Raw genomic sequence first — 71852 nt, forward strand, 5'->3', positions numbered from 1 at the left:
ACGACTGGAAGTGTCGATGGTTTTCGAAGTTTCCGATGCCGTTTTCAGCTACTCCAGCCACGGAATCCGACAAGTAGGGTCACTTTAGTCACTTTTTGTTTGGGAAATAGTTTGGGGAATGTTACATCGTTGCGTTGGGCTCGTCGAAACGAGTTCGTAGACATGCGGCACACCCAATTCCGAGTTTGTTTGTGTGTGTGTGTGTGTGTGTGTGTGTGTGTGTGTGTGTGTGGATTCGTTTTCGGGTTGAGATTTGAGAACTTGTGCTTCATGAGTACTCTCCACAGTTATGAACGTTTGATTTATAGTTTGGAAAGTGAGAACTGATATGGGTTTTGAACTCTTTTACATTGAAAAGCACGATCGGTATTATTTTGTGTCATAATGTAACTGGTTGAATTTATCTTTGATTTGAAGTCGTGAATAACAAAAGCTATTAATTATACAAACAAGTGGATATGGCACTTGTAGCTCCATCTGGAAAGTGTTGTTCGGCAACATACCCCTTGGACAGGGTATGGTTGCGAGAAAGGAACTTATAAAGTGTTCAGTGTGTGCCTTGTCGATTTTGAAATTGTAAATGAATCTAAATTTAATCGTTGGTATTACTTTAAATAACCATATATTATCTGAATCATGATTGTTGATATAAGAATTACATGTGGCTTGATCCCTTACTAATGGGTACGTAGGTAGCCTGGGGTTTAACCTAGGTGTAGCCACAAAATAAATTGTTTAAGTTGTGCTTGTATTGTTTTAAGTGTAGAAAATGTTTGGTTATGAGGCCAGAGGCCTGTTTGTTGGTTATGTGTAACGTACTTTGTGCATGCTGAAGTTTGTTGATTTTAAACTATGTTTTTAACAGGTTGAAAAATTTGGTAAAGTCTGTTTTTCAGGAGAGACTCTGCCGAAATTTGGGTAGAAGTCTCGAACCGCTTTTCCTTTGTTTTAAGGGGAGAGGATATTTGCAATTAGTAAGTGGGCCGGCATCGGTTGCATGTCGGAAAAACCACAGGATCCGTCACGGATTCCAAGGAATTCTGAGCGGGTCCTGTCAACTTGGTATCAAAGCATTAGGTTCAAATTCCTGTGGACTCCACACCTTGTGTGCATCATTAGGTTTCGGCAGTGTGGTATGTTCCGGTGTGGAATGTTGCCTCTTCGACGCGAAGGATATCACAAATTGTATTAAAGACGTTTCGTAAGTTTTTAACCCTAGAGAACGTAGTGAACTTTATGTTCAGGGTTGCAAAAGTCAACTGTGAGTTGTGGAAAACCCAATTGAGAAGTGATGGTGTTTTGGGTGAAGTGTGACTTTATTAGTGTGGGCTCTAATGCTGCGATGGACAAGAGTGGAGATTATAAGTTCTCTAACAGAAAAATTCACGAAACAAGATGCATTTTTATGCACGCACATACTGTGTCTAGTGTGTCCAACTACATGGCTAGGTTTTCACTCATTTTATCAAAGATAGAGAGCTTAGTAGTAGATTGGTCACTGGGAAAGGTTGAGGATGTCGCTGACCAACATGGAAAGTTTGACCATTCAGTTGACCATGAGTCATCCGAAACCGTCTCATCCTTCAGGAAGTGCTAGAATGACCCTATAAACCTTCTTAAGGGTTGGGCACACTTGAGACCCGGGAACTAGAGTTTTGAGTTAAAGTTTGTTGTTGGGTACGTTAATTAATTAAGTCAGTTTATTCACTCAGTATGAACTCGCTCACAGTTGAGCTAGCTTTGGACTTGTTGTGAGTGGACTTTGTTTTCAAATGAATATTATTTTGATATTGGCTAGTATATGCATAACTGTGCTTTGGTCGGGTTTAAAATTTGATTTGATTGGAAATTGATTTATTTGGGGTTAATGATATTATGGGATTTCCAGGGATTATTATTTATTTATTATTACTATTAAAGTATATGGATTTAGATTTCGAACTATGTTGATGTTGGATTTGGGATTTTGGTTATGGTTATGAAATTGGATATATTTTGGGATATGGGATTTATGTGGTTACACACCATTTGTTGTACCTTCCCCTGGCTCGTTATGGAAAAGATGATGGAATTATGGAAAAGAATTAAAGTTGGTCTTTGGGACCCATCATGACGCACATATACTTTTAGGAGGTGTGTTGGGATGTTAGTCTACACGTATGACTGGATTCAGCAGCACGTGCGATGCAGGTCCCGGCCTATGTGCTGGGGAGCAATAGTCCCCCGATTGGACCGCTCATCCCCAGCCACATGTATGATGCAGGATCCCGACATATGGTTGAGAACAAGCAATCCCCAAGTTGGATTGTTTCCCCTGGTACATATCTTGTTGTGGTGAATATGTGTACGTGTCTATATGTATATCTATATATGTATATGTATACGGGTATATGTGGATTTATTTCCAGGTTGAGGTTTCTTGGGCATGTGCATTGAGAGTACTCTGCACAGGTATGAACATTTGAAATGAATTTTGGAATTGAGATGAGATATTTGGAAATTACTTGGCTTATTATATTTTTACAAGGGTATAGTTACGGGAAAAAGGATTTTGGGTTTTGATGATTATATTTCGTATTAATGGGTTTACTTTGTTGGTGTTGAATTTACGGTTATACAATAAGGATTAAATTAACAAGTTTACATTCTTTTCTAAAATGGAGGGGTTATTTATGTTGAATATAAACGGTGTTTAACGTTTGTTTTCGTCCACTCACATTTTTTGTTTTGCGCCCCCCAGGTTCTAGATAACCAAGGTCGATACCACCACGTCGAGGCATCATCGATATCCGCTCTGTAGGAGTGTGCTATTATCACTCGGTACATTTTATTTTTCCCCGGGTTGTAAATTTAATCTTTAGTTGCTCTGCTTGCTCGTTTGAGTTTGGGTAGAGGGCAAGAAGCCCATTTGAATAGAATTAACTATTGGTGTGCCTTTACTTTGTGCATACTGGAAGTTGGGTTTATTCTAGCACTTGTTTGCATGTAGTATAATTGGGAAATGTTCCCATTACAAGGGAGACTGCCGAAATTTCAATAGAAGTCGTATTGTATACAATTTAAATTGGGGCTAAAGGGTTGTAGGAGCTTTTTCGTTCCAGCAGCTACTACGGGCCTGGGCTGCTGTAAAGAGCCAAACGTGTGGAATTGCCCCTTGTGTCTAAGTTCAAGAATCAGACCTCAAGAATGCTTCGAAAGGGTAGCTGAGCCTTAGGAAGCACTTTGGTTACCTTCACCGACAAAACTAACAGTCGCTTACAGATAAATACTTAGCTTGGCATGAGAGGCTTGTGGCATGGCAGCAAAGCAGTCATGAGTTTAGCATTAAAGAGAAAGAGAGAAGGGAGAATGGGTGTGCTAAGTAACTTTTCGGCAGCCTGACGAAAGCTATGTCAGACTCTGGAATAACTTGTCAAAAGAGAAAATGGGAGGAGATGGAGGAATAGGGCACGAAATTGTAGAGCTTCAAGGATGAGAGATAATGCTTGCTCTCCAGATGTGGGTTGGTTCTGGTGGGTAGGAGATGGCCCTTTTTATAGCCGTTGGAAGCTCCTCCTTTCCAAGAAACCCTAATGGGTTCTCTCCAATTTTTCCAAGTCTTCCCTTTCATTTCTCTTCTCTCCTTTCAATTCACCCCATTTTATGAAATCTCCCTCTGTCCAAACACACAAAGACAAGATTTTTGGGAGCTCTAAGGCCTTCCCGTAGCTGCTTCAATGTTGAACTCTTATTTTTGGCTACCACCTCACCTTATTTCCTTCCCTCTTCCGTGGCAATAGTTGGTGGGAGGAAGAAATAGATAGCAGTGTTGGTCTGGAGGATGCCTTTTCTGCTAGCAACCTGCGCGCGCCAATATCCTCTAGTTTTTTGAATGTTCTATCTTGAGGTTTATTTTTGCCCATGTGCTGGAGCCTCCCAGCAGCTTACATATATAGACATTTTGGCTTTTATCGTGGTCCTTGTTTCCAGCTAAGTGCTGGAGATTGCAGATATTTTCCTTGGTTGCTTGGGCCTCTCTAAGGTGATGGGTTAGCCCATTAAGGGGATGGGCTAATATCCTAAAGTGATGGGCTATTGTTATGGGCTATTTTAGTAAGGTGATGGGCTAATTTTTTCTAGAGTATTGGGCTTCCTTTTCTCTCTCTTTTATACTTACCCACATATTTGGGCTCAAGAAATGGGCTTGAGTTTTGGGACTCCCAAGCGGCCCAAAACTTCCATTTCTTGGCCCATCAATGGGCCTCATGAAAACTCGTTACCATCCATACCACAACCCACTCAGCAAGCCCCGGGCATTTGCGTGCCTTGGGCCCACTTAAGCTTGTAGCGTGGCTGGGTGTAAAATAATGATTTTCTCGCCTGGCATGGCATGTTGATTGGCGTGCTCAAATTTTATCGCCTTTGGAAAGGGATATGCTGCTCATTGAGATGATTAGCATGGACTCGTAGGGCTAGCGCATTTTATAGGCTCATCTCAATTCTTAACATGACAGATTATTTATTTGGCATGGCACGTGGATCGTGGCTCTTGTAAGCGTGCTTGACGAATTTCGTGTGTTCCGAACTAGGTCTCTTTTTAATAAGGTGTCGCACTAGGCCGGGAATTTATTTGGGCCCAACTATGGATTTTTTGGGCCTCAACAAGGGTTTTTTGGTAAAGCGGGTCTGTCATGGGTTAGATGTCGAACGGGAAGCAGGATTCGTCATGGATTTTCGAACGGGTCTGTCATTGATCAAGTGATTGTGAATTTGGGTGAGGAATATCTCCCAAGTAAGTTCTTTTTTTGCCTCAGACGAGTGAGGACTTTATAATTTCCCACAGTAAAACTAGTAAGTCTAACCAAAATAAGTGTTGAAAATAGAACAAACTAGCTCAAAGAGAGCTGTCTATTACACAATCAAACAAAAGAGAACTACCAAGTCTGGAAGGATATCAGAACATTGGACTTCGATTTCTGCTTGGATTGTTGTTTGTAACTTAGCCTGGACTGGGTATATCTATGCTGAAATTACATGTCAACACCTTCAACTAATGGGGATCAGCTAGAAATCGATACCGATGTTGAGATTGGCAGAGCTATAATCAGATTTAGCAATGGAAAGGCTTGTCAAGTGGGCAGAACTGAGATCTCTCCGGTCTAGACTGGATTGGAAGCGACTGGATTAGCAATTGCTGACATGGAATCTGACAAGACCCGACCCAAATTCCACTTTGGAATATGAGCCAAACCTTGTGCGTGCACGACACCTGGAAGGTGTTGGGCACCTTTGACCAAAATGCCCTTCCTAGTATCCGAACTTCTTTTTCTACAAGTTTGACTTCTGCCGAAATTTCGGCAGAGTCTCCTCTATAATTTGCTCATTTCCCAAAATTTTTACCTATCAGATAAGCATATATAAATATATATCCCAACTGTCAACATGCATTAAATTTTCATTCAGACAAACCAACTACAATTAAACGGCCTCAGGCCTCTAGTAAACAAATAAAACGTTCTTCCAACATGAACGGATTCAAAGATACCACACGAATACATTCATAGATTTCAAAATAACTTAACTGAACAACTTTTCAATCACTTGGTCTCGTGGCTGCACCTGGTAACTCTAGGTTGCCTACGTACCCTTAACAAGGGATCAAGCCACACGTAGTTCTTTCAGTGTGATAGCAAAACAATTCTAGTTCCCATGTTAGTGATATGCTCACCATTACTCACAAGCTCTAAAGTATATGTTTTTCAACTTTCTCAATTCTCAGAATAGTTCATACACGGAGCATAAACAAGCCACTCATTGAACTTCCTCTAATTCATAAATCAATTATGTTTTGCTTGCTTTAATTAATATATATATATATATATATATATATATATATATATATATATATAATAATAATAAAACAAAGATGAAAATGAAAATGAAAATGAAAATAAAAATAAAAATAAAAATAAAAGTAAAAGAAATCATAAATAAAAAAAATAAAGCAATCAACCGCTGAAGATGCTTATATCCTTTCCTTTGGATCTCACATAAAACTCAATTATAATATATATATATATATATATATATATATATATATATATATATATATGTATGTATGTATATGTATATAAAGATATATAATTAACTTATTATAGACAAATAGCAAAACGTGAAAATTTATTAAAATAACATTGACCACGTGCAATCTTAATGTCAATAACAACAACTTAACTGAAACATATATTTTCCTCCTTTACTTATAAAATAACTCATTGCTTAGGAGATTGATTGTGAATTGTTTAAAATCCTTAAAACTTAGAAAACTCTCCACCTGGACGTACCCCAATCCATATTCCGTCAATTGTCAATTCCAAGTATTCTGTCTGTTACATCCTCGCAAGCCTCGGGAACGCCAAGTCAATCCGAGCCGCAATCCTCGCAGGCCTCGGAAACACAAAGTTAACCCGAGCCGCAATCCTCGCTAGCCTCAGAAACACAAAGTTAACTTGAGCCGCAAACCTCGCACCACACGATTCAGGAGTCCGCAAAACTCGTGGGCATTATCAGAAATAACAAAATTGTTTCAAGGCAACTGGGGGGGTACTCCTGAGGTGGGTTTGAAAACCATATTTTGGAACTTATCTTGATATTCCTCTTGTTTCACAAGCCTTACTTAAATTCTCTTCCCGACTTTCCAAAAACCAGTTCTCAATTATCTTGAAATTTACACTACTCACTGCTGAACACTAGTGTCCACAATTCACCATTTAAACTACTAAATATATGTATTAATATAGACATACGCTTACATATTTAATTAGTTATTAGTCACGTCGAATTTCAATTAACAAACCATTCTGATACTATGATAATAACCTTAATAACAATAAATAATCAGGTGGATAAATAAATAAATAACCACTACCCAATCCATATACTACACTTATAATCATAACAATATCATTTAATGAAAAGTAATAACCTTTAAAGGAAATTCCATACCTTCAATTATCAACATGATATCCAAGAATTTCCACAAAATACTATAAACGAATTTTCCTAATCTCAACATAAACTGAATAACTCTACTACCGGTCAAGGCTCAATTACAAGATTGTCCTGATTCGAGAGTTCGTATAGGTTCCACATACTTTACTAACCATGTCCCGCAAGTTTGGTCCAAATTGAACTATCAGATCGCTCACGATCGAACGGTTATCGGTTACTCAAACTTTAAATCATTGAATCAGAACATCCGGGGCTCCGATTCACGATCTGCGACATCCTACATGATCCTAGGAGTGCCTAGATTAACATATATTAAATTTAAGATGATTCAATAGTTCGAATGTATCGAACCTGGATAACGCACAATAGGCGAGATCCGTTCGATAGTCAAATGACATCCGAATTGGAATCCGAGCACACCTACGCGCTCGTGAAAACACATGGATAATTTTAGGACAGAATGTGACCCCACCACATTACCCACGCGCCGGCAGCGCGTGGGTGGCTTGATCAATTGCTGGCGGCAGGAAAACTTTAAAATCAAGGGCCAAGCTTCCTACCACAACTTCAAAATCAAGGGCCAAGCCTCCTACCTAGGCTAAAAATTGTTCCAATTCTACCCAACCATCAGCTAGAGCTCGAAGAGTATGTGAAAATCCATACCTCATTCGTCGGGATTGGTGGCCGAAGGAGGGAGAACGAGCTTTGGGAAATTCTCACGAAAATCGGCTGATTTTCTTAATTTTCCGGCCAGATTCGACGATCTCAGCGGTGGCGATGGGGTGGAACAGCACGGGGGAGGCTAGACGAGAGAGAGAGAGAGAGAGAGAGAGAGAGAGAGAGAGAGAGAGAGAGAATTTGGTTTTTAAAAACCAGATTTGCAAAATTACGATTTTGCCCCTACTTGAATTTTGATCGTATCTCTCTCGTTATAACTCGGATTTGAGCCCACTAAGTGTCTACGGACTCATCTCGATGTGCTCTACACAACATCACAATCGGAATTTCCAAATTCCTTCCCGAACTTAAAATGATGTTTTTGCCCCTTTTTAATATTAAAATAATAATTTAATTTTCAAAACCCTTAATTAATTCAAATCATTTTATTTTATTGTTTATTTCAATTTATTCTCTCATTTAAGTTTATTTCCTCTTATTTTAATTATTTTATTAATCTTTCGGACCAGGATGTTACAGTTTCACCAAAATGTTCCCCGAACAAAAAAGTCAATTCTAAAATCATTTAAATATTCCCGGGGTAAAATTGTTTTTTTCTTGAATAATTTAATATTTAACTACTAATTTAGGACCGGGTTGTTACAGAATCGCACTTCAGTACCTGTTCTGTTATGGCTAGGGGTCACCTGAGGGTTATTATGAGGTTTTCATATTATGAAAAACCTGAACTCCACTTGGTTCACCCGCTCTGAACCAAATTTGCTACGAGAAAGATATTTTTTTTCCTTTGTGAATTGCTTCTTTGAGCTGAATTGAAGTCAGAAAATCTGAGTTCTGCCTGTTTTGTTGGAAGCTAGATGGCTTTTACAAACCGGATAGCTTGATTGCTTCTGAGTTTGGAGACTTTTGGGATCGTCTAATCTTGCTTGATTTTTGTCAATATGAGTGAGAGTTTTTATCTTGATTGGATTTTTTGCTTTCTTTGATCCAATTCACATCCTCCTATATTTATAGGAAATCTACATGAGTGATGATTCTTTAGTATCTAGAGGATATTTGCTAAGAGGTTTTCGCTCCAGCAAACAAGGGAGTAGTAGTCATTCTGACAAGAAAGCCCACGTCAAAAGTTAGTTTTTATGATGATCAGTTTTGACCTTTTGACAACCTACCCTCTTATTTCTTGTTCGTCTCTTGTAAACCAAGTTTGCACTGATGAGACCCTCACGAGTATGGGAAGGAAACTTGGCCTGCTTTTCTAGCATTTAATGGTTATGGGGACCTCTACAATAGATTTCTTATTTAGTAAGGGAACCTCTATGACAGATTTCTTTATCCATTTCATTCAAAATTTAGTTATGTTTTTCTTTGTAATGAGTAGCCAGAACTCTAGCTAATGCTAAAGGGAATGTCCTTTGAGCAAGTTTGTGAATTGTTCTTTAATCCAATATACGATATGAGTTGCTAAATTCTTTTATTTTTGGTTGTTCAATATTTTCATATCCTTTTATTTTGATTGATGTTAAGTGCTACTATCTTTTCATGAGTTCAATTATACTTTTCTCATTGTTAAGAACTGACTTAGCATGCTTTTAAATTAAAAGATTAGATATTAAGCAACTCCATTTTCTGAACAATCATTAATAAAAGATAACATTGAAAAATTAAATTGGTTTTAATTTCTTTATCTTCCGATTAAAGTTTCTCAATGATAATTTTAATCGAGTTTAATTTGAATTAAAGAGCCTGAAATGGCCTGGGCCTTCAAAATGTCCTGGGCTGACTTCCAATTTTGGCAAAATAGAGCCCAAACCTGTGCCGTCAAATTAGCCCAATAGTCAAATGGGCTGGTGCGCAGAAATTAGGCTCAAATAGTATGTAATTCATTATTTACATTACAGTGAGAATAGCCTTGAGTCTCAAGTGTCTCTTGCCTATCTTTAACTACAAAGATAAACAACACACATATACTATTCTCCTCTGTTTCTCTCTCTCCAGCAGTCATCAATGTCATTAGGTTGGTCTCTCTTTCACTCTATCTCATACATGTTCATTCATAGTCATATATTGGCAGCAGACCACATCAAATAGCTATTAACAGAGTTTTTAACATCTCTAACATGAAATCACCAAATGAATATATATTAAACAAAAGTAGTATAAAAACAAAAAAAACAAAAAAAAAATATTAACAACAATAGATCATTACACAATTTAGATTAACCCTTGATGAATTGATTGCTTTTGTTGGGACGAAAGAAAATGTTTCTAAAACAGAGAATAAAACAGTTTGCTCAACAAGAGAAAATGAACTCTTATATGCCAACAACCATTGTTCTTAAAGACTTATCTTCTAAACCAATCATTGACTCGTTCTAGGAACCAATTTGAGTAAGGAATTAAAGGATTCAACAGTTCGCTTAGCAACCCATCACTGGCGGATCTACAGAGGCGCAAGGAGGTGCACCTGCACCTCCCCTCGCTGGAAAATCACTTTGAGAAGCTGGAAATGCCCCTCTGCTACTGCCCACCAGCTGTTCGATTATTTGCTCCAAAGAAGCTCCAGGCAACATCTCCTTTGCGCAGGCTGCAGCGCGCAGGGCTGTTTGGGTTTTTTTTTTTTTTTTTTTAAGTGATATGTCCAAAACGCATAGTTTTGGTCCAAGTGAAACCAAAAAATAATAATAAAATAAAAAGAAAGGGCCACCACTACCCATGCCGGCCAACTCCCCAACCACATTCCTTTTTTCTCAATCCTCCTTTGCCTCCATCATCCATTAGCTTTTCTCTTTGTGCTTTTTTCATTATCATTGACTATCTCTCACTCTCTCAAATTGGTACAAGTAAATTCCATTACATTCATTCAGCAACGAAACCCTGAAAGGATCTCTCTCCTTCTCTGTTTTGATTCATTTGGTGGAAACCCATTTGTTTTAGAGGCAAAAGAAGGATTGTGAAGTGGGCATAAGCCATGACTCCAAAACTAGAAGAGATACGCCATCCACCAATGGACCAACCCTCCACAATTTGTTTGGAAAATTAATTTCTCTCGCAAATTTCAAAGTTATTTCTCTTTATGCTTTAATTAATTAGGATGGATTGTTGGGTTTTGGTTAATTGATTGAGTTTTTGTTTTGGTTATTTTGTATAGATTTTTTTGAATTTATTTATTTGTATAGATTTTTTTACTCCTCCAACACCTTAACCACTATATCACTTATGTTTTTATGATAATATGCTAAAATATTTATATTTATATTGTTTTGTTTTGAATTCTTTTTGCAAGAATCAAATTTTCACATGAGAATGAATCTTTAATCCATTTAATGTTATTGATTATTTTATTATTCATTATAAGTACTTACATTACTAAATTTCCCTTCAAATTGTTGCTTAATTACTTAAATCTCTATAATTATTTTCTTTATCTACTATTTAATTCTTCCTTGGATAAATTTATTTATGTTCTTAGTTAATTTTCAATCTTCACTATTATTTTTTAAGCATGGTAAAGTGCCTAATTTTCATGAAAAATCAAGTTGGTTTACATCTTTTATTTTTAATTTTTGATAAATAATAAATATAAGAACGTGTACCATGTCCAGTGAATAATGTGAAATAAAGTTACTCATGTATCTTACCATGTAAAATATTGTACTAAAAAATGATAAATAAATTACTAGGGGGTGTTTAATTCTCTTTCATTAATTACTCCAGATTTTCTAAGTCACAGAGTTTGTCAGCTCGCAATATAATCAACTTAAACCACTCAAACCCACTATGCAATGCATTTCCTTCCAATTTTTTGTGTCAAAATAATAGATGATTGACTAAATAAACTTCTTCTAAAGTTTCATTAAAAATTTCCATGTATTTATCACAATTTCCGTGGTTTTTATTCAATTTTTATCGATATCAATATTTTCCCGATATTTTCGTGTTTTTGAACCACCGATATTTCGAAAACTATTGATATTTAAGACCTTGGTTTTTACAAGTTTGGAGTCTTTTGAACCATGTTGTGGTGTAATTTCCTTTTAAACAGTCATTTTTACCATCATAATTATATTTTCCTTTATGATTTTGATAGACAATGCATCCAAAACTTTCTTGGTATCCAGCTACAGAAAAAAGGATTTCTCCTTCTGTGGCGTTGATGGTTTAGTCAATTGTTTTGTAAAAAAGAAAAAGAAAAAGAGTTTTGTCCATACCAACAATTCATCATTAAGGACTAAAGAAGAACAATATATATGGCTAAACGATCAACACAAATTGTCAATCAATGTCGTTAGCTAAAACAAAACCGAAAACAATTAATTTCTTCCAATTGATTTCAGTCAAGAAACTCACTTCTTGCTTAACAAAAACGAAAACAACAACCAAACAGCTCTATCTAAAATAGAAAAATCCCACCTACAAAACATCAAAAGAAGACATGGTCAAGAAAGAAGAGGAGAAAAAGGAAGAAAAAACTAAAAAGTTGAAGAAGAAAACCCAACAAATACGAGCAATCTAAGTTGAGGTAGCTAACAAAGATGGAAGATCTCTCAGACCAATGCTCTATGAATGACAAAGAATCTCTCAACCAACAAACAAATCAATGAGATGAAGACCAAAAGAAGGGCGAGATTCGCAATGCGCCACCTCGAATGGGAAATGACGGCCCCAAACGAATCCCTAAAATCCAAGCAACGCATCACATCGCTGCCTCCCAACCAACTCAACCAAGCTGGTTCGAAATGAACGGCGTCTCTGTAAAAACTAAACAGTCGCAGGGGAGGGGCAAAAAGGGAACATAAGAAAAGGTTTAGTGGAGGGTAGTTGGGATATTTTACTGTGCTATTGGAAAAAAAAGAGGTTGAGTAACAGTAAAACGGGGGGCATTTGCGTCACTCCACTTTGCTTAGGAACAGTGTCTAGTTTGATTTAGGGATGGCAACGGGTCGGGTAGGGGCCGGGTATGACAATACCATCCCCGCCCCCTTCCCCGGACCCATCCCGGTTTAATAGGTTTTGGGGAATTCCCGTTCCTGTCCCTGTTGAGGGACTATCCCCCATACCGGCCCCGAATCCTCGATTTTTTGTGCATAACAAATATTTATCATACATTTTAACATTAAGTTTCATATTAAATTATCATTCAACACATCCAAATTAACTATAAAGTTCAAGTCAACTATTCAAAATAATATCAATATGGAATTCTAGAGAAGATTATGAAGAATTAGGAGAGGGAGGTTAACTTAAGGTTAAACATAAATATTATAATTATATATTTATTTATTTAAATATAAACATATATATTTTCAGATTGGGTTCGGGAATGTGTACGCCAATACCATCCCCTCCCCATACCCATCAGGAATTTTTCAAGTTCAGGGATCCCCGTACCCGATACCCGTTTAGACCTGAAATCTCCCCCGCTAGAGCTTTTAGTATGTATAAATTTCTCTCAGACTCAATAGTTGTAGTGGTATACTTGTAAAATAGGGATGGCAAAAACCACAAACTAGAAGCCGGCGCCAATTTCAATCCCAAGATAAGGTTTTCTCTCTTCCCTCTAATCTTCTCTCACGCAATTTTGTGGCTCTCAAACTCTGTCTTTGCGCACATTGACCGAAAGAAGAGAAAGAAAACCGTCTCTTTGCACACCCTTTTTTGTACAAGAGAGAGAGAGAGAGAGAGAGAGGGTGGGGGAGATAGAGGGAGAGAAAGAAAGCCATTTTGATAAACCCTAAACAATGACCACTCTGCAAGGTTCGCTTCTTCTTAACCTTTCACTCTCTCCTACTCCTTCTTCTAAATTGAAACGCTTCCAGTTCTCCCGCTGCGCCTCTTTTACTTACACCCCGGTATCTCTGCCTAATAACTATCTCTCTGCACCACAAAGTTCTAGAAATTTCGGATTTGGCCCTCGGACTTCATTGGTTTCTTGCACATTGCACCCTGACAATGCGAATGTGAATTTAAATCAAGAATCGGATTTGGTGGATTCCCATTTAAGTTCTGAGGTCAAGGATTCGAGTTTGAAGGAATTTAGTGGTGAGAATAGCTCGGTTTCAAATGTGGGGAAGCCGGAAACTGATGAATTTGGAGGTGAAAAATTGGAATTTGAGGTGAAGAGTAAGTTTGGCAAAGTGGGTTTGGAGAAGGGGGATGGAAAGAGTGAGAAAGAGGTGGAAGCTGAGGGAAAGAGTGGGAATTTGGTGGGGCAGAAGAGTGGGACTGGAATACCATTGGTGGTGTTCTTGATGGGGTTGTGGGCAACTGCAAAAGGAAGATTTGAGAAGGTATTGGCCTCCAATTGGTTCAGTTGGTGGCCATTTTGGCGGCAGGAAAAACGGTTGGAGCTTTTGATTGCAGAGGCCGATGCCAATCCCAAGGACCCCGTGAAACAGAGTGCTCTGCTGGCTGAGCTCAACAAACACAGGTTAGGCTATAGGGTATTTGTGCTATAATTTCTATTATCACTGAGAAAATAATTTTTTTCTTCCCTAAAGTATAAAATGTTATGTTGCTGTTGTTATATAGTGTGATAACCAGTTAAAGTGAAACCATATCACTGTATTAGTCTCAGTAAATGGTGGAAAAACCTGTTTCTTTGGGGAAGTTTTAACTGTGTTACCAATCTGATTAAACTAGGGCAGGTAGTTGTTACTCAGTGTTGTTTCTGCAAGGATGCAGAGGAGTCGACTAGTCGTATTTTCTTGCATTGCCCTGTCTCCCAAGAGCTGTGGGGTTATCTCTTTTTCTTTGCCTTGGTCTTTCTTGGGTTGTGCCATCTTCTGTATTGAGTGGTTGTTATGCCCGTGGAGATGAGGTTTTGTGAAGAGGAATAATAGGGCTGTTGGGACTTGGAAGATTATCCCCTTGTGCTGTTTGCGCTCCCTTTGTTCGGAACCAAATAGGCGTACTTTTGGAGTGGAAGTTTCTCCAGTTTTTTGAATTTGTTCTTTCTTTAATCATGTTCTAGTTGGTTGATAAGAAAATTGGGAAAGGGAAAGAGAATCAATATTTTAACTAAGTACTAAAGAAGCTTCAATTTTATTTATTTTTACTTCCAATATTTCTGGAGATTAAATAATGCTGGACAGCACTGGATGGGTGTTCAAGTATGGTTATGGTGGGTTTTAGGCTGATGGAAATTTGAATTAAAATTTTTAGAGAGGAAGTAAGGTTTAGGGTTGCTGTATTTCAGAGAAGACAGAGATATGGAGAAGAACTTAGAAAGAAGAGAGAGAAGGTAGAAGAGGTACAAAGGCACCAAGCCTTCAGCAAACACTGAAATTTTCATCCAATCTAATCTGATTTGCTGAAGGCCCCAAGCTTCAACGAACACTTCACTTTATTCTAAAAAGGCTTTATTTTCAGATTTGGGGCAATGTACTTAGTCTTGGGCTGCCAAAGAGGATATTTTTTGTCTAACCAAGCTGTAGCTGCTGCATCATTAAATTAAATAAAACTTTTTTCATAGTTGAGTGTGTAGGATAAATTTGCAATTTTTAACAATCCAAATATACTTTTATGTTAATCACTTTAGTTACATTTTTCCTAATTTTACATGTACATCATGTTTGACCCGATCAAAATAGGATTTGGTGTTTTTACGTTTGAAGCGATGTATGCTGTAGTCATGTATGCTATGTAATTTTTCATATTCCTTGGAAGACTGATAGAAAAGCAATTGGTTTGATCTATTTCTTTACCTATGTCGTCAACCTTTTGGGTCTCTACTCCCCCTGCCCTGCACTGTTCATAGTTAACTAAGCTTTGATATTTTCTTTCAGTCCTGAGTCTGTCATCAAGCGCTTTGAACAAAGGGATCACAGTGTGGACAGTAAAGGAGTTGCAGAGTATCTTCGAGCTCTTGTGGTCACTGATACTATTGCTGAGTATCTTCCAGACGAGGAATCTGGAAAGCCTTCTAGTCTTCCTTCGTTGGTAATCATGTGACCCTGCATTGTATAATTTGTTTGCTCCCCCACCCAAAAGAAAAATTAAACTCTCCTGTACAGTTTTTTATCCACTATAAGATCATCATCATCATCTTGTTTGTGGAACTTCTAGGCTCTTACCTACTAGTCCTGGAGTGTGATTGATATTTGATTTTTATCCCAAACACAAACTAAGTGTTTCTTCCTTTTGTGTTTAAATGGAGGTTCTAAGGGTTCAAGTTATATCAATGAACTACCAATATGCCACAGATGGAAAAAGGAAAAGAGGCACTAAGAATATGAAATTCTTTTGGATGGAATCAATTAATCTCCTTTGTTGTACAATGTAAAATTGATACAGTTATCCTAATGGTTGTGCATTTGTAGAAGAGTAGGCTAGAAAAAGATAGGAAAATTGGGATTCCAGACTATACAATCTCATTACATAAATGTAGAAGTAGGTTCTTATTTTAATGTCCAGAGCTCCTTATGGAAACTTGCTTTTCAGTTACCTACAGGTCCCATGTACTCAGGTTCTATCTGAGAGGAGTGTGTGTCGCCAAAGACAAAGGGACTCGGTCATTGTATAATTTAAATATATGGATAGATATGTGCAGTAACTTGTCGATGCATTTTAGTTGGAATGTTACCAAGATAAGATTATGAAAAGTCTATAATGGGTCCATGTCACTTCCTCCACCATTGATGCAAGCATAATATGACTGGAAAATCTACTCTTCTTTGATTATCTTCATTCTTGCGCTGCTTGACCACTCTAAAACATCAGATGTGTACTTTACAAGAAAGGTGTATTCAGTTTAAGCCCAGTAAGCTGGAAAGATTTCATTTATATTCCAGAAGACTACTAGTAATTTCCATGTCAATAAACACCATTAGTGTCTCAACCTTCCATATCCATCATTTCTTTTTCTTTCTACCTTAGGTTGATACATTGGTTGAAATGGCCTCTCCTTAACTCTCAAAGCATGTGTTGCATGTTTGCTTTGAAGGTTGTTTGTGAAACTTTAGACTTCAGATGTTAGCAATATTCTTCTGTAATAGTACCATCTGCCATAACTAATCCAAAAGAAAGAATTAATGTTCTTTCTCCCACCTGTTCCCATAACTAAAATAAAGAACTATTATATATATTTGCAGTTGCGGAAACTTTCAATTCAGAGTAGGGTCACAGTGGGCTGGCAATCATCTTCTTGCTCATATTTTGAAGAAATAATGAAATATCTTTATTGAACCTCAGTAGACACATATAAGAAAAATATTAAAGATGCCAAGACACTTTTTTAACTGCTAATGTCAGTTGTTATTGTAATGGCACTATGCTGTAGTTGAGACCACTCAAGAAATAAAAGCCCCTTCACCCTTCTATTAATCTTAACTGTGCTCTTTCATCTCATAATTACTTCCTCTGTTCCTTTTTCAGTTTTTTTTTCTTGGCATCTTCTTTTTGTGTTCCTTGTGATGCAGTAGTTTTGTTTGAATAATGGGTGAGTATATATGCAGCTGCAAGAGTTGAAGCAGCGTGCATCAGGCAACATGGATGAGCCCTTTCTCAACCCTGGCATAAATGAGAAGCAGCCATTGCATGTAGTGATGGTAAGTCTCATTTCAACTTGTAATTTTGTGCAGAAAAATATTGTCCGCATTCTGTGCTTTGGCCTGGTTTATTTTGTCTTGATTTCCATCTACTCGCTCTTTTCTCTCCCTCCCCTTACTTTTGTTTTAGTCCCTAATCCTAATCCACGACTCATTTATTAGGTTGAACCTAAAGTATCAAACAAATCTCGTTTTGCACAAGAGCTTATCTCAACTATCCTGTTCACAGTTGCTGTTGGATTAGTGTGGTATGAACAATTAATTTCTGTACTCTCTCTCTCTCTCTCTCTCTCTCTCTCTCTCACTCTGTAGTTACTAGTTACTGCTTGCTGTTAAGCTTTAGTATTCCTATTATTGAATGTGGAACTTGCTAAGGTTCATGGGTGCTGCTGCTCTTCAAAAGTACATAGGGAGCTTGGGTGGGATAGGTACTTCTGGTGTTGGCTCAAGTTCTTCCTATGCCCCAAAAGAGTTGAATAAAGAAGTCATTCCAGAAAAGGTAGATGCTTAATCTTCTGTGATCAGAGGTTTTTATTTATTTATTTTTTTTGATAAGAAACACCAATTTTATTAAGAAAAACCTACATGTACAATCGGTAAATACAACAGCCAGAATCGTGAAAGTAATCCACCTCTCTACTACATTTAGTTTGTCAAATGCACACATACACACTCTCTCTCTCTCACACACATTTCTTTATGGACAGAAGAAGATTAAAGAATTTAGGTTCCCGAATTTAGGTGAGTGCTAAAACTTCTAATGTAAATTGGATTTAGAGCAGGTTAATACACAGAAGATAACTGTCTAATTCTAGTAATTAGTTTCGTGTTTCACTTCAAGTCGTGTACTTTTCCTATTAATTGCTAACTACATTGGTTCTTTCTTATTAGAAAAAAAAAAATTAAAAGATTGTTACTGTCCTTGGCAGCAATTACGTTCTTGGTTTGGGAGGTTGTTTATTATTTTTGGGGTGGGGGGTGGGGTGTGGATCTATCATTGATGTGAAATATACTGTTTGATCAGGATTCCTGCCATTTTCTTTGTTTTCTTGCAGAACGTTAAAACATTTAAAGATGTGAAAGGTTGTGATGATGCAAAGCAGGAGCTTGAGGAGGTAGTGGAGTACCTGAAAAACCCAACTAAGTTTACTCGCCTTGGGGGCAAATTGCCAAAGGTTTGTGCTAGCTTCTGGGTTATACGTTACTTTGAGTTGAGTTCTCTTCTGTACGTTCATTCTGCTCCACAGTTTTACCTTTTACTATCTTGCTACTTGAAGAAGGCATCAACAAAAGTCGTCTTTCCATCAAATTACTTTGGTATTGTAGTATTTGTTTCCTAAACTTGTACTTTGATCATTTATATTTGCTTTGCTCTTTATTGTCTGCTATGTAATACTCAGTGATGAAATTATTGATATATCGGTCGTAGTTGAGATTTGGGTACTGCAACACTGATTAGAATTTCCAAAACCTCAGTAACATACCCATTAAATTTCTTATTGGTTTGAAATTAAACAGAATCTTTGATATTGAGCTACATATCTGTGACAACTGGAGGATTTTTGGGCAAAATTTCCAGATGTCGCCGATATCTTCGAAGTTTTATGCAGGCTTTCATGTTTTAAAGTGAATCTTCATTGTTTCCGTAACTTTTACCTAAATTTTCATTGACGTTGATATTGCCACTGAAACTTCTGTTAATTTCAACTCATTGATATTTTCTTCCTCATGGTTAAATATGATCCCTTTTTTATTGACATTTTAAACCAGGGTTATATATGAAATTTTTTTTGGGCTTGATATAGCAAATGATTCTAAGACATACTTAAATTGCAGGGAATTCTTTTGACAGGAGCACCAGGAACTGGAAAGACTTTGCTTGCTAAGGTAAGTTGATTTATTTTCCACAGTTATCTTGACAATTTATGTTTGGATGGATTTAGCCGATCTCAGTAATGCTTCTTGACACTGTTGTAGATCAATAGGATACAATTTGGAATTCGTTCTCCAAAAGTTTGTCATGCTGCCTAATGACAAGCATTTTATTAAGATGTTTGACGTTTGGTTTTAATGTAAGGTTTGGTTCTAATATAATGCTTCATACATAGGGAACTCCATCAAAGATACAACTTTAAACATTAGTTTGCCAGCACATGTAGCGAAAAGAGAAATGTTAGGAGTGGAGTTAACTCTAGGATGAATTAGATATAACAATTTTGGGTTTTGCACCTTCCAGACTTAATTGGCACCTTTGGGACATCTGTATGTCAATCTCCTGAATGCGGATATGCATTGGACTCTACATGGTACTTGTGAAGACCAATCGGGTATAAACCCATAAATGTTTTAAGTAATTGTATTCGGTTACAAGTTGCTTAGATACATCCATGAGTGGTTCTGTTTTAAATGTGGATCGTCAAATACACAAAAATGGAGGAAAGTCAAATAAATATCTGTATGTCTGTCTGTCTCTGTATTTATGTGTCTCTGTGTGTGTGAGAGAGGTTTTAAATGTATATTCCTGTTGTTTTTAAAGTACTTGATGCATTTTATATAATATCATTGGTGCTTTTCTATTTATCTTTTAGAACAATAATTGATACAACTAACAGCTAACATTGCACCAAAGAGACCTGAAGTGAAAGACTCCCTTGTTGTAAACCATAAAACTTCATTACGTGTTAACTATGAAATCAGGATGGCAGCTTAGGGTGGCTTGAACTGGGTGCCCTGCCCAAGTTGCTGGGGCTGAAGCTGAGCCCTAATTAGCTGGAGATGACATACAACCAAGCCCTAAAAGTATTAAAGCTGATAGTCTTCTTGTTGTCTCTATTCCCCCTGGTCTGTGATGTGTAAAAATGCTTCGGGCCAGTTTTAGTCAATCCTATTGTTCCTCTTAAGAAGAACTTACTCCAGGACAGTTTTAGTCGATCCTGCAAATCAAGAAGCAAGTATGGGGAAGGGTCGCCAGAGTTGGAAGTGGACAGTTTGGAGGCAGTGATGTTACAAAGAGGATGATTTTGAAGGAGCAGTTGGTGCGGCTTAGGCCAGATATGATGATTCTGCAAGAGACTAACAAAGAAGTGATTGACAGGAGATTGGTGGCTAGTGTGTGGGGTTCCAGATTTAGGGACTGGGTCTGTGTCCCTCCAACAGGAAGGTCTGGTTGTATTGCAATTATATGGAACACTCAGGATATCCCTATCGTCTCTGACTCTGAAATTGGGGAGTTTTCAGCTTCTATTAAAATTAGAGGAAATTCGGTGGTTGACTGGTGGCTATCTGGTATTTATGGTCCTTGTCGGCCAAGGGAAAGAAGTCAGTTCTGGGAGTTGGCTGGTCTTTATGGGTTGTGGTGCTAAGTGGTGCATTGGAGGTGACTTTAACGTCGTTAGATATGTCACTGAGAAATCTAATGGGGGTGGGATGACGAGCAGCATGAGGGTATTCAATAACTTCATTAGCGACACGAATCTTCGGGACCCTCGTCTTCTCAATGCTTCCTTTATTTGGTCTAATTTTAGAGAAAATGCTATGTGTAGAAGGCTTGATCGTTTTCTATTCATGGGTAGGTGGGAAGATTGCTTTTTCAATGTCAGACAGAAGGCGTTGGTTTGGGTCATCTCTGATCACTGCCCCATTGAGTTGGATACTTCTAAATTGAAGTGGGGGCCGGGTCCTTTTCGTTTTGAAAACATGTGTCTGAAGCACCCCGACTTTAATAGGAAATTTAAGGACTGGTGGGTAGAAGATCAGAGTCAGGGGTGTAACGGTTACAAATTCATGAGGAGGTTAAAATCTTTAAAGGGGAAATAAGAAGTTTGGAGTAAAGAGGTGTTGGGGATGCGATTGCTGCTAAAAGGGAGGCATAAGTGATGCAGGACGCATATGACCTAAATTTATTAGTTTCCTAATGTATTTGTTAGTTTCCTAGATTCTCTAGTTTTCCCAATTCTAGTAGGATTTCTACTTTTCCAGATTTCCAGATTTCTAGTTTTAAGTTTCCTATTTTATTTGGGTTAGGATTTCCCTTTAAGCAAGGGATTTTTATCCTATTATGTCTAGGTTTTAGTTTGCTATAAATACCCCCATGTAGTTCTTTAAAATTCAGATTTGGATATTGAGTAAACCTTCTCTTAAAACTATGTGATTTCTGTTCTTCCTTCTCGGTTCTCTGATTTCGGTCCTTTCTTTCGTCCATTCGATCTATATTTTCGTCTCCTCGATCTTTTAAATTCTTCTATGTTCTATTGTTTGAGTGCTTAATCTAATACCTATGGGCTGTACTACATCAATTGGTAATCAGAGCCTTCCCTCCCTTTCGCTTGCATTTGCTCTCTGCCATGGCACCCCAAACCGTGGCCAACCTTGCGGAACAATGTCATGCGTTCCAAGACAGGGTTTCTGACGACATCGCTGGCATAAAAACCCAGCTCTCCAAGTTCAGCACTGACCTCAAAGAACATCGTGCGACGACGGACCTCGCCATCGCCAAACTCCAAGACTCCGTTCAGATGCTTCTCAATCACTTTCGGCTTGGAATGACTGAGCCTTCTTCTACCTCAGCTGTGCTCTCAAGTTCGTTTACGCCGCTGCCAAAAGGTGGCCTTCTTCCCAATCCACCGCTGGATCAAAAACTCAAGGCCAAGCCACAAGGTATTCCGAATCAATCAACGGGATTATCGATTGGCATTCCCAGGGCTCAATTGGAACCCATATTTTCTTTTGGTTCTATGCTGCAGCCTAACCATATCCAACATACAATGGGTTCTCCTTTGGTTGACGACAACATTCATGTCCCTACTCCGCCACCCCGACCACACAACAAGAACTTCATGCACCGACCCTTGGATTTTGAGATAACCCGACATGCCAAGCTAGGTGTTTTTCTTGAACCAAGACACTCTGGCGACGATTTACGAACACAATGGATTAAGGGTCTGTCACACCCACACACACGCTTGCATTCGTTGGCCGATCACGTTCATCATGGGTCTAGGCAGAGCTCTCTATTTGCCATTCTTACAAGGACTAATGTTCCATGCTTGCGGAACGGCTGGTTTCAAGGTGGCAAATATGATGCTGATCTTGACGACCTAAAAAACGCAACATGCCTCTTCACACTTACTTGGGATTTTGATTTTGTCGCTGTTTACTCGTCGGAGTCGAGTTCTTTTCGGCGGAAGAGAATGATGCAGGACGCATATGACCTAAATTTATTAGTTTCCTAATGTATTTGTTAGTTTCCTAGATTCTCTAGTTTTCCCAATTCTAGTAGGATTTCTACTTTTCCAGATTTCCAGATTTCTAGTTTTAAGTTTCCTATTTTATTGGGGTTAGGATTTCCCTTTAAGCAAGGGATTTTTATCCTATTATGTCTAGGTTTTAGTTTGCTATAAATATCCCCATGTAGTTCTTTAAAATTCAGATTTGGATATTGAGTAAACCTTCTCTTAAAACTATGTGATTTCTGTTCTTCCTTCTCGGTTCTCTGATTTCGGTCCTTTCTTTCGTCCCTTCAATCTATATTTTCGTCTCCTCGATCTTTTAAATTCTTCTATGTTCTATTGTTTGAGTGCTCAATCTAATACCTACGGGCTGTACTACGTCAATAAGCCAAAAATGCATAAATTGATTTGAATGAAGGTCTTTATGGCCTGGATTGTGACGAGGAAGGGGAGGGCCGATCTCACTATTCTTGTTGGCGATTTGGTTCATAAGAAAGAGGTGAGATGGAGACAGAGGGGAAAAGTGGAGTGGGCTAGAGATAGTGATGGGAACACAAATTTTTTCCTTCGCTTGGCCAATGGTAGGAGGAAGAGGAACTTTATTGAGAGGCCGGAAGTGGAGGGTGCTGGGGTGATTGAAAATGAAGGGGATATTGAGACTGAAATCTGAACTTTTTCAAAACTCTTTATAGCAGTAATGATGAGGCGGGCTAGGGCTTGGAGGGCCTAAATTGGAACTGTATTAGTTCTGCTGAGGCTGATTGGCTTGAGAGACCCTTTGAAAAGCAGGAGGTCAAAAGGGCTATCTTCGATTGCGGGAGAGATAAATCTCCTGAGCCTGATGGTTTCTCTATGTTTCTTTTCTAATCTTGTTGAGAAACTGTTAAAGAGGATTTCTTGAAGGTTATGGAGGAGTTTTACAACACTGGCATTATCAACACTATCACAAATGAAATGTTCATTTGCCTTATACCCAAAAGTTGGATTCGGTCAAAGTGAGTGATTTTCGTCCTATTAATCTTGTGACTAGCTTGTATAAGGTGTTTTCTAAAGTTTTGACTTGTAGAATGAAGGGAGGTGATGGGGAGTACTATTTCCATTTCCCCAGGTGCTTTTGGGAGGGATCGGCAGATTTTAGATGCTGCCTTGATCACTAATGAGGTGGTGGAGGAGAGTAGGAAACATAATGCGGCTGGTTCTGTTTTTAAAATTGACTTTGAGAAGGCATATGATCGTGTGGAGTGGCAATTTGTGGATGAGGTTATGGTTAGAAAAGGGTTTGGGGGAAGGTGGAGAAGCTGGATTCCTGGTTGTCTTTATTTGGCAAATTTTTCTATCATGATCAATGGTAGGCCTATAGGAAAATTTAAGGCTTCTAGAGGGTTGAGACAGGGGGACCCGCTTTCCCCTTTTCTCTTCACCTTGGTGATTGACGTGCTGAGTAGGCTTCTTGAGAAAGCTCAGGAGATGGATGTGTTTCATGGTCTTGTTGCTGGTCGGGATCAGGTGGAGGTGTCCCATCTCCAATTTACCGATGACACTATTTTCTTGTTTGGGGACAGGCCGGATTATTGGCACAATCTTCTGGTGGTGCTTGATTTATTTTGTTTTGTATCAGGTATGAGAATTAATAAGTCGAAATGCTCGTTAATTGGCATCAATTACAACAAGGGGGAGCTGGCTACGATGGCCGAGGCATGGGGCTGCGAGGTGGGGGCTTGGTCTGTGTTGTATTTGGACCTTCACCTTGGTGGGAATCCTAGAACACTGTTTTTGGGATCTGGTTGTGGAGAAGGTAGAGAAAAGGCTGCAGAAGTGGAAGAAGACATGTTTATCCAAAGGTGGAAGACTCACTTTGATTCAGGCTGTTTTGAAGAGTATTCCTATTTATTACATGTTTCTTTTCAAAATGCCGAGCCTTGTGGTGAGTTATGTGGAGAAGCTAATGAGAGATTTCTTGTAGGAAGGTATTGATGATGGGAAGGAAACTCACTTGGTCAGGTGGGAGGTTGTTGAAAGATGAAAAAATAATGGCGGTTTAGGGTTGGGTTCTTTAAAAGTAAGGAATGTGGCTTTGTGTACCAAGTGGCTGTGGCGATTCCCCAAATAACCTAATTCTCTTTGGCACAAGGTGATCAAGAGTATTTATGGGGTAAGTGCTAATGGCTGGAATGCTAATGTGTTATCTCGTGGCTCTTGTCGTAACCAGTGGAAAGACATTTCTAGTGGTTACCCTGTATTTCTTCAAGGCTGCGATTTTGTGGGTGGTGGAGGGGATAGGGTGAGATTTTGGAGAATGATTGGTGTAGGGGAGGTGTGCTCAAAGAGGTTTTGCCCAGACTCTTCATTCTGTCCAGTAAGAAGCAATCCAGTATCTCTTCCGTTGTGAGTTCTGGAGTGTATCCTCACATTTGGGATTTCAGATTTAGAAGGCACCTTACTTTGGGGGAGATTGATGTGGCGACTAGGTTACTGGTTATCCTGGATAGAGTTAGATTGGTTCCCTCTAGGAGGGACAACAGAAGGCAGAAGTTGGATCACTCAGGGTTATACTCGTGCCATTCTTTTTGTTCCTTCATTCAGGATAATGGTTGTGCGGAGGAGTTCCCTCGTACCCTCAAATTTGGAAGTCTACGACTCTCCCAAAGGTTAAAATTCTTCTTTGGCAGGTTGCCATTAGGAAAGTTAATACTTGTGACACTTTGCAGAGGCATCGCCCCTTTATGTGCTTATCCTCTCACTGGTGCACTGTTTGCAATATGGACAGGGAAAGCCGGATCATTTGTTCATTCACTGCCCCTACTTCTTAAAGGTGTGGTGATTACTTCTGTGGGAAGTTAATGCTGCTTGGGTTATTCCTAAAAGTTGCTTTCAGCTGTTATCCTCCAAGATTGATGCGCTGGGTAGGGGGAAGAAAGCTAAAGTTCTGTGGGGTTGCTTGGTGCATGTAGTGTTCTGGAAATTGTGCTTGGAGCGTAACAGAAGAATTTTTTAGGACTACAAGGGTGTGGGGGTAGCTGAAATGTGTGATAGAGTGAAGTTTTGGGAGGCGTTATGGGCTTTGGTTACTCCTATTTTTAAGGATTTGGCTGTCTCTTCTATTATGCGTGATTTGTTAGCGGTTGTGAAGTGATCTGTTGTTCTTTCCTCTTTTCCTGGTTGGCCTTCTAGTTTGTTTTCTTGGCCTGCTTTCCTTTGTTGTTTTGGTCTTGAGGTTGTAGCTTTCTTTTGTTTTTTCTTGTGGATTCCTTATCCACTTGATTGTTTCTTCGTCTCTCTTTTTTGAATTTGTAAAGTTTCTATATAAAAAAATCTTCTGAGAGTTCAGATCACCCATTGCTCCATTGGCCCCTTGCTTTGACCTTATGGAGAAGACTGTTTAGGTAGACCCATTTCAGTTGACCAACTCCAGCCTCTTTTGTTTCATTGTTATGTGGGAGATATCGGTTTTTTGGTAGAGCAAGGGATGTGGAGATGGATCTTCTATGGGACGGAGTTCGTTTTTGGGATGTCGGTATCTTCTGAATTTTGGGATAATTCTTTTCAAGCTTAGTTGTATGCTTGGAATTCTGCTGTTCACTAGTCTTTACTGGTCTGCTGCCATGTAACTTTGTTGCTTTGCTATGTTTTGCAGTCTTTGTTGTTGTGTTTAGCTGGCTGGCATTTTCTAGCTAGATCAGCGGACTACTTGTCCTCTGTATTGTTCTGTTCCTTTTTAATGAAATTATGTTTCTTATAAAAAAGTTCCCAAAAAAAAAAAAAAATTCTGATTTATGTTGGACCTTGAAGGCTATTGCAGGAGAAGCTGGTGTACCATTTTTCTATAGAGCAGGATCTGAGTTTGAGGAAATGTGAGCCATCTTATAAGCTTTTACATATGAAAAAAAATCTCAATATTGTGCTATTTTTTGAAAGCTTTATGTTTTCCGATATTTTATTTTAGGTATCTCTACTTTTCATTTCATTTAAATAAGTCCTGTTGCATGCTGTTTAGCTAGATTGTTTTGAGGATAATTTGCAGTCTTGGTTTTTTGGACTGGTTAAATAATTATACTTTTCCCAGTGATGGTTAAAATCAACTGTAGCAGATTTAAAATTGTCGAATGCAGTACAAAGAATATGTTATTATAAATTCTTATCTGTTATCCATTTCAGGAGTCGGTCTTTTTTGGCTTGTTAAATCATGTCTAACCCATTATTATGAGATCTGTACCTGAAAATTGAATTACACCCATCACCTTGTTTCACATTAACTTGCTCATTATCAGGTCCTTGTAAAGCTTTGCTAGTCAGTGGTTCTGGTCTTAGAAAGTTAGAATTGTTTAACTTCAAGCATGTTGTTGAATGTCAGATCTTGGATGGGTTTCAAAGCATCGCTACTCCCTATTTGTGGCAGTGAATTATCAAGCTATTTAGTTGATACATATACTTAGATTGGGATATTATTATGAAGTTTCTGTTGGTATTTTAGGCCATCTGGCTGTTCAGATATGAATAATTATTGATCTTATTACTTTGCTATAAACAGCACCACAAATATATCAGCCTTTACTGTTGCTCAACAGCGTACTCATGTATGCTTGTGTGACATTCTTCAAAGATGAAGCTTTTGTATGTTTTCTTTTGTTTGTTTGCTCTTTTGCTCTTTGTTCCTTTTTTTCCTTTAATGTATGAGCGTTAATCAATTGAGATCTGATTTTTGTTGTCACTGTTTACAATGTGAGCTGTGCTTATATCTGGGAATTAGTTGACATTGCCAAGCCTGTAGTGATCTCATGTTACGTATTTGGATGACAGGTTTGTTGGAGTTGGTGCTCGGCGTGTAAGATCCTTATTCCAAGCAGCCAAAAAAAAGGTTTGTTGGTTATGAGGCATTTTTTGGTGGCAATTTGGCATGCCTTAAAAAATTATTTATGGGAATATGTACTAAATTGATTAAGTAAGCAACTAAGACATTCCACTATTTTGGTTACACTAGATGGAATCGAACCCTAGACCTATCCTAATCGTTACCCATTACCCCATCCACCCACAGCACTTTGGCTAGCCCCAAGGGCTTACTAAAACTTTGAGCTATTGAGATAACTATTCATCATGAAACATTAACCAGAATCAAAAGATGAAATAATTTGATATTTCTTACATAGCTGCATACATAGAACATGGAGAGCCAGAATGATGGCAATTCTGTCAATATGTATTTCCAGTGTAAAGTGGGACTGGTTAAGAAAAAGAACTCGAGAGATTTGAGAGAAGTTGATGTAGGACATGGATGAATTGTAGATTTAGGTAGTTTAGGGGAAGCGAAAACAACGGAAAACAGAAAATAGAACGAACAAGGATAGGTCTGGAATCACTCCAGGGGTTTGGCTTCACACCAAGGAGTCTCCAATCTCTGGAAAGTAAACTTTTCTTAATATCTCAAATCTCAACTCCATAATGAATTACATAGAAGGGTATTTATAATAATCTAACCCTAGAGTGAAAAGGAAAATTAAACCTATTTTAGGAAAGAAATCCTAATCCAAATAAAATAGGAAACTTAGAGGTAGATGAGGCTTTGTAGAGGTGGTGGATGATGAGAATCATGGAGAGAAATAGATTGAGAAGTTATTCCACAAAAGTGGACTTAGGTTGTGCAGAGTGGTCAGGTAAGTGTTTTAGTGATGCTACTAAAGACAGGAGATTTTTAAGAAGCTAGAGTTAATTTGTGTGACGTTTGGCTCGAAGGCTTGCGAGGAAACTGAAGAATAGGTCTGTGTAAAAGAAAATTCATAGGGGAAATCTACCACAAAGAAATGTAGGATTGATCACTCTGAACAACGGAATTAACAACACTAAATCTGAGATAGTAGTGGACACAACTTAGTATTTATATATTTATCAATAAAACAAATAAATCAAGTAGATCCAGCACGACAGTCATGATGAGTCGCAGGGAAGGTACAGTATGGATCATCCATGCATAATCAATCAGAAACGCTTTGTAGAGAACACGACCAACTGTAAACGTGTAACAATTAATCATAGAAATTGTGTGATCAGTCGGGACTGAGGTACGAAGAATCGTGTACACAAAAACAATGATCTAACAAAAATTTTCTTGTGTAAATCATATGCGTCAAGGGTAAATGATATACATTTGAAACTTGTTCAGAAGATGCACTCTTATGCTAACTATGTTTCATATATACCTAGGAAGAGCTCTTTCATTTAGCCATCATGAACTTTTCAAGTCTTGAATCGTGATATATATTTCAGCTTCTTCAAGACTCACCTCGACAGTTAACATCCTATTCTAGACACGGATTCCAAACAATGAGTGTTTTGTCTTGAGAATTGTTCCTGTTCCTTAGGTGTTTGTCCTTGGGGTTAGACAATATGTTGTTTGGCAAGGATCAGTTTTTTAGCAAGGTACAAAATGTATTGTCTGATATTCATTATCATTCCACAAGATCTAGTTTCGATCAACTAACTGATTCTAGCCCAAAAAAAAAATCCATCCATTAGAATGCAATCCAAACTTGCTCCTAATAATCGTGAGCCAAAAAGAATCTTGTTCAAGGGGAAACCACCACAACTATTTCCCCAGAGAGCAATATTCCTTTTACTCAGATTACCTGATACCAATTCCCCCTTTCTCCTTTCGTCTTTAACTAAGCTGAGTAGATGATCTATTCTACACTCTTCTCGACCTTCCCGCAAACAATTCTTCATAAATTTGAAATAATTTCTCAACTGTTTTTTTCACCCTAACTGATAATTTAAATGGAGACCTGAAGCAGGTTGGAAGACTACTCACTACCCAATTTTCACCAAAGTGAGTCTAGAACTTTGAGTTCCATTCGACACGTAGATCTGGAAATAGTTTTGTATGTATGGCTACTCTAGTTATGCTTGTCGTTTCTCGATTGTATTCTTTTTCTGGGACCATGGTCAACCAGAAGATACTTTGTTCCATCTTCATCCACCAATGAAGAAAATGTTGTAGCCTTCTGATCTTGTATGAGGGCAAAAGGTTTATTAGCGCGGTCAGCGCAAAGCTACCACCCCAAGACAAGGAACCCTTTTCCACCCATCTAGTCCCTTACTAACCTTTTAAAGATCTGGCTCCCAAAAACCTTAGGTACGGGCTACAAGTATAATTTATTTAAAAATTATTGATCGCATTAAGAGTTCAAAACAAGCCATGACCTAAAACACCCGACAAACTAAGTCTATCCTAACATACCCTATTCCACGTATCAACTCAAACTTCGTTCTAGGTAACATTGGTCAATTCTTCAAACCTGTTTCTAAAGTCTTTGCTGTCTTGCCTCATGGTACCGTCTCACCCTTTTTCTCTATATCAATCTCTTTTGTTTGATTTGGAATAGCAGCCTTAGTCTAATATCACCAAATCCTTGTTCTAGATTTTCAGCTCCTTTTTCAAATCCTCAACTTCCGTAACACGTCCATTCCTGAACCCAACATTCCTCCCTCCAGTTCTTGAAGTTTTCCTTGAAACCCTTACGGTTTTACTTCATCTTGTCAAGTGTCAACCCTAAAGGGTGAGGGACACCTTGTCTTGGATAGCGAAATGATCTGACACAATCATTACAAGGGCCTCCTGATGCAGGACGTGTTAAATAACTTGCTGCTGGATCTTGTTCTTTAATGTAACCAACGGCAATAGACTAAACTAGCAAATATTAGAAAACTTAGACACAAGAATTATACTGGTTCGGCAGAACTTTTGCCTACGTCCAGTTGTGATTTCTCTAGGTAGAGAAATCACTGCTCCTTTGATTAATAATAGAGATTACAAAACTTTTGCAAACCCTAGGACTAATCTCAAAACTCTTGGCTGTCTCTTGCTGTTTTTCCCTCTCTCAAAATAAGGCTTGCCACACCCTATTTATAGATATAGAGTTGGCTTACATGTCCCAAGGCTGATTGAATTCCTATTCCTAAGTGGATTAGGAAATTACACTTATCCAAAACCAAATAGGCTTCTAGAAAACCAAACCTAAATTGAATAAGGAAGACTGACATTCTTTCCTAATCCCTCTAGGACAAGAATACCTCTAATTTTCCTAAAGCAATCCTAAACCAACTAGGACATATTTGATGAGCCAAAATCCTAACAGGGCTCGTAGGACCTAAATTTATTAGTTTCCTAATGTATTTGTTTGTTTCCTAGATTCCCTAGTTTTCCAATTACTAGTAGGATTTCTACTTTTCCAGATTTCCATATTTCTAGTTTTAAGTTTCTTGTTTTATTTGTGTTAGGATTTCTGTTTAAGCAAAGGATTTTTATCCTATTATTTCTAGGTTTTATTTAGCTATAAATAACCCCATGTAGTTCTTTAAAATTCAGATTTGAATGTTGACCTTTTCTAGAACTCTCTGATTTCTGCCCTTTCTTTCGTCCCTTTGATTTGTATTTTCTTCTTCTTGATCTATGATATTCTTCTTGTTCTACTGTTTTGCCCTTTCTTTTGTCTTCTCGATCTATATTTTCTTCTCCTCGATCTCTTATATTTTTCTCTGTTCTATTGTTTAAGTGCTTAATCTAATACCTACGGGCTGTACTATATCACCTCCTGGTCTAAAACTAGGGAAAAGATCCTCCCTGAAAGGAGAGAAGAGAAACCATCCTGCCTTGAACAGGCCAACCTCTCCCCAAAACTGGATGAAGTAGCCTAAGATCCCTAAGTTCAGCCTCCCTAAGGAAACTTTCAAATTTCCTCATGCGTCTAGTCATTCGACCCCCATTTAAGTAACTCAACAGTGTTCATATGGTAATTTTGTTTATCTGTTCTACATTTTCTAAAACTATGCACTTTGTTGAAGTCATACTGATGTAGTACAGCCCGTAGGTGTATGATTAAGCACTTTAAACAACAGAATAGAGAAGAATATAAGAGACCGAGGAGAAGAAATAGAGATCAAAAAGACGAGATAAAGGAAAGAAACAGTAGAACAAAGAAGAATATCGGAGATCGAGGAGAAGAAATATAGATCGAAGGGACGAAATCAGAGAGTTCTAGGAAAAGGTTTACTCAACATTCAAATCTGAATTTTAAAGAACTACATGGGGGTATTTATAGCAAACTAAAACCTAGACATAATAGGATAAAAATCCCTTGCTTAAACATAAATCCTAACCCAAATAAAATAGGAAACTTAAAATTAGAAATCTGGAAATCTGGAAAGGTAGAAATCCTACTAGGGTGAGGGACACCTTGTCTTGGATAGCGAAATGATCTGACACAATCATTACAAGGGCCTCCTGATGCAGGACGTGTTAAATAACTTGCTGCTGGATCTTGTTCTTTAATGTAACCAACGGCAATAGACTAAACTAGCAAATATTAGAAAACTTAGACACAAGAATTATACTGGTTCGGCAGAACTTTTGCCTACGTCCAGTTGTGATTTCTCTAGGTAGAGAAATCACTGCTCCTTTGATTAATAATAGAGATTACAAAACTTTTGCAAACCCTAGGACTAATCTCAAAACTCTTGGCTGTCTCTTGCTGTTTTTCCCTCTCTCAAAATAAGGCTTGCCACACCCTATTTATAGATATAGAGTTGGCTTACATGTCCCAAGGCTGATTGAATTCCTATTCCTAAGTGGATTAGGAAATTACACTTATCCAAAACCAAATAGGCTTCTAGAAAACCAAACCTAAATTGAATAAGGAAGACTGACATTCTTTCCTAATCCCTCTAGGACAAGAATACCTCTAATTTTCCTAAAGCAATCCTAAACCAACTAGGACATATTTGATGAGCCAAAATCCTAACAGGGCTCGTAGGACCTAAATTTATTAGTTTCCTAATGTATTTGTTTGTTTCCTAGATTCCCTAGTTTTCCAATTACTAGTAGGATTTCTACTTTTCCAGATTTCCATATTTCTAGTTTTAAGTTTCTTGTTTTATTTGTGTTAGGATTTCTGTTTAAGCAAAGGATTTTTATCCTATTATTTCTAGGTTTTATTTAGCTATAAATAACCCCATGTAGTTCTTTAAAATTCAGATTTGAATGTTGACCTTTTCTAGAACTCTCTGATTTCTGCCCTTTCTTTCGTCCCTTTGATTTGTATTTTCTTCTTCTTGATCTATGATATTCTTCTTGTTCTACTGTTTTGCCCTTTCTTTTGTCTTCTCGATCTATATTTTCTTCTCCTCGATCTCTTATATTTTTCTCTGTTCTATTGTTTAAGTGCTTAATCTAATACCTACGGGCTGTACTATATCACCTCCTGGTCTAAAACTAGGGAAAAGATCCTCCCTGAAAGGAGAGAAGAGAAACCATCCTGCCTTGAACAGGCCAACCTCTCCCCAAAACTGGATGAAGTAGCCTAAGATCCCTAAGTTCAGCCTCCCTAAGGAAACTTTCAAATTTCCTCATGCGTCTAGTCATTCGACCCCCATTTAAGTAACTCAACAGTGTTCATATGGTAATTTTGTTTATCTGTTCTACATTTTCTAAAACTATGCACTTTGTTGAAGTCATACTGATGTAGTACAGCCCGTAGGTGTATGATTAAGCACTTTAAACAACAGAATAGAGAAGAATATAAGAGACCGAGGAGAAGAAATAGAGATCAAAAAGACGAGATAAAGGAAAGAAACAGTAGAACAAAGAAGAATATCGGAGATCGAGGAGAAGAAATATAGATCGAAGGGACGAAATCAGAGAGTTCTAGGAAAAGGTTTACTCAACATTCAAATCTGAATTTTAAAGAACTACATGGGGGTATTTATAGCAAACTAAAACCTAGACATAATAGGATAAAAATCCCTTGCTTAAACATAAATCCTAACCCAAATAAAATAGGAAACTTAAAATTAGAAATCTGGAAATCTGGAAAGGTAGAAATCCTACTAGAACTTGGAAAACTAAAGAATCTAGGAAACTAACAAATACATTAGGAAACTAATAAATTTAGGTCCTACACGTCCTGCATCACATACAAGCGGTTCCTTGGCATGTCTTCTGATTGCGTTTTGTATGATTTTCATTTCTCACAGGCTCCGTGCATCATCTTCATTGATGAAATAGATGCTGTTGGATCCACTCGGAAACAATGGGAAGGGCATACAAAGAAAACGCTGCATCAACTACTTGTTGAAATGGATGGTTTTGAGCAGAATGAGGTATATTAAAGCATCTTTCTGTATTTATGGGTTCCTTTCTACTATTTCTGAAGTTTTGACATTTCTGCAGGGAATAATTCTGATGGCTGCAACAAACTTGCCTGATATTCTTGATCCAGCTCTGACAAGGCCTGGTAGATTTGATAGGCATGTAAGTTATTTATATTTTCTGTGGATTACACTTTCTTTTATTCCTTTTTTTTATTATTGGTTTGGGCTCTGCTAGTAAGGTTGAGGGAGGGAAATTAGATAGAAAAATCGTTAGAAAAGTGGGTGTCGGTGTTCCGAAATGACCAAATCGTTGAGAGTTTAGTTGTGGTTGTCTAGGGAGCAGGGTTTCTCTGGTTTTAGAGCTTAAGGTTGTTCTGGGTTGTCTTTTTGGTTTGTGGGAGCTGGGTTGTTTTTTCTTTGTTCTTCTTCTCTGCCTGCTGTGGATTTCTTATCCACTTTTGTATTTTGTCCCTCTTTTAATACAATTTGTTCCTTTAAAAAAATAATAATAATGTTTCTAGATTTGTAACCTTTCATTTCTGTAGAATCTTCAATGAAAAATGATTATCAGATGGGATGTCATGTCCAATGAGAAATAAAAAGGAGGTTTGGGGTGGGTAGTTTGATGAAGAGGAATGAGGTATTACTGGCAAAATGGTTGTGGAGATTCCAATGCCCTTTTTTATTCTGTCATTAGAAGAAAATAGGCTGCATGCAAACACCTGGGATTCCAATATTGTCATTCAATCATTTGGGGTTCAAGTTTTAGCCCTTGGAAAGACAATTCTCATGTCATAAACTTGTTTTCTTGTTCTTATCCTAGATTGTACAGATTATGATGCAGCATATGAGTTAACTAGTACCAAGATCAATTTTAGAATCAACTCAAGCTATTAAATTTTACCAGGCATGAACACCCATCAACAAACAAGGAATTCACAGTAGGAAATATGCATGAAACTAGTTAACTTTGTTGCCCGCATTATGCTCTTCAAAATCCAGAATGTAAGTGGTTCCGAGAATTGTGTAGATTCCTCTAGTGTAGGATGTGTTCAAAGTCTAATACAAAGTCTTTAAATTCCATATAGGCTCAAGATTATCTTTTTATATAGGCTTCAATGAAAACAAGTTTAGAAACAAGGCAATAAAAGAAGAATTGGCTAGAATATCAACAAGGAAACGAGTACTTGATAGAATAATGGAAATTAAACAGCAAACCTCTTAATAATAAAGATAAGGACAAACTTAGCTTTTCACCAAAACTTGGCTTCACACCAAAACTCCCATCGCAGGAAAGTAGGCCGGAAAATTTATGATAACTGTTTATTTATCAAGGTTCATTGCCTTTGCCCAAGGCACTTACATATATTTATACCCAAAACTAACATTTAAGACTCCCAAATACAAATAGTCTAAATTCATGCACAAAGACTTTATTACTAGATATATGTTGATGCAGGGCAGCAGCTATAAGCTGCTGTCCAGCGACCCAAACATACCCAAAATACAGAGAATAGAAGGATAAAGCAGTAGAATCGAAGTTGGAACGAAGATAATTGAGTTCTAGGGCAAAATCCCAATAGAAACTCTATAGACTAAAGTCTGAAATTATTTTCATCAACAAAAACTGCATACAAGAGTCTCTAACTAGCCTATTTATACTCGAATACAGAAAACCTAATTGACAAAATTAAAAACTTAAACAGGAAATTAAACCAAATCCTAATAAGAATAGGAAAAGAAAAGAAATAACTAATAATTTAAAGTAAATAGAACCCTAGCCCAATTGACTCACGGGCCTAAGTAATCTTACAGAGCTTTGTAGATGCTCTTGCATCAAACTCCCCAGGTTGGAAGAGACTCGTCCTCGAGTCTAAACTGTTATCAACAAAGACTCCATGAGAAACTAGAAACTGAATTCTTCATTTCCAAACAAAGAGGTATTTGGAATATACTGCATGAGAAGCTTGAAACTGAATTCTTCCTTTCTAAACAAAGAGATATTTTGAATATCGAACCACTCTTGAATACTTATGTTTATTTTCTTGCATCAATTCCACCGGATTGTGAAGAATTCGTCTTCGAATTCCAACCTTTCGCTGAAAACTGTCCAAACATGACATACACTTACATAAACTGTCTATAGAACTTTGACCTTGAAATTGAACCTTCCCACTCCAAAGAAATAGATACTTAGAATATTTAATCCCTCTAGAACAATTCAAGTTATCTAGTGTACAACCTCGCAGCCCAAAAGCTGTTCAATCCAAAAGCCATTAGATTGACACGATCAATGAAGTTCTTGGCAATCTTCAAATCAAAAGCATCAACTCCTATAAAATCAACATATTTAGAAGTATCACTAGAAGTCATCTCATCTCTAATGGTTCCTTCAAGACTTTCTTGTATCACCTTGCCTTCAAACTTGTATGGATTGTGCTCCTTCAAAAGTTCAGACCCAACCTTTTCTTGATCCACCACCTTCAAGATTACACTAGATTCATCTTGCTTACTCTTACCATATACATTGTCAAAATCAAAACATTTCTCAACCTCAAAACAAAATTCACAATCCTCTTCTAAACAACGATCAAATATGGGAAGGATATCTAACTTTACAAAACTAACTAAAGAATCAGAGCAAACCGCTCTTTCCAATCCACCTCGATCACCATCACCATGGTTTCTAGCTTCATGAAAGGGGTTTACCTCTTCTTCAAAGTCGTCCTTACGACCATCTTCTGGTATGTCTAAAGGTTTGCGGTTGAGTTCCGGAATCTCCATATAGGCATCCGCGTTTTCTTGTCGTTGGAGGGCTTGCACCGCTCTCGACAACTCTTCCATGATATGCCACATCTCAGCCATCTCTTTTTGTTGGGCTTGGTTCCCTCATCCACGACCTCGAGCACATCCAACCATGGTGTGGAGCAAGGATTAACCTGGCTTTGATACCAATTTGATGTAGGGCAGCAGCTATAAGCTGCTGTCCAGTGACCCAAACATACTCAAAATACAGAGAACAGAAGGATAAAGCATTAGAATCGAAGTTGGAATGAAGATAATTGAGTTCTAGGGAAAAATCCCAATAGAAACTCTATGGACTTAAAGTCTGAAATTATATTCATCAACAAAAACTGCATACAAGAGTCTCTAACTAGCCTATTTATACTAGAATACAGAAAACCAAATTGACATAGGAAACTAAAAACCTAAACAAGAAATTAAACCAAATCCTAGTAAGAATAGGAAAAGAAAAGAACCCTAGCTCAATTGACTCACAGGCCTAAGTAATCTTAGAGAGCTTCATAGATGCTCCTGCATCACATGTACTAAGACTTTATTACTGGAAACATGCACCAAGACTTTATGACAAGAAAACCTAAAGACACTTATTTAAAGCTTTTAAAGAAAATAAATAGATTGTAGAACTCTAGAAACTCCCAAAGAAATATGAAAAGTCTCTGATGGAGAAGCTTAGAAGATGAAGAGCAATTAATCCAGCCACAAAGACATAACCGGATTATGACTACTCTTCTTCCATCTCTCTCTCATAAACTCTAAGTGGTTTGACAATGATGTCTCCATCATATTATCAATGAACTAGGGTTTGCTAGTCAAAGACTATGCTTCTATTTATCTTCAGTCCCGAAATAGTATTGAAAAGTTCCAAAATCATCAATAAATTTCTAAAATTTTGTTCCCCCTTGCAAAGGAAGAAAATTGTGTCATCCACAAACTTCAAACAAGAAATCTCCACTTCTTCTGTTTCAACTACGAAACCCCTTGTTAGATCAACTCCTGTGGGCTAGAAGCTTATGGTTGTGGGGAAGATATACCACTTTTTGGATTTATAGGTGAAGGGGTTTAGGAAGTATAGGACAATAGTTGAAACGAAAGATTTTATTAGAATGGAGGAGGATAGTACTTAGCTTGGTGTACATAGAACTTGAGGCTATTGGCCACCATGGGTTGGTTGCATCTTGGCTAATCATCACCCTCTTTAGGTTGGGTAGCTCACTCTGTAGCTCCCTTGTGGCTTTTGGCCACCACATTTGATTGTTGTAGCTATTGGCTACTTGAGCTTCTTTCTTGGAAGCTCCACGACATAGATTGGTTTGGGTAGCTTTTTTTGCTCCCGTATAGATTGGGAATTCTATTGGTTAACTCCACCTTATATGAGTACATTCATGCATATTTATAGGTATTGTTTGCCGACATCACCAAGTCCACCGACTTGGATTTATTATTCAAGCCACAAGGTTGTAGCTTTCTCTAGATAATTCAACCTTCTTCAATCATCTCTTTGTGATTGTTGTCTACCCAACATAGTTCCACCGCCATTAAATTTTTTCTCTAGCTGCTTGCTTGTTGTGATGATTAGTTTTTGGGTCATTTGGGCGGAGAGGAATAAGAGGATTTTCGAGAATCTGAGGGCTGAGGAGACAGGTTTATTTGTGGGAATATTGTTTGTTTTCGGCAATCTCTTCGGGCTTCCATTACTTTACATTTGAAGGATAGCTCTTTCAAATTTGAATAAAGCTGTTTATTAGTGCCTTTAGTTCTTAACTGGTTTTCTGTTGTAATTAAGGTTGTTGATGTTTTAGTTTTGTTGTACTTTAAGGTTCTATAGACCTCTGCTCTACTGGAGATTGTGTCCATTGTTTTGTACTATTTCCTTTAACTCTTCTACATTTGTTTTGGTAGAAGAAATCCTACTATATATGTCCCACACTAATTCTGCCAAAAAAAAAAAAAACATAAGTTTAGAATTGGCTTTTAACTTGTGCAAGGACTTGGAAAAAAAGTTGGAGGTGTCTTATGACACTCCAGAGGGATGTTTTTGTGCTGGGAACTGACTCAAGTCTCTTAGCTTTTGTAGCATTAGTTTGTTATGTAAGTTTGGCGGCGGGTTTTCAGGACACAACTTGTCCCCTGTTGTAAATTTTTCAAGATTACTCAATAAAAGAGAATCCAGTATTCATACAGAATCAATTGATGGTTTAAGGTTTATCTTGCCTTTTTTTTGGAACAAGGTTGTGTAGCTTTTATTATCAATTTATTGGTCAATTGTTTTATTTACTTTGAAAGAATAGAGTAACAAATGTTATTATGCAGATTGTTGTTCCTAATCCAGATGTGCGAGGTCGTCAAGAGATATTGGAGCTCTATCTACAGGATAAACCATTGGGTGATGATGTAGACGTTAAAGCTATTGCTCGTGGTACACCAGGATTCAATGGGGCAGGTCGGCTCCTTTCAATATATGAAATTAGCATCTTCATAGAAAATTGTTTCATAACTTTTTAGTCTCTCCTGGCATGAACCTCCCCACTTTCTTATTTCCATTTTTCTTTGTAATCTTGGTCAGATCTTGCAAACTTGGTAAATATTGCTGCCATTAAAGCTGCTGTTGAAGGCGCTGAGAAGTTGACTGCTACACAGTTAGAGTTTGCGAAGGACAGGATCGTTATGGGTACTGAGCGGAAAACAATGTTCATATCTGAAGACTCGAAAAAGGTATGCATATCATTCACAAGGAAGTTGAAGTCCAAAATGCTTACAGTTTGAACGTGAATTGTTATTTACTAAAATAATTACACATCATTCAGCTCACAGCATATCATGAAAGTGGTCATGCAATTGTTGCTTTCAATACTGAGGGGGCACATCCAATTCACAAGGCAACAATTATGCCTCGTGGGTCTGCTTTAGGAATGGTCACCCAGCTCCCCTCCAATGATGAGACATCAATTAGCAAGAGGCAGTTATTAGCCCGTCTTGATGTCTGCATGGGAGGAAGAGTGGCAGAAGAGATAATCTTCGGTCAGGATCATATCACAACTGGAGCAAGCAGTGATCTACATACAGCTTCAGAGCTTGCCCACTATATGGTATTTTCTTTATCCTAGCATGTAGATTCCATCTTTTAAGAAATCCAGTATTAATTCCATTAAGGTACTCATGTAAGTAAGTTAATATTCTTCCTAATTAAATTTATGTTTTCCTTGGATAGTCCAAGTTTCCCTTTTGTCTAAGCAATAAAATTGTTGTGTTTGAAGTCATTGTTTGTTCCTCAGCATCTGTTTATTTATTACATATATGCTCTACTTTTTTAATGTTTGTTTCACAATTTCCATTGTTTGGTGACTGAAGAACAAATTATTTCTCGATGTCCATCTTCAGCTAAGACATATACACTTTTATGTTAATCATTTAATGCTATTGTCAACTTTGCGGTTTAAGGTTTCAAGCTGTGGCATGAGCGACACAATTGGGCCAGTTCATATCAAAGATCGACCGAGCCCCGAAATGCAATCTCGTATTGATGCCGAAGTATTTTCTTGGAATCTCGGGTCTTTATTATTAAATTATTATGAAATTAGTTTTGGATCTAAATTGGTTTAAATTGTTCTTCAGGTTGTGAAACTGTTAAGAGAAGCATATGATCGTGTAAAAGCCCTTCTAAAAAAGGTTTGTATTCTATAGGAATAGCCAGCATTCACATTTGGTTTTAGGCAATCATGGACTTCACTGACTTTTCTTGTTTCACATTTTTCAGCATGAAAAGGCATTACATGCATTGGCAAATGCACTTTTAGAGTATGAGACTCTAAGTGCAGAAGATATTAAGCGTATTCTTCTGCCATATCGGGAGGGAAGGCTGCCCGAGGAACAAGAAGATCAACAGGAAGGGGATCTTGTTTTGGTTTAAACTTCATCTCTTCTTTTATGTAATTTAATCCACTGTTGGTGATATTGTACAGTGTATTTGAAGTAATGCGGAGGTGATTACTCATATAACTCTTTCAATGATATCCACTTTTTGGCACCGCCTCAGCTTAGAATGCGTCATAAGATGCGTTATAGGAAGTATATCTATTCAGTCTGAAGTCTGAAACATGTCTGAATCAACCTCAACTCATGCCCTTTACTGACGTTCCAAGGACGATAGAAATCATTTGCTACAGAAGAGTACGATTCAGTAAGGACCTTCCTAAAGCCTGAAAAATGGGATCCAACTATTTCACCAATTTTTTTGCACAATTGAGGGGGTGAAGAAAATTAGAGGTCGCATAGTGTTGTTACTTGGAAACCTTTTCAAAGAGAAAAGATCAAGTTTAAGCTTCATTAACCCTGGTGGAATAGTTGGATAATGTTTAAAACTCGCTCCATGGGTGAATTTTATCTCCTCTCTTATTTGATTTTAGTTCCATGACATCGATCACATGACCTATAAAACACTTGGTTGAAAGATTTTGCTTTCGAACTCATGAAATTGATTTAACACTTTCGTTGCTATATATAATATGACAAACTATAGTAAACCCCCCAACCTATAGGGTTATTTACTCTGGGTAATGCTATGCTTACCACATAAATCTACCACATTTTAATACCATCTTACATGGCAGCTGATGTGGACAACCACCTCATTAAAATTATATTAGTTCTTTTTTAAGGAGATAATATTTTCTATATTTTTCTTTACTTAAATTTTAAAAAAAGAAAACTAAACCCTACTGAATTAGTTTGCCTCCCCCAATTCCCTTTCTCCCTCCTTCCTCTCCTCCCCATCGCAGGTGCTTTGCCGGACTTCTGCCATCGCTCCGCCAGACTTCTGACGTCGTTCCGCCGCTCTGCTCCTTCCTCCATGGTTAAGATTCTTTTTCTGTTTAGCTTACCCTTTTTTTTTTTTTTTGGATGAATGCTTTCTTCTCATAAGCAATTGTTGAATCGGTTATTTATTTGTTTCCAATTAGTATTCAAATTAAGTTTTTTTTTAGTGGTTAAACATGGTCTTCTTCAAATCAGGATTTGTTTCTAATCGTCGGCGCTTCGTCGGACCTCTGCAACCCTTCCCCCGCCGCTCCACTACCGCTCTACTCCTTCCTCTTGGTGTTTGGTTTAGTACACCTATATTTGTACATCATATTCTTCACCCCTCTCCCTTCTTGATCAAACTCCATCTTACAAGCCAAATTGCACAAAGCAATCTATCTAAAGAAAATCAGGACTGGAATTCAGAAGGTGTGGATGAATGAGTTTTACTTTTTTAATTTTCTGGATGGGTATGAATTTGTTTAATTTTCTGATGGGTTTCTTTACTATGTTACATCTGATTGAGTTTTTTTTGGTGTTTTTTAATCAAGGATTCAATGGTCAGAATAGAATAGCTTTTTCATGCACCTTACAGGTAGGGGTGGGCATCTAAAACCGAAATACCGAAACCGTACCCTAACCGAACCGTACCATACCGATTTCATACCGTTTCATTCGGTACCGATCAATATTCGGTACCGTACCGTACCGTACCAATAGAGTATGGTATGGTAGCGGTATCAAGTATTTGGTACCGATCAATACCGTACCGTACCGAATACTATTCAGATATATAATTTTCTATTGAATATGTTGATGGATATTGCATATGTTGATTAGGATTTGGTTGATTTGGATATTGAATATGTTGATGGATATTGAATATGTTATATTCAATGGATATTGAATATGTTGATTAGGATTTGGTTGATTTGGATATTGAATATGTTGATGGATATTGAATATGTTGATTAGGATTTGGATATTGATAATCGAATATGTTGAATCTTTGAATTTGTAACTTAGGCATCACTTATTTTGGTAAATGAATATGTTGAATATTGAATTGGTTCATTTTTTAGTTGTGTCATTTTTGTACCGAAATGGTACCGATACCGTACCGATACCGTACCGATACCGTACCGATACCGACACGGTACGGTATGGTACGGTACCAATTTTGACAAACGATAATCCCATACCGTACCATACCGATTTAAATTTCCGGTATCGGTAGCGGTACGGGCTCAATACCGTACCATACCGTACCGTGCCCACCCCTACTTACAGGTACTTGCTTCAGAAAAAAAAAAAAAAAAAAAAAGCCACATGACATGAGTTCCTTGCAGTGATGACTCTCCATGTTAAGGATGTTATTTTGAAGATATTCACCTTAGGGTGGATGCATGCTGATAATAGATTGTATCTAATTCAAGTACTGGATTTCATTTGTATCTCATTTATAGTTAGAGATCTAATCGTTAAAGCATAATTAAGTTAATGTATTTTGTTAGTTTTCATTGGTTGCTATATAAATTCTCTCATTTGCAGTTTGTATTGTTCATGATGAACCATTTTCTTTTATGAAATTCATGAGCAGGGTGTTATAGACAAATGCATAGCTTAATACCATTTGCACACTTATTAAATTCATGATGAACCATTTGCCTCCATGAAATTCATGAGTGGGAATAAGTACACACAGCAACCGTCCAAACTCATTAGCTTAATGCCTAAAAGATGATATCAAAAGTTCAAAATCAATATATGATAACTCTCTTCAAAGTTGATTTCCATATGTCTATTACACCATAACTATTATAACTAAATTTGTAAATTTAAGCAACAAGGTAAAACAAAAAAATATTATTCTCCGTTTTGCTTCCATTTTGCAGTTGAGCTCTTGGTCATCCTTTTCCCTCAAACTTAATTCTTGGCATATTGTGCTTCCCATAACCTCTATCCAAATAGCGATATTAGGCACCCTAAATATAAGAACAGAAAAATGAAACATAAAAATTATAAAATAGAGGTGAATAAAAGCAAACAAGTGTTTCAGGAAATATATGTATTACCTGAAAACGATAAACAATTACAATCTGCCTTGGTCTCGTTTTCCACCTTTATCCTCAATGCATTGTCATATTGATCCACAAATTGTTTTAAAGTAGTTTTTGAGTTTACATGACCATCAAAAAATGCATTCATACTCTCACTACATTGTGTTGTAGACATTCCCACCCAAAAACTATTTTTCACAAATGCTGGCACCCAATGATGTCTCTCAATATATAGGCTATTCAACCAATCATTTTGCAACTTATATTTCTCAATCATCTTGGCCCGTCCTTCTTCAAACTCATCCTGATTCAATGAGTCATAAACAATGTTGTTCAAGGCAAAGCTAATGAATTGATATTCCTTATATCCACTTAACTTTTGAGGAATTTTATTCATGATATGCCACAAGCATAAACGATGTCTAGTATTAGGAAAGACAATCGCAATTGCTTTTTTCATGGCTTTGTCTTGATCTGTAATTATTCCCTTTGGAGCACAACCATATATACAAGCAAGCCAAGACTTAAACAACCAAATAAATGTGTTGGCATCTTCACTTGAGATCAACCCACATCCTAGCAAAATCAATTGACCATGGTGATTGACCCCCACAAATGGAGCAAATGGCATGTTATACTTATTAGTCAAGTATGTGGTGTCAAATGTAACAACATCGCCGAATACTTCATACGCCGCCCTACTCCTTGCATCTGCCCAAAACACATTTCTTAAACGACCATCTTGATCTAAATCAATACCATAGAAGAAATTTGTGTTCTTAGATTGCATATTCAAAAAATAATTTTGAATTGCAGTGGCATCTCCTTCCCCAAGCTGTAATTGCCTAACCTTTTCAATGTAGTTTCTACAATCCTTTTCTAAAAATGGCATATTCTCATGCCCCCCCCACTTCCACCACAACTGAATTATAACTCTTGTTCAGCCTTATCCCAGCTTTATCATTCATTTCAAGCGAGTTGACTCGCCAGCTTCCACTCAAGCATAAACCTACCCTAATTTGAGCCTTGCAATTATTCTTTATACTTGGATGTGGCTTTAGGGTATTATTTGAATTACTTTTGCAGGTCCCTGAACAAGCACATGCAAGAGTAATATATCTCAACTCCCCATCATCTCCTTTTGTTGATGACCTCTTTATCACTGGGAAGCCAGATTGTTTCCCATATTCTCTATAATATTGAATTAACTCATAAATATTGTCAAACACCATTCCAACCTTCGGCTCTTGTATTTTTTTTCTTCCACATCTGTTCTATTGTCCATGACAATCTCATCATCTCCATTATTTTCAATTTTAATCCCATCAGATTCCAGTTCAACAACTTCGTCTTCATCAATAATTTCTGAACTTGCAGAAATATTTGAATATTCTTCCATTCCTACATCATATAGGACATGAGCTTATGATACATAAGCATATAATACCAAAATTTCAACACTACAGTCAATCAATTCATCTTATGATACTACAGCATATAATAAACAAATTAACGCATCAAAAACATTAAACTACAAAAAGAAAAAGAAAGTAATAACTCGATGGTATGCTAACCAAAAAACCAAAGAAGAGAGAACCAAAGAAGAGAGAGTTGAGCCTGTGATTCAAATCGTTGAACACCCAAATCATAAATACAACCAGGAGTGGTAGTTATGCTACCATGATTCAAGTTATTACAGGTTCATATTCTTACATGGTGAAGGAGACCATGTTTAACTAGTAAAAAAAAAACTTCATTTGAATATTGATTGAAACAAATAAATAAACGATTCAGCAATAGCGTATGAGAAGAAAGCATTCATACAAAAAAAAAAAAAAGGTAAGCTAAACAGAAAAAGAATGTTATAACGAAGGTTTACTAACCTAAAACCGTGGAGGAAGGAGTAAAGCAGAGGAACGGAGTCAGAAGTCTGGCGGAGTGGTGGCAGAAGCAAGACGAAGCACCTGCGATGGGGAGGAGAGGAAGGAGGGAGTGAGGGAATTAGGGGAGGCAGAGAGACGTACGTGAAAAGTGGTCTCTAATTCAGTAGGGTTTAGTTTTATTTTATTTTTTTAAAATTTTGGGTGAGATGGGCCAAGAAGACCAGAACAAAAAGACTAAACAACTACAACTCTAGGCCTAGCCAAGCTGCAAACATCAGCAACAAGGCTATTACAAACACAAGGAGGCGCCAACTCAAACCGATGAAAGCCAGGAACCATATCATGACTCATGTGAGCCAAAACATTAGCAACAGAGTTTTGTTCACGAAACACATGAGTGAGAGAACAAAACCAATCCTGCTGCATCTTCAAATTGCAACAATTTATCAAGCTAAAAAGAGGATGAGTGGAAGCAATGGGACCACCAAGAAGAGACACCACAGAGCTAGCATCACATTCCACCTCAACATGTCTGCAACCAATATCCCATGCCAAATGAAGCCCCCAAAAAAATACCCCAAAGCTCAGCCTCAAGAGACCAACACCCTGATTGACAGCAAAGCCCGTAATCCAATCCCCTGCAGAATTTCTAATCAAGCCACCTGCTCTAATAGCACCAGAATCAGACTTTCGACTCCCATCAGTGTTGAGCTTAAAATACCAGGAAAAGGGGCATGCCAATGCACCTGCACGACACACTTCTTAGGGGACCTAAGCATAGGCTTACAAGCTGTAAACCAGTCCATAGCATACTGCATAATCAACTTATGAGGCTCAGAAGGCATAACAAACCCAGCCTAAAAAACAACTTTACAGCGCCACTTCCAGATGAACCAGAGACAAACAACAAAAACTAGGGACCAAGGTAAATTATCACAAACAACTTGTTTAGACTGCAGATTGTGCAAAAGCCAAACATCAAAATCACCCACATGGCAGTTAACCAACTTATCACTAAACCCAAAGCCACTCCAAATATCCATAGAGCAACAACAACCTCTAACTAAATGCTTAATAGATTCTATAGGATAAATGCACCTGGGACAAGGAGCACAGGAAGCAAGGCCCTTTTTCTGCCTTTGATAATTGGTAAGCAACTTCTTATGGCACAACAGCCAAAGAAAGGTTTTAATCTTAGGAGGAATTTTAAGCTTCCAAAGAAAAGCCCACTGCCACGGCAGAACATTCCCTTCAAGAAAAATGATATTATAAACTGACTTAACAGAGAAATCACCATTTGGAGTGCACTTCCAAATTCTTTTATCTAGACCACACCCAAAAAAACCAGAATGAATGCTTAAAATCATCTAGACAATCTCATCAGGCAAACATTCCTGCAAACAATTCATATCCCAACAACCATCTTCCAAAAAATCACTTACGTTAAGTTGGAGCATTTCCTCAGATAAATCAATTAGAGCATGACTCTACAGAGGACCACAGCTTAACCAAGAATCAATCCAAAATAAAATATTATCACCAGAACCTACCCTCCTTTGAAGACCATGAGGGAGAAGCTTAGCACCATATAAAACACCCCTCCAAACACTAGAACTGCAACTTAAATGAAGATCCTTAGCAGCAAGAAGATCATACTGCCTCAAATACTTAGCATTCAAAACCTGAGACCAAAGGCCTTGATCGTTCTGAAGCAATCTCCAACCAATCTTAGCCAATAAAGCTTGATTCATCCAGGCAGTTTTCTTGATTCCCAAACCACCAACAAATTTAGGTTGACAAACAGTATCCCAATTAACAAGATGAACCTTATTCTTATATGCAGTATGGCCCCAAAGAAAATTCCTATTTAACTTATCAAGTTTATCACAAATAGAGATAGGAAATTGAGCAGTTTGCATTGAATAAATGGGAATGGCAGAGGTAACTGACTGCATCAAAGTGATCCTACCAGCCATAGAAAGAGTATGACTCTTCCACGCAGACAACCTTCTTTGAACCTTATCAACGATCTCAAAATAAGTAGCCTTAGTAACTCTTTTATGAATCAAAGGAACTCCAAGGCATTTACCAAGACAATCAGTAAGAGGAGAACCACTAATAGAAGCAACTGCTTCATAACCTTAGCTTGAGTAACAGAAGTCATCTAAGCATTGCTTCATAACCTTAGCTTGAGTAACAGAAGCTTTACCAAAAAGGATCAGATCATCGGCAAAGAATAAATGTGACACCATAGGATACCACTAATAGAAGCAACTGGCGGGCTAAATCAGAGCAGGTATTTGGGGAAACACAAATCACAGATTTCTCAAAACTAACCCTTTGACCAGAGAGATTACAGAAGTCATCTAAGCACTGCTTCATAACCTTAGCTTGAGTAACATAAGCTTTACCAAAAAGGATCAAATCATCGGCAAAGAATAAATGTGACACCATAGGACCCCCTTGACAAATCTGAACAGGCTTCCAGATTTTATCCTGAACTCTTTGATGAATAAGGTGAGAAAGTTTCTCCATGACAAGACAAAAATATAAGGGGAAAGAGGATCACCCTGCCTAATCCCACATTTAGGAACAAAGGCCTCAGTTAACTTACCATTCAGAACAGCTTTATACTGGACAAAACTAATACAAATCATAAGAAGCTCAAGAATCCTGCCTCTAATGCCAACTTCCCAAAACACTTCCCTAATAAAATTCCAGCTCAGACAATCATAAGCCTTGGATAGATCAATTTTCCAAGCAACAAACCTTTTTTTTCCTTTCGAAATTTTAAATTTATGCAACATTTCCTGAGCCACAACAATATTATCAGTAATATGTCTGCCTGGCACAAAACTCACTTGAGTGGGACTAACAAGCTTAGACATAGGAGGTCTAAGTCTTGCAACAAGGATCTTAGAAACCACTTTGTAAAGAGTGTTACACAGATTGATTGGCCATAATTGAGGCATAGAAGTAGGCCTCTCAACCTTAGGAACCAAAGCAATCAAGGTATCATTGAGATGCTCAGGAAGAGAAGCAGTTATAAAACAATCCTTAACAACTGAGATGATATCACTAGAACAAAGATCCCAAAAATTTTGATAAAAAATAGCAGGGAAACCATCTGGCCCAGGGGTTTTAAGACCTCCAATAGCAAACAAACTATGCTTAATTTCTAATTCAGTGACAATGCCACTTAAACCAGCTAAATCATTACAACCAAGTTGAGGAAACAATTGAGGAAGCAAAGAATACTCACCAGCCGAAACAGAAACATTAAACAACCCTTGAAAATAATCACAAACAATCTGCTTTATACCATTTTTCTCAGTCACCCACACTCCATCATCATTATTCAACCCTTCCAATTTATTCCTTCTCCTTCTGATGACAAGTAGAAAGATGAAAAAACTTAGTGTTCCGATTGCCTTCCCTCATCCAAGTATTTCAAGATTTTTGCAGCCAAAACATCTCTTCCTGATCAAGAATGAGATTATACTCTTTAGTCAACTCAACCTCAAGATTACAAAGATAAGGATTGAATTGCGAACACAACTTTCGTTGAATACCCACAAGCCTAGCTAAAAGTCTATTTTTCTTTCGAAAAAGACAGCCAAAAACATGCTTATTCCAATGATGGAGAGAAGGAATAATACTAATAGATTTATGAACAACATGGCCCTCACTAGAACTCCAAATATCATAAATGAACTCAGAGAAATCAGGATGGCTTAACCACATAGCTTGAAACCTAAAAGGCAAAGAAGCTCTGGCTAGGGCATGATTGGACAATAACTTCACCAAAAGAGGGTAATGATCCGAATTAACCCTAGGAAGATGAGATAAATGAGCTTCAGGAAACAAAACCCGCCACTCAATGTTGCATAAACCTCTATCAAGCCTTTTCCAAATAATACCCTCAGAATTCCTTTTGTTACACCAAGTGAAATGGGCTCTAGAGAAGCCTAAGTCAACAAGATGATTACGATCAATCCAATCAATGAAACTCTGACCACCATTATCCAAATTACCACCACATTTCTCCTTAGCACACACAATGTCATTAAAATCTCCAAGGACAAGCCACGGAAGGTTAGAAGCTTGAGCAAGACCATCAAAATAATTCCAAAGAGACTCTCGAATCCCATGACAAGGATTAGCATAAACCACAGTGAGCAACCACCAATGAGTCCCTAAACAAACAAGAGTAGTAATGGATTGGCTAGAGTGGGCAATGACATTAAGAGTGACAAAACTCCCATTCCACAAAAGCCAAACACCCCCTGAAAAACCAACAGCATCCACAATATGGTAATGAGAAAACCCCAAAGTCTTAGCTACGTTGAGAGCCCTAGGCCCACTAATCCTAGGCTCAAGCACAACAAAAATATCAATGGCATAAATCTTCTTAAGATCCTTGATAGTACTAGCGCATCTATCCTTACCAGCACCCCTCACATTCCAAGACACAATCATCATAATAAAATAAGGAAGAAGGGAAGAACTTAGGGAAAACCCTAAATATGCAATAGCTCTGCCTCAAGAGCAGAGACATCATGCTCACAAGCCATACCAGTAGGCAGACCAACTTCAGACACACCAGAATCAGTGAAATCCCCTTGTTGATCCATATCATCAGAGGCAATACTCACACCAGAAGTCTCAACTTCATGCAGCTTCATTTGGCTAATATCAGGTGGGTCATGACCATTAACCAGACCAGCCTTGCCCAAAGAAGAATCATCAAAAGGAGAACCAACAACATTGAACGAGAAAACCCCACGAACATCATCTTGAACCTCAGAACCACTGAATTGCAGCCCAACAGTATCAAACCCTTGGGCATTAACAGGTTTAACCCCCACTTTATTCCTCCAAGGCTTCCTCAAATTAGGGCCACCCTTAACCACAACACCTCCCACTTTGGGCAATGGAGCATTAGTGATATCTTTCAAAGGCTTTTTAAAAACCCAAGGCGAAGATTCACGAGGATGAGAAGGTTGCTTCCCAGAAGATTTAGCCTTAGAAGATAAACCAGAACCAGAAGGAGTGGCAGACTTCTCATTCCCCCTTGTGCTAATAGGAGTAAACCCCTCCATATCATCCTTTCCACTATCCTCCTCAAAAAGAACATTGAACTTGGACCAGAGAAGATATCAGCATTCTTAGACCCAGAATCCTTTGAATTCAACTTACCTAACTTAGAAACCTTCCCTGAATCACTAACCACCTTCTTTTTAATAAAACTTCTTGGTTTCATTAACATCCACTACCCATGCATCTTAGCTGGAATCTCAGCATCTTTAGTAATAGGATTATTAACACTGAGATCACCACTCTTATCCGAAGTATTAACCTCCATATTCTCAGCATGACCTGAATTTGACTCTTCTTTTTTGGCTTGCAATATAACAGGGCAAGAGTCTCTACCATGACCATAACACCCACATTCAAAACAGACTAATTGAATTCCCTCATACACAACCCTGTAAGAACGACCTTCCATGACAGGACCCGACCCAAATTCCACTTTGGAATCCGAGCCGAACCCTGTGCGTGTCCGACACCTGGCAAGTGCCGAGCACAAAAGACCTAATTGCCCTTCTAGTTAAAATTTAACTAAAACTGGGGTTTGACTTTTGCCGAAAAACTCAACATAGTCTCCCCTACGATTAGACCAACCCCAAGATTTCACCTGTCAAACATGTATAAGAAAATACACCAACTGCCAGCATACAAAAATTTACATACTAACAGTTACACAAGTATACTAGGGCAATATCAGAGCTCTACACAGATTAGATTACAAGTATAAAATAATTATACAAGACCCTACGTTGTCAAGGAATGTAGCGGAAGATGGACTCGGCCCGGTGGTGGCGCACCGTCAATTCCTTATGTTTCCATCAATCCCTCTATAATCCGTCAATTCCATTCTTGTGCCACCGGAGTGACACATTCTCGCAGGTCTCGGTGACGCAAGGTCCACCAAACCGCAATCTCGCAGGATTCAGGGGACACTAGGTTAACCTAATCCGCAATCTCGCACCTCACGGTCCGGGCGTCCCCGCAACTCGTGGGGCAATGTCAAGCATGCTGACCTAACCAAAGGCAACAGGATGTCCGTCGACATCATTATAAACAAAGGCAATTAGATGTCCGTAGACATCATTATAACCGAAGGCAACCATTTAAATCCGAAGGCAACATATTTATCGAAGGCAACCTTAATTAATCTTGGGTACCTATGGTGGTTTCTAAGAAAATATAATTTCTGAAATAATTTAACGAGAAATAAAATAAATTCTTATTTATCCACTAACTCTGCCACCATTTTATCTGTTAATTATCTAAAATTCTAGTATGCCAAAATCTCTAGGCACTCTCAACTCGGCAGCATATAAAATATAATAATAGAACATATAAAAGCGATAAATCAAGCTATTAAAACTCTGATTAATGAATAAACTCATTCAAGATCAAATAATGAGATTAAATTGCATATATTCATTTATGAAAACAAAAGGTCCACTCACAGGTGCTCTGAGCTAGCTGGACCTTTCGAAGGTCCCTCCTGCAGGTCACCTAGTGCCCGGGTGCCTGTATAATCATCATAATATTTTATTAAAACTCTGCTTAGTAACATAGTATTAAATTAAAAACCCTGACCCCCGGCTCCTAAAAGTGCGTGCATCACTTTAAAGTTCATTCCTATGCCCACATTAGCTTTTCTCTCAAAGGAAACCATTTAAAAGTACCTAGGGACTCAAAAGCGATAAAGTCCCAAAAAGTCAACTCGGGACCCTGTGGGGTCCACGACCTTAGAATTCCGATCCGAACATTCCTAGAGGTTCCAACAAGCCTAGGACACATGTCCTGAAAGTTTGTTCTCGATCGGACGGTCGAATTTCTCACAATCGCACGATCGGACTGACGAACAATTTTCCGTAAACCTAGCCCTAGGGTTGGCTTTTTCGGAGCATCAGGGACTCCGATTTAGGATTTGTTGAATCCTACACGATCCTTAAAATACCTAGATCAACATACTCCAGTTTGGCTATGATCCAACGGTCCGAACGTATTGAACCCGGAAATCGCACACTATGCGAGATCCGTTCAGGGTTCAAATGTTATCCAAATTGAGATCCACGAAATTCTACGCGCTCGTGAGGACACGAGGATTATTCTAGGACCAAGAGTGGCTCCTGGTACCTGACCCACGCACCGCCCGCGCATGGGGTGTGCCTAACAATTTCCGGTGGCCGGATTTTCTCCAAATCGTCGGCCCAAACTCCTATCCTAGGTAATACACCCTATTTGGAACCACTTGTGTTCTTGGACTATGGCCAAAAAGTGGCCGGAAGCGGTTGGAACTGAGCTCTCAAAATCGGCAGAATTTCAACTCAACAATTAATATCAAACCTCAAAATCTTTCAAAACCTACCCAACCATCAGCTAGAACATGAAAATCGTTCGATTTGGTGGCCGGAGGAAGGAGAACGAGGGTTTGGAAATTTGGAGAAAATTTGGCCGAAAACCATGGTTTTCCGGCGAGACCCGTGCGGCTGACGGTCGGGGAAGGCGTCGGACGGCTGGGGGAGGTGGCGCCGGTTCATTCTTGGCCTGTCCGGCGTGCGTGGTGGTGGTCGGCTAGAGCACAGTCGGGGGAGAGAGGGAAGAGACGCGGGGAGAGAGAGAGAGTGAGGAGAGAGAGAAGAAATCTGGTTTTAAAAAAAATCTGACTTTTTCCCAAAATTTCAATTATGCCCTTTTTACGTATTTTGCTCGTAATTTCTTCGTTACAAGTCCGATTTGAGTCCACTACGTGTCCACAGACTCGTTTTATCGTGCTCTACGCAACGGTACAAACAAAATCTCCAGATTCCATCCTAGTCAAAACGTCATCTTAAAACCTAATAAAATATTCTAAGGGTATAATTGTCTTTTCCTCTATTAAATTATTAATTAAATATTAATTAAGGTCTGGGTTGTTACATTCCACCTCAATGAAAGGGGTTAAAGGTTTAAATAATCAAGTTCAACATAGACTCTAGCAAATTTACCTCGAGCTCGACTCATGGTATGAGCATCAACCTTTACAGTGGCACCAATAAGATTCCCAATCTTCTCCATAACATCAGAGCAAAAATACTCCACATTCAAGCCATTAATCCGAACCCAAGCAATCATATGAGTGATTTTTTCCTCTTTGGCATTAAACCCAGGCTTCCATCGTTGGGTCACCACATACTGCCCAGCAATTTGCCAAGGACCACCCGAGAGAACATACCGCATATCTTCTGCTAACAGGAACTTAGCAATGAAATAATTATTCTCCAAATCGATTAGGCTCATCGAGCCCTTAAGATCCCACTTCTGAAGAAGATGAGTCCTCAAGAAAGCATAAGACGGAGGCCGACCCATAAGCTTAAGAATTATAGCAGTGCGCCATGGCCAATACAGACAGCTCTTAACTTTATCAGAAAATTGGATTGAAGGAATCTCCCCTTGCTTGATAACAAAATCATCATCACCAATCACCAATTGATCCTTAGCCATGCCAAAATCCCCAGAAACTTTATCTTTGAAGCTCATCGAAATTGGAGGCAAAGGGGAAGGAGGGTCATCTGAATCCAATCCACCAACATCCATCATCTCCTGAGTACGAGCTCTCTTCTCACCAGCAACTAGGCCCTCCTTGACAGAGCCACCCACGCAGGCAGAGAAGACAAACTCCGGCATCACAAACTCCACCTTGAGCGGTGGTAATGGTCACAAAGAGAAGCAGCAAGAAAAGCGTGAAAAAGGAATAGAAAGAGCAGAGCACGTGAAGCGCGTTCTATTTTTCTGTTTCACTTTTTCAGTTTTTCAATTGTCTTCTTTCTTTTGTTTTTTTTTCTGTTTTTTTTTTTTGTCTTTTTAAAATTTAACTAAAGAAAAATATAGAAAATATTATCTCCTTGAAAAAAAAACTAATATAATTTTAATGAGGTGGTTGTCCACATCAACTGCCATGTAAGATGGTATTAAAATGTGGTAGATTTATGTGGTAAGCATAGCATTACGCTTTATGAGTTCATACCCAATTTTGGGGACATTTACCAATACATACTCAACGTTGCGGAAAACCTACAATTTGCCCCCTCCGTTTAGGGATGGCAACGGGTCGAGCAGGGGCCGGGTATGACAATACCATTCCCGTCACCGCTCTCCATCCTCGCCCCCATCCCCGAACCAATCCCCGTTTTGGGGAATCCCCGTCCCCGTCGGGGGACTATCCCCCATACCAGCCCCGAATCCCCGATTTTTTTTTGCATAAAAAATACTTATCATACATTTTAACATTAAGTTTCATATTAAATTATCATTCAATACATTCAAATTAACTATAAAGTTCAACTCAAGTATTCAAAATCACATCAATGAAAATCCAGAGAAGATTAGGAAGAATTAGGAGAGGGAAGTTAACTTAGGGTTAAACATAAATATTATAATTATATATTTATTTATTTAAATATAAACATATATATTTTCGGGTCAGGTTCGGGGATGGGGACGCCAATACCATCCCCTCCCCATACCCGTCGGGGATTTTTCAAGTTTGGGGATCCCCATACCCGATACCCGTTTGGCCCCGAAATCTCCCCCCGTTAGGGTCGGGGACCCGACGGGGACCGCCCCCCGAGGGGATTTTTGTCATCCCTACCTCCGTTAGCCAAACTGTTAGTGAGTCTATTAAATGCTGACGTGTCAAAAGTGGGACCCCTTGTTTTGATGACGTGGACTTCCACGTGGACAAAAAACTAATAAAAAATTATGTACATGTTAAAAATAATTTTTAAATCATATCAAAATCATTAAAAAATAAAAATAAAATAATAATCTTGTTGATCGCCGCAAATCTCACGCCCTGGTGCTCCGGGCCGAGGGGATCCGCATCAACATGGGTCGTCCTTTTTTGGTGCGGCGTGGTTGTGCGCAGGCGTGCCAGCACGGTCTACCATGCATTCGAGGATGATGTGAATGGATGGATGGATGAGTTGTGCGCCTGTTTGAGTCTGACTTCCAATCAAAGCAACTGTGGCAGAGAGGAATTGATCTCGGTCGTCGGGTTCACGGCCTGAGCTACAAGGCCGTTAATGATGGTGTTAATGGTGGATTTTTGGGTGGTGGTCTGGCGCGTTGCTGGATTGCAACGGTCGTATGATATGTGGGATGAACGGAAAAGTAACAAGGATGGTGCTCCGGCGCCTTGAAAAATCAAGGGTCGTATGATATATTGATGAACAGATTTTCCTACAATCTGCCACTACTCTTATGAAAGCAAGTAAATGTATTAAAAGTGCATTATAGGAAGATAGATGACAAAAGATAAATGACAGGAAAATATAATTTGCTCCATCGGAAGCTTGTGTTTGGAGTTGACCTCTCTAAATGCAGTTGGAGCTTGGTATTTATAGAAGAGGCTCTAGGAGGAAAGTGAGGCTGATATCTATATGACGTGATCGATTAGAGACAGTGGGTAGTATGGACAACATTTGAGAATGTGAAGTATGGTGGTGTGACCCCCATGAATCTCGGTCACCGTCCTGATCGTCGGTTCTGCGTCTTGGGTCTTGGAGGAGCATTTAATGTTCTGGTCTGATAGTTGGTGACTTAGTCTTACAAGTCATAAGATTTCGCACCTAATCATCTTGATTTTACTCACCATACACTGACTCTAATCACTTCCCTTCTTCCCTCATGCATTAAATGCAAGGACAAAAATTCTTCTTTTGCGCGGATCATGGGTTCTCTGCTGCAGTTAGGAGCATTACCTCGTTAAATGAAGCATGGGACCTCAATGACACGTGACAACGCCCCTTGACTTTTCCACTTTGGCCGTGTATTTGAGGGGTTACTAATTTCTTCGTTCAAACTCACTGTGGCCGTGATGATTTCGCCTTCATAGATCTCCCTTATTCTACGAGGAAAAGCGAATGACAGCCTGACGCGTTCGGCTCTTGGGCAGGCGCCTTGGCCGAGAGGTTGTTCCTTCTGTCGGCCTTACAAGCCGAGATTTTTAGGCACAAACAAATCTCATCTCTCTTCTCCAACCCAGCCAACCCTCTCTCCCTCCCCATTGTTACCTCAAATCTCCCTCCCCCACCCCGCTCCTCCAGTCCAAACCAACCCCTGTACCACATAGATTCGACACAGATCCGTCGAAGAAGAGAATGCAACCACGAAATGACTTTTTTTTGTTTTTTGTCTGAACCACGAAATCACAAGATCTTTTCCATTCTTGATTTCTCTTTGATTTCTTGGATTTTTCTCTACATCTTAGCATCTTTTTCCATTCTGAAGCTTTGGTTTATCTCAGATTTTTATTTTTTTTCCGTGAATTTCATCTCATATTTGGTTATTTCTATGTCGGTGTGGGAAGGGGTGGCTGGGTGTAGAAGAAACTGTGAGAGATTTCTGCAAAATGGGATATGGGATTTCTAGCTCATGATTTGGGACCACTCTAGTCTAGCCACAAACAACTCTTCTTCCTCATTTTTTTTTTCTGAAGCAGAGAAGAAGTGGTCCACTAAAACTTGATTAACAAATGCTTGGCAAGTGTGTGCTGTTTGGGCCGGCAGTCCTGAAGCTGCCAAGCCTGCTGTATTCATGTCATGGCTCTGTGGCCTCATGAATTTCTTCACACACTCTCTCTCTCAACCACCATAATCATTTACTTGCTTAATTGCCTTGGGTTGTGTTGGGGATGCCAAAAGCCATTTTCAACTTTTCAGATCTTTGTCTTCCCCAAATGGACTGTTTGATATTACGGGAGGAAGAAAAAGAACAAATTGAACCCAACGTGAATCAAACACGCAACCTTCTGATCTGGAGTCAGACGCGCTACCATTGCGCCACGGATCCGATCATATGATGTAGATGCGTGCAGCTTTTTTTTCTGGGCTTTTTGTTTTTGGTTTTTGGGTATTCATGGTGAAGGAAGGGAGGAGAAGGTGGCAGACATGGGTCTACAAAATTTCCCCTCCAATTCGTCTTCATCATCTGAATTGGCACTGGATTTTTTGGGCGGTGGCTGGGTTAGTGGGTTTTGGGAGATGGCTGGGTGGTTCTTTGGGTGCCGAAGGGAGAGTGGTGGCTAAGAGGTGGGGTTGAGTCAGGAGGAAGAGAGGGTTGGCTGGGTTGGAGAAGAGAGATGAGTTTTTTTTAATTTTTTTTAATTGTTATAAAATAAATAATCAGAGTATGGGAATTACCACTGAATATTGGGAGTAGAATTGTATTTAGCTCTTTGTGGCTTTACACTGACAGAACTTTCTTTACTGATAGAGCTCTCACACTCTCAGGATTCTTACGCACTCTTTCTTAGAATTCTCTCTGAATTGGTTGTGTATTCTGCAACTAAGAGGGAGCCTATTTATAGGCAATTACAATGACCTCCCGTGAACAAAAGAAGAAACATAATGATGTTTCTACCCAATCAATACTATTCACCTTTTGACCTTGTGGGCTTCACTCATTCTGCTTTACAACACTCCCCCTTGGAGACCACATGTCCCTAAATTGGTTGCCTCATTAAAACCTTACTTGGAAAAACCCAGTGGGAAAAAAAAACCTAAATGAAGGACAAAGAGTACAACTTTATTTGGGACATAAGGAAATGCGTACATGTTGCCTCGTTAAAACCTTGCTAGGGGAAACCCAGTGGGAAAAACCCTAGTCGAAGGAAAAAGAGTACAACGCGCTTATGTCCTGTGTTAGAGGACTCTTGAATGCTCCCCCTGATTTTGCATGCTTCTATTTGATTGCTTGCAGAGTTGTCGCAATCCGATGCCATGCACTAGCTTCTGGAATGTGCACTTGGGCAAAGACTTGGTGAAGAGATCTGCCAAGTTATCGCTTGAATGGATTTGTCTGACTTTGATTTCTTGATTCTTCTGAAGCTCATGTGTGTAGAAAAACTTTGGTGATATGTGCTTGGTCCGGTCACCCTTGATGTATCCTCCTGTGATTTGAGCAATACAAGCTGCATTGTCCTCATTCAGGATGGTTGGAGTGTCCGTTGTTGAGGGCAAGGCACAGGTGCTTCGGATGTGATGAATCATTGACCTTAATCAAACACATTCACGACTAGCTTCATGGAGAGCAAGTATTTCTGAGTGGTTGGAAGATGTGGCTACCAACGTTTGTTTTGTTGAGCGCCATGAGATTGCAGTTCCTCCACTTGTGAATACATATCCAGTTTGTGAGCGTCCTTGATGTGGATCAGAGAGATATCCTGCATCGGCATATCCAACCACACTCGGGGCATTGGTTGATTCACTGGAATAGAATAAGCCCATGTCTGTCGTTCCACGAAGATATCGTAGAATATGTTTAACGCCGGTCCAATGTCGGCTTGTTGGGGCAGAGCTGTATCTTGCCAACAAATTTACTGAAAATGCTATGTCAGGTCTGGTACATTGTGCTAAGTACATTAAAGCACCTATTGCACTAAGATATGGTACTTCTGGACCAAGGACCATTTCATCATCCCCTTTTGGACGATATGGATCTTTCTTAGTGTCAAGCGACCGAACGACCATTGGAGTGCTAAGTGGATGGGCTTTATCCATGCCAAACCGCTTTAATACTTTTTCAGTATAATTTGATTGATGCACCAAAATTCCATCAGCACTGTGCTCAATCTGTAAGCCAAGACAATATTTTGTCTTTCCAAGGTCTTTCATCTCAAACTCACGTTTGAGATAATCAGCGGTCTTTTGGAGCTCTTCAGGAGTTCCAATTAAATTCATGTCATCGACATATACCGCCACTATCGCAAATCCAGACTCTGATTTCTGAATAAACACACATGGGCAAATAGGGTCATTCGTGTATCCTTCCTTTAGTAAATACCTGCTGAGACGATTATACCACATTCTCCCAGATTGTTTTAACCCATATAATGATCTTCTCAATTTGATTGAGAACATGGCCCGTGGTTTATTCCTGGCTGCTTCAGGCAGCTTAAGTCCTTCTGGGACTTTCATGTATATGTCTGTATCCAACTCTCCATACAGATATGCGGTAATGACATCCATAAGTCTCATTTCAAGTTTTTCTGAAACCGCTAAGCTTATCAAGTAACGGAACGTAATTGCGTCCATTACTGGAGAGTATGTTTCCACATAATCAATTCCAGGCCTTTGTGAAAAACCTTGCGCAACAAGTCCTGCTTTATACCTCGCAATCTCATTTTTCTCATTGCGCTTTCTTGTAAATACCCACTTGTAACCTACAGGGTTCACATTGGGTGGAGTTGGAACAATGGGTCCAAAAACACTCCTTTTTTCCAAAGAATCTAATTCTGCCTGGATTGCATCTTTCCATTTAGGCCAATCCTGTCTCTGTGTGCATTCATCAATGGAGCAAGGCTCAATATCATCATATTTTATGATCTCAGTGGCCACTAAGAATGCAAATATATTATCGATGACTATCTCATTTCTGTTCCACAATTCATTAGTAGATGTATAATTTATGGAGATTTCTTGACTTTCAGGCACAACTGCCATTTCAGGAGCACGTGTCCCATCAAGGACATTTTCCTTTTCAGGAAGTACCTGTCCCTCTTGAGGGGGATTTGAACCATGAATTGTGGGCTCTCCATTTATTTCATTTGGATTCATTTTGGCCATCAACTTTCTCTTTCGAGGAACTGAGTCCTTTGAGCCTAGTGGTCTGCCACGCTTCAGGCGTGCAACAAATGAGCCATTTGCTGGTGCATTGCTTTGTCCATTGTGAATATCAATCCTTGCAGGTGCATTTGCAGCTGGGATATGTGATTTCATCACCTTTGTTGCATCATTAAATGCATCTGGCATCTGATTTGCAATACTTTGGAGGTGAATGATCCTTCTCACTTCGTTTTCGCATTGAGTGGTACGAGGATCGAGATGAGACAAAGTGGGTACATCCCACGATAATTCACGTCGTTCTTCAGGAACGAGTTTGCCTTGTTCTTTAGAAACAGATTTTTCTCCCCCTATTAGTGGGAAAATTGTCTCATCAAAATGACAATCCGCAAATCGTGCCCTAAAGATATCACCCGTCAGAGGTTCTAGATATCTTATGATAGATGGTGAATCAAAGCCAACATATATTCCCAATCTGCGTTGAGGGCCCATCTTAGTACGTTGCGGTGGTGCAATAGGCACATATACCGCACAACCAAAAACTCTTAAATGTGAAATATTTGGTTGATTACCCAACACAAGTTGTATTGGAGAATATTGATTGTTGGCGACGGGCCTCAACCGCACCAGAGATGCTGCATGTAAAATGGCATATCCCCAAGCAGAAACTGGCAACTCTGTTTTCATTAGCAATGTGCGTGCTATTAATTGAAGACGCTTAATTAAAGCTTCTGCCAAGCCATTTTGAGTATGAACATGGGGAACAGGATGTTCAATGTCAATGCCTAGCGACATCCAGTAATCATCAAAAGTTTGAGATGTAAATTCACCAGCATTATCGAGTCTAATTGACTTAATGGGATAATCTAGGAACTGGGCTCGCAATTTAATTATCTGAGCCAAGAGCCTAGCAAATGCCATATTCCGAGTGGACAGAAGGCAAACATGTGACCATCGGGTAGATGCATCCACCAAGACCATAAAGTACCGAAATGGTCCACAGGGAGGATGAATAGGTCCACAAATGTCCCCTTGGATCCTCTGCAAAAATGATGGGGACTCAACATCAACTTTCGTTTGTGATGGTCTGATCACCAACTTCCCTTGTGAACAAGCTTGGCAAAAGCTGTCACTTGATACCATAATGTGTTTTGTTAATAAGGGATGTCCCTTAGAGTTGGTGATGATCCTACGCATCATGGTGGATCCAGGATGACCCAACAGGTCATGCCAAAGCTTAAAAGTATTTGAGTCAATGGACTTCTGGTCCATGACACTATGTGCCTCAATTGTTCGTATGGTTGTATAGTACAATCCTGATGAGAGCGCACGAAGCTTCACTAGTATACGCTTCTGGGTATCACTGGAAGTAATGCAAAGATATTCCATGTTTTCCTCATTCTTTGTTTCAACATGGTAGCCATTCAAACGTATATCTTTGAAACTCAACAGATTCCTTCTGGAGTTAGATGAATACAAGGCATCTTGAATGGATAGTATTGTTCCATTTGGTAACATAACTTGGGCTATTCCTGAGCCTTCAATCAGATCTGCAGGACCTGATATGGTTGTTACCTTTGCTTTTGTAAGCATCAAGTTTGAGAAATACTTTCGATCTCGAAGGATTGTATGAGTAGTCGCACTGTCTGCAAGACAAATATCTTTGCTAGAGCTCGTGTTTTGGGGGCATCCATAATTTATATCCATGCCTTCAAATAAATAAAATAAGCTGAATCAATAAACAATCATTCAAACATTGCCACTTTTATTGGATTGAAATGAAGACAGGAAGAAAAAAAAACAGTGCTTCAGATAATACAAACGTTACATGAAGGAATTTAATCCAATTTGGACCCATAAGCTTTATTCCCCCTTTCGGCTACAAAATCGGAAACATCTAGATGCGCCTTGTCTAACTGATGCGATATTTCCGATGAGCCTTCTATGGCTGGCGGATCTGGTTCAACATAATTTGTCTCCACTTTCCTGTTTTTAAGTGAAGCTTGATAAAGATCCGCCAAGTGCTTCGGCGTACGGCATGTACGCGACCAATGTCCCTTTGTACCACATATGTAACAAGTGCTTTCATCATTTATGGGCACATGGCTTGTTTGTGCTTTTCCCTTATTTCTGGATGCATTTTTGCCATTCGTGGATGGATTGTTCCTTGGCCCCAAGCCATATGAATGAGCACCACGATCTTTTCTACTCCCTTGCCTTTGGCCACGCTTGCCTCCTTGCCCACGTTTGTGGATACTACCACGAGATGAGGTGGCATTCACTTCCCGAGATGTAGCATTTGTTTCAGGAAGTGGTGCTGAGCCTGTTGGGCGAGATTGGTGATTCTTCAATAAAAGCTCGTTGTCCTGCTTAGCTAATAAGAGGCAAGATACAAGTTCTGAGTACTTCGTGAAACCACTATGCCTATATTGCTGCTGCAGGAGCACATTTGAGGCATGGAATGTACTCAGAGTTTTCTCGAGCATATCTTCCTCAGAGATATTCTCACCACATAATTTCATAAAGGAGGTGATCCTGTGCATAGCTGAGTTGTATTCAGACACTGTCTTGAAATCCTGAAATCTCAAGTGTGTCCATTCGTATCTAGCTCTTGGGAGAGTCACCGTCTTCTGATGATTATATCTCTCACATAAAGCTTTCCACAGGACCAATGGTTCATCAACCACCACATATTCGCTTTTCAGCGCTTCATGAATGTGGTGGCGAAGGAAAATCATGGCCTTCGCATTTTCCTCAGGTGATGCATCACTTCCATCTTCAATTGCTTTTCCAAGGCCATTAGCACGCAGATGGATCTTGGCATATCCAAGACCCATGATAGGTAGTTGTCCCCAGAAATGTCTAGGGCAGCGAATTCCAATTTTGCCAAATTTGCCATCTTCAAAAGAAAAATGAGATGCATTAGAATTTGCAATAATCTTCAGGCTTAATATATTTTTGAACTTCAGGCCAAAGATATCATGTATATTTTACCCAAAATTTCAAGCTCGAGATCTGGGACATTAAGCCATTTATTAATAGGAACTTCAGGCCCTGTAATTGTTTGAGGAACTCCAGGCCCTCATTTTGATTATAAAAATAAAGTGCTATAAATTTGCTGGTATGGACGATAAACCCGCACCATACTTTAAATGAAAGTAAATGTGTGATAAAGTAAATTGCTTGTTGAACGTGCTGGTATGGGCACTAATCCTGCTCCATACTTTTAAATAAAAGCAGTTGTGTGGACGATAAACCCGCACCACACTTTAAATAAATACTGCCGTATGGGTAATAAACATACACCATACAGTAAATAATATAAGTGTGGGGATAAAACCACCACTAAAAATATAGGAGGTGAAAACCGTCCATAGTAAATGTGGGGATAAAACCACCACTAAAAATATAGGAGGTACATATTATATTGTGTGGGCAATATAAATGCACCACTATTCAAGATATAATAGATGGGTTTAAGATCACACCATCGTTTTATTATGATAACTTGTGTTACAACGCGATGGGTAATGAAAATTACACCACCATAAAATAACAGAATGGGGTATAAAACCGCGCCATTCCAAATTATATTACAAAGAAATAAATTAAACAAACATGGATGAAACAACACAAAAATTGTGAGAGCACAAAAAAGAAAGTTTGCACGTCGTCATAGTAGTAAAGTGAGAGGAGACATATGACGGAGAGGAGAAAGAGAAATAACCACATAGTGTTGAGTTGAGAAAAATTTAAAGGTGGAGAGACTGTCGTGCTGATAACGTGTTATAAAATAAATAATCAGAGTATGAGAATTACCACTGAATATTGGGAGTAGAATTGTATTTAGCTCTTGTGGCTTTACACTGACAGAACTTTTTTTACTGATAGAGCTCTCACACTCTCAGGATTCTTACGCACTCTTTCTTAGAATTCTCTCTGAATTGGTTGTGTATTCTGCAACTAAGAGGGAGCCTATTTATAGGCAATTACAATGACCTCCCGTGAACAAAAGAAGAAACATAATGATGTTTCTACCCAATCAATACTATTCACCTTTTGACCATGTGGGCTTCACTCATTCTACTTTACAACATTAATTCATTTTTTTAATGATTTTAATATGATTTTAAAATTATTTTTAACATGTACATAATTTTTTATTAATTTTTTGTCCATGTGGAAGTCCACGTCATCAAAAAAAGGGGTTCCACTTTTGACACGTCAGCATTTAATAGACTTACTAACAGTTTGGCTAACGAAGGGGGCAAATTGTAGGTTTTCCGCGACATTGAGTATGTACTGGTAAATGTCCCCAAAATCGGGTATGAACTTGTAAATGACCCTATAGGTTGGGGGGTTTACTGTAGTTTGTCCTATATAATACATATGTTTTTATGTTGATGTTCAAATTAATATTTCTGAAGGAAGTTGAGGTTTCACTCCAAAATCAATTAGCAGTGGTGTGAAAAGCTAACTCCTTATAAGCCCCTACAAGATTTTCTAACATTCCAATATGAGACATTTTCACCTTCACATTCTCATAATTTTCACAAACTAAAAGTTTCCGTAAAAGAGAGCATGATAAAGAAAAAGTCTCATGCGTGTAAGAGTGCGTGCCAATAGACTTCATAACTGGATTAATACATGTTACCAAACCTGCATTGAAGTCTAACTATATGTTACCAAACCTGCATGTTTTAGAAATTTAGTCAGCATTGGAGACTCTCATAAATGAGGCAAGGAGAAACATTTATTAAAGGCTAACTAAATTATAATGCATCACATGTCCAGTTCTTGCTAGTCAAACTAAGCTCACACAATTTTTTTTAATTTTTTTTCATAAGAGTTAGTATCTTTTTTCTTTTGGCTAAAAATTCATAGTTAGTTTCGTGATGTCCTGGCGTGAGAAAGGACAGGAAATGGGATTGATCTTATTTTATTTTATTTTACTAATGAGTAGAGATTAAAAAATAAAAGAAGCAATTTCCAAAGATAAAAAAAAATAAAGAAGAAAAATAAATTATTTATAAAAATAAAAGTAATAAAAAGTGAAAAAGGGTCAAACAAAAATCATTGAGAAAGGTTGGTGGGCAGCTTGACGAGGTTGAAGTTGAACACTGCAGGCTGCAAGCCAGCGGTACAACGTCAAAACCCAACTACTGAGAGTCCGAGAGAGAAATTAGAAACCACTTCAAACTTCACAAGTTGACTTTGCGATCTTCAAAGAGGAGAGAGAGAGAGCAATGGAGGCCGTGTAAGTTTTTGGATTTTGAATCAAAGATTTGTTGTTGTTATTGTAAGAATTTTTGTGATTGATAGAAAATTGTTGTTGAAATACAAACAGGGTTGCTTCAGCTCCAGGGAAGGTGTTGTTGACGGGAGGTTACCTGATTTTGGAGAGACCCAATGCAGGCCTTGTTCTCAGCACCAACTCTCGCTTCTTCGCCATTGTCAAGCCACTTTACCACCAGCTCAAGCCTGATAGCTGGGCTTGGGTACGTCTTTTTCTTCTCTCTCTCTCTCTCTCTCTCTCTCTCTCTCTCTCTCTCTCTTAATCTGATTGAGATGTTTTGGTGTTTCGTCTTTCAGGGTTGGACGGATGTGAAATTGACGTCTCCTCAGCTCTCCAGAGAAAGCCTCTACAAACTCTCCCTAAAAAATTTGTCACTTGAATACGTCTCTTCAAGGCAAGTCTCTATAATTTTGATTAAAATTTGTTAAATGATCATTAGTTTTTGAACAATGCCACCAATCATCAGTTTATATCATCATCATTATAGAAAGATTGGCCTGCTTTAAATGTGGTTAATTTGAGTGTTTTTCTTCCTTTGCAAATCATACTTCTGTCGTTAGGTGAATTGTTAGGGTGTTTCTTACCTTACGTGCTTTAGAATTTCAGTGACTCAAAGAACCCTTTTGTGGAACAAGCAGTGCAATACTGTGTGGCTGCTGCCCGTGCAACAGTTGACAAGAACAAGAAAGATTCATTAGAAAAACTACTATTGCAAGGTAATGTTTGATTCGCTGTATGTTCCCCCATCATTTTTCAAGATAAACAAACTCTGCATCTTTGAAAATTCAACTGGGTTTGTCGTGCAGGTCTTGATATCACGATTTTAGGCAGCAATGACTTTTATTCTTATCGGAACCAGGTATCTAACCTCTTTTTATTTCTGTAGTTTTTTATTACTTTGTTCTCTGAATTTTTATTTGACACATATCTCAACTTGGTATACTATGACAGCATCAATATTAATTTTTGACCGAGAGTCCACAGTTTTCTAGAATCAAATTGTAAATCTTTCTAAATAAAATAATTTTAAAATCTAAAGCATTCAACTTCCAAGAATCAGTTGCTGCTGAAACTTCAAGGATTCTTGTTTTATCATTTTAAATCCAAATTCCTAATTCAAGATGTTGCTGGGTTGTGCACCTCTTAGATTGAAGCCCGTGGTCTGCCTCTGACTCCAGACGCATTGGCTGCATTACCTCCTTTTGCCTCAATTACCTTCAATGCTGAGGAATCAAATGGAGAAAATTGTAAGCCTGAAGTTGCAAAAACTGGATTGGGTTCATCTGCGGCAATGACAACTGCTGTTGTTGCTGCTTTGCTTCATTACCTCAGAGTTGTTGATCTTTCCTCCGTGATTGAAGATCATCAACATGAAAAATACACTGCAGATCTTGATTTGGTGCATGTTATAGCTCAAACTGCTCATTGCATTGCACAGGGAAAAGTGGGCAGTGGGTTTGATGTTAGTTCTGCAGTTTATGGAAGTCAACGCTATGTCCGCTTTTCACCGGAAGTGCTTTCTTCTGCTCAGGTCTCTCTCTCTCTCTCTCTCTCTCTCTCGTCTGCTAGAGGATACCATTTACATCAGACGAATACACCATTGGTCCTATTTGTCTAATCGTCATAACTGGAGTTTGGTATGTTATAGTTCAGTGTAAAACAAAGCTTATGAAATGATTACAGGTTACCTGTGGTTACAATAATTTGATGATGACAGGCTTGCCGCTAAAAATCAGACAATAATGGGTTGTCCTGTCTGATTTTTAACTGCAAGCCTCTGATTATTAAATTATTGTATTCTTAGAGAAGTTTTAAATGAAATATAGGAAGGTTGCCAATTTTTTTTCTTATCAATATTATATATATAAGATTTTTCTGACTATCCATTAATACCTTCAACTTGTAATTTTAGTGTTTGTATGATTTCAGGTTGCAGTGAAGGGAACTCCACTACAAGAAGTCGTTCTTGAAATCCTGAAAGGAACGTGGGACCATGAGAGGACTAAGTTCTCCTTGCCACCATTGATGACTCTTGTAAGCATGTCAAGATCTATAAATTATTTCTGATTAAAAATGCCTGCACTTGTAAATATGATTATTAATGCAAAAGAGTATCATACTGCTTTTTAATACTCTAAATCGGTCGTATTGATCTGTATTGAGACTTGTTGTAGTCAACTATAGATTAGATTTTTCCTATTTTGTATCCTACCATTTCATATTTGTAAACTTGGGAATCTATCTCGAGATTTTTCTCTTTTACTTTTTGTTAATTAAGCTCTTTCTTGTTCTTTGGATTACGAACTCAAGGTTAATCCTTTTTCTTTTTTACGCGTGTTTTCAATTTTTATTTATTTTTTGCTTTCTATAGTTACTTGGAGAACCAGGAACTGGAGGATCATCCACTCCATCAATGGTGGGTGCTGTGAAAAAGTGGCAGAAGGCTGACCCTCAGAAATCCTTGGAAACATGGAGAAAGTTGTCAGAGGCAAATTCAGCACTTGAAACACAACTCAGTACATTGAGAAAATTGGCAGAACAACACTGGGATGAATATGAAGGCTTGATAAAAAGCTGCAGCATTCTCAAATCAGAGAAGGTATTTCTTGGACTCAACTTTTCTCAAAAACACGATTTTTTTATATGATAAAAACCTAAACTAAAACGCAGGGCCATTTTGGATTTATTGGATATGTCGTGTTGTGTTGTGTTGTGTTGTTGTTCCTGGAACAACACAGTATAGATTGTGTCATGCAAGGCCCAGCTGAAACGTGCTTTGCTTGTGCTAGTGTAGCCCATTTTACTCTAATCATGCCATCATAAAATTTGGCTTCTTCATATTGTTGTTAATACTTTCCTTACCCTATTACTCCCTTTTGCTTGTATTTCCCAACTTTGATGTTTGAGTCAATTTTAAAAAATGGATGGACAGTGGATACAGCAAGCCGCTAAACCAAACCAAGAAGCAATTATTAAAGCATTATTAGGACCAAGAGATGCTATGCTTCGGATCAGGTATCATATGCATCAGATGGGTGAGGCTGCAGGTGTTCCGGTATGTGCTTTCTTTAACTGGAGTCTTCTTTGGTGTTTAAGATGGAGAATAATACTTGATAAAATATGTTACTTCTTACAGATTCATTTTCTTTCTAGAAAACAAATGTTCTTGACTTGGTACATTTAATTAAACTGTTATTTGAATGCCTATTTTTACTTACACTGCCCATTCACCATCAAGTTGTGGTGGTCATTATTGCGGGAGTTCCGGATTGCCTGGGCGATTCCCAAAGGCTGCTTCGAGCTTTTATGTACTACAATGGATTTGCCGGGTAACCGAAAAAGGGCATGCTATATTTTGGAACATTTGGATGTAGCGTAACCGTAGATTTTTTATAATCATAAGGGGGTGGGACCTGCCGAGCTTTGGGATAGGGTGAAATTTGGGCCCTCTCTGTGGGTTTCTGTCTCTGCAGAGTTTGAGGATTACCGTTATTCCACCATCCTGAGAGACTTCAACACCATTTTAAAATAACTACGCTGTGTAAGGTCGTCTTATAACTCCTTCCTGAGGGGGTTGTAAGGCAGTGGCTCTAGTTTTTTGTTTTTTGTTATTTTCGACTCCATGGAGTCTATCTTTTCCTTCTTGTATTGTTTTGATGGATTCCTTATCCTCCTTTTTCTCAATACAATATCTCTATTAAAAAATAATTTTAAAAAAGGCCTATTTTTACTTAGTCAACGTACTTATCTTTGCTGGGAAAAAAAACAAAAACAAAAGTCAGTCACTGTACTTCTCTCTATTTTGACTCCTACGAAACCCATAGTTGGTTTTCTCTATCTCCCTAGGTATATTCCATTTAATTTTATGACCAACGAAGCCTTCTGTTATGCATCATGAACGAAACCATTGAAGAAGTTTTAAACTCAGCTTCCTTAGACTTAGCAGAAATCCCTGCCATTAAGAATCTTCTTCATTTGTGGGACGGGTTCTTGGGATTTCCAAATCCATTCCATGGATTGGGTTTTATAGGAATCAATACAATTCAATGATCCCCTTTCTAGTTTTTGGGAATGTTGGGAATCATGAATAGTGTCAATGCAAGAAACTGCAAATGTTTGGTTTTTTTTTTTCTTTCCCCAAGCAGAGTATGCCTTATGGCAGAATGATGCAGGACGTGTCGGACCTAAATTTATTAGTTTCCTAATGTATTTGTTACTTTCCTAGATTCTCTAGTTTTCCAAATTCTAGTAGGATTTCTACTTTTCTAGATTTACAGATTTCTAGTTTTAAGTTTCCTATTTTATTTGGGTTAGGATTTCTGTTTAAGCAAGGGATTTTTATTCTATTATGTCTAGGTTTTAGTTTGCTATAAATACCCCCATATAGTTATTTAAAATTCAGATTTGAATGTTGAGTAAACCTTTTCCTAGAACTCTCTCATTTAGCCCCTTCAATATATATTTTCTTCTCCTCGATCTCTGATATTCTTCTTTGTTCTACTGTTTCTGCCCTTTATCTCATCTTTTCAATCTATAATTTCTTCTCCTCGATCTCTTGTATTCTTCTATGTTCTATTGTTTAAATGCGTAATCTAACACCGACGGGCTGTACCATCAATTCTTCTGTCGCCTAGCCTTGAGGTGTGCAACAAAAACTCCTTAAAACACTTTGGTGCTGATACTTAATATGTACTAAAGACAATAAACCATTACTTAGAATTGCAAGAGGGAGCAACCTGATGTCAATCATTTGAACACAAACAACATGATGTCAATCATAAATGTTTAACATTCAACCTATCTCTTGTCATTCTAAAGAAAGTCATTTATACATCATTCTCCATTTTCTCCCATTACACTATTTTAAAAACTAAGACCAAAAACAATTAGGGGGAAAATCAGAGATATTCTTTATGGTGTGTTTACAATGCCACATTATCTCAGCCACTATAGCTGGGGGAAAAACGAAAAATTACCAGTTATATTTATAGTACCTTTCATAATGATTGAAGTTGCTCATCAATGACTATTTAACTAACCAACCATATTTATTTGCATTGTAGACTAGAAACATAAGCAGAGATACAGACATCTCTTAGGTGATGAATAAAACTGGATATAATACACACAATTTTATAGACATACCTGAAGCAGCTAACGTGTTGTGTTGTGAGAGGAGCGAATTAATGGAAGTTGCTGCAAGGTTCTCTCAGTTTAGTGAATGGGAAGGATACAAGTGTTTTATGGACAATACAAAGGGTACGTGGCACATGGGATTGTAAAACCCTCATTTTGTGCAAACCCATTCCCAAGTTCCAAAAATGAAAAATAACATAGCCTAAGCGGTGTCTTTTACGGGGAACTGACACTTCAAATTTTGAAGTTGAGTAGAGGTTAATCTTGTCTTAGCCAATTACCTTTTGACCAAGGAAAAATTAATTAATAATGACAATATTTCTAGTAAATTTGCAATAGCAGAGAGCTTTTCAATCTAATTAACTTTAACGTCCAATCGTCCAACAATCCCCCATTTTTTTGTAATTGCATTGTTGCCATTTTGAGTTCACAGACAGAATATTGTCATACTTCGTCTTTTCCTTTTAATTTTTTCTCTGATTGATTTCTTGGCTTCAAAAAATTTCAGATAGAACCAGAATCACAAACTAGTCTTTTGGATGCTACTATGAATATGGAAGGAGTTTTGTTGGCTGGAGTTCCTGGAGCAGGTGGGTTTGATGCTGTATTTGCTGTTACCTTAGGGGATTCTGGAAGCAATGTTGCAAATTCTTGGAGTTCGTTCAATGTTTTGGCCTTGTTAGTGAGAGAAGATCCTCATGGTGTTTCTTTAGAGAGTGCTGATCCACGAACCAAGGAAATTACTTCATCCATTTCTTCAGTTCATATTGAATAAGCTGGTCTTCTTCAAATTTTTTGTGATAAACGAGAACAATTATATATGGAGAAAAAATGTGACTTGCAAGAGGAATTGTATTAGAGTGTGGATGGTAAATCAATTTGTCAATGTTTAAGAGACAAATACCTACGTATAGCAACCAACTAAATTAGGCTTCTGTTTGTCTTAATTTCCTTGAATAATTGTACAATAAAAGAAGTTACTCAAACAAAATCAATGAGTACCATTTATTTAAACTGTTCAGGAAATCCCTATGCCATCTTCTCGTTCTTTAATTTTCCTTGTTTATATGTTACTGAGATATTCATGTACTTTTAAATCATTAGGCATTGTTATGCTCCTAAGCTGAATTTTTGGTTTAGCCTCATAACAAAGAAAAGTAGTTAACTATTAAAAAGCAGAGAAGGGGGTTGTGGCACTTGAATTTGAAGGAATATGATCGCCCTGAAATATAACCCTTTCATTTAAGCAATGTTTGTTTGCATCCGCTCTTTTGTTATTGTCATGATTTGCAGAGAACTAGAGTTCTTAGAATAGTGACTTGGATATGATAATATGAATTTATCGTGGAGACTTTGCCCCATTACTTGTGTATGGAATGGAATCTTTATGCATTTGACTGTCAGCTGAAATCTGGTTGAAGATGGTTTTATGTTTTTCTCTCCATTGAAACAACAAACCTTCAGTATCCAACCGTATATTTTGCATTTCAATAATATACTAGGAAAGAAAAGCACAATTGAAAATTGGATATTCAGATTCACCAGTAGTCTCTACAAGAGCAATTTCCATCTTTAAAATGATGGAACCGGTTTCGATCTCTTATGGTAATTTCCCGT

The 71852-nt window shown here is 38.3% G+C and overlaps 4 protein-coding genes, 1 non-coding gene and 2 pseudogenes across 6 annotated transcripts in view; 2 read left to right on the plus strand and 5 right to left on the minus strand.

Annotated features, from left to right (window-relative positions):
- The first annotated feature begins 13149 nt into the window (after positions 1-13149).
- On the plus strand, positions 13150-40417 carry FTSH11 (FTSH protease 11). Its single transcript, XM_021952893.2, has 17 exons — positions 13150-14095; positions 15453-15606; positions 17121-17213; positions 17376-17461; positions 17589-17712; positions 18269-18388; positions 19050-19100; positions 26231-26292; positions 27239-27296; positions 33464-33589; positions 33660-33740; positions 38696-38825; positions 38949-39097; positions 39190-39471; positions 39824-39913; positions 39998-40051; positions 40140-40417. The coding sequence occupies exons 1-17, from the start codon at positions 13407-13409 to the stop codon at positions 40290-40292; spliced, it is 2502 nt and encodes an 833-aa protein (XP_021808585.1). The 5' UTR covers positions 13150-13406; the 3' UTR covers positions 40293-40417.
- A 2510-nt stretch (positions 40418-42927) lies between these two features.
- Positions 42928-48576, minus strand: LOC110752282 (protein FAR-RED IMPAIRED RESPONSE 1-like; annotated as a pseudogene). Its single transcript, XR_015835763.1, has 3 exons — positions 45123-48576; positions 43255-44640; positions 42928-43164 (listed from the first exon to the last, which is right to left on the minus strand). The product of XR_015835763.1 is annotated as a protein FAR-RED IMPAIRED RESPONSE 1-like (transcript).
- On the minus strand, positions 45357-49601 carry LOC148294257 (uncharacterized). Its single transcript, XM_088253337.1, has 5 exons — positions 48595-49601; positions 47984-48509; positions 47692-47755; positions 46673-47262; positions 45357-45833 (listed from the first exon to the last, which is right to left on the minus strand). The coding sequence occupies exons 1-5, from the start codon at positions 49599-49601 to the stop codon at positions 45357-45359; spliced, it is 2664 nt and encodes an 887-aa protein (XP_088109463.1).
- Positions 49602-56960: 7359 nt separating this feature from the next.
- TRNAW-CCA (transfer RNA tryptophan (anticodon CCA)) lies at positions 56961-57032 on the minus strand. Its single transcript has one exon. It is a non-coding gene; the product is annotated as a tRNA-Trp (tRNA).
- Positions 57033-61641: 4609 nt separating this feature from the next.
- LOC110752278 (uncharacterized) lies at positions 61642-62702 on the minus strand (annotated as a pseudogene).
- Positions 62703-64879: 2177 nt separating this feature from the next.
- LOC110752286 (GHMP kinase family protein) lies at positions 64880-71254 on the plus strand. Its single transcript, XM_021952904.2, has 10 exons — positions 64880-65060; positions 65151-65301; positions 65396-65493; positions 65706-65815; positions 65906-65958; positions 66247-66630; positions 67029-67133; positions 67471-67698; positions 68032-68154; positions 70744-71254. The coding sequence occupies exons 1-10, from the start codon at positions 65050-65052 to the stop codon at positions 71008-71010; spliced, it is 1530 nt and encodes a 509-aa protein (XP_021808596.1). The 5' UTR covers positions 64880-65049; the 3' UTR covers positions 71011-71254.
- A 498-nt stretch (positions 71255-71752) lies between these two features.
- The window catches only part of LOC110752274 (Tetratricopeptide repeat (TPR)-like superfamily protein), a 2180-nt gene continuing 2080 nt past the window's right edge, over positions 71753-71852 (minus strand). The window contains exon 1 of the mRNA XM_021952891.2: positions 71753-71852. This exon is cut by the window's right edge and continues 2080 nt beyond it. Coding sequence (XP_021808583.1) covers positions 71774-71852 — 79 coding nt within the window. The 3' untranslated portion in view covers positions 71753-71773.

This window comes from Prunus avium, chromosome 5, assembly GCF_965620075.1.
Source record: "Prunus avium chromosome 5, drPruAviu1.hap1.1, whole genome shotgun sequence".
In the NCBI taxonomy this organism is placed as follows: domain Eukaryota; kingdom Viridiplantae; phylum Streptophyta; class Magnoliopsida; order Rosales; family Rosaceae; genus Prunus; species Prunus avium.

What these genes read in the sequence shown, in the direction of transcription:
- FTSH11 (XM_021952893.2), top strand. Translation starts at nt 13,407, where the DNA reads ATGACCACTCTGCAAGGTTCGCTTCTTCTTAACCTTTCACTCTCTCCT. An exon ending in GCTGAGCTCAACAAACACAG is followed by an intron (nt 14,096 to 15,452) that starts GTTAGGCTATAG and finishes ATTTTCTTTCAG; the next exon opens with TCCTGAGTCTGTCATCAAGC. An exon ending in ATGGTTTTGAGCAGAATGAG is followed by an intron (nt 33,590 to 33,659) that starts GTATATTAAAGC and finishes ACATTTCTGCAG; the next exon opens with GGAATAATTCTGATGGCTGC.
- LOC148294257 (XM_088253337.1), bottom strand. Translation starts at nt 49,601, where the DNA reads ATGATTGTGTCTTGGAATGTGAGGGGTGCTGGTAAGGATAGATGCGCT. An exon ending in ATTCTTGATCAGGAAGAGAT is followed by an intron (nt 48,510 to 48,594) that starts GTTTTGGCTGCA and finishes ACTTGTCATCAG; the next exon opens with AAGGAGAAGGAATAAATTGG. An exon ending in AGCTTGTTAGTCCCACTCAA is followed by an intron (nt 47,756 to 47,983) that starts GTGAGTTTTGTG and finishes AGTTTTGTCCAG; the next exon opens with TATAAAGCTGTTCTGAATGG.
- LOC110752286 (XM_021952904.2), top strand. An exon ending in AGAAAAACTACTATTGCAAG is followed by an intron (nt 65,816 to 65,905) that starts GTAATGTTTGAT and finishes TTTGTCGTGCAG; the next exon opens with GTCTTGATATCACGATTTTA. An exon ending in TTTATTCTTATCGGAACCAG is followed by an intron (nt 65,959 to 66,246) that starts GTATCTAACCTC and finishes TGCACCTCTTAG; the next exon opens with ATTGAAGCCCGTGGTCTGCC.